The 72089-nt window shown below is 38.3% G+C and overlaps 2 protein-coding genes and 1 long non-coding RNA gene across 3 annotated transcripts; all 3 read right to left on the reverse strand.

Annotated features, from left to right (window-relative positions):
* Positions 1-2323: 2323 nt before the first annotated feature.
* On the reverse strand, positions 2324-4652 carry LOC107775587 (putative WRKY transcription factor 49). Its single transcript, XM_016595335.2, has 3 exons — positions 4204-4652; positions 3693-3857; positions 2324-2963 (listed from the first exon to the last, which is right to left on the reverse strand). Exons 1-3 carry the CDS (start codon positions 4464-4466, stop codon positions 2528-2530), a joined length of 864 nt encoding a protein of 287 aa, XP_016450821.1. The 5' UTR covers positions 4467-4652; the 3' UTR covers positions 2324-2527.
* A 35619-nt stretch (positions 4653-40271) lies between these two features.
* Positions 40272-40892, reverse strand: LOC142165039 (secreted RxLR effector protein 161-like). The gene has a single exon (XM_075223684.1). It carries the CDS (start codon positions 40890-40892, stop codon positions 40272-40274), a length of 621 nt encoding a protein of 206 aa, XP_075079785.1.
* Positions 40893-63372: 22480 nt separating this feature from the next.
* LOC142164616 (uncharacterized) lies at positions 63373-65718 on the reverse strand. The gene is made up of 2 exons (XR_012695426.1): positions 65467-65718; positions 63373-63784 (listed from the first exon to the last, which is right to left on the reverse strand). It is a non-coding gene; the product is annotated as an uncharacterized LOC142164616 (long non-coding RNA).
* Between the last annotated feature and the right edge of the window lie 6371 nt (positions 65719-72089).

The following is a 72089-nucleotide window of genomic DNA, read 5'->3' on the forward strand; positions in this document are numbered from 1 at the left end:
CAGACCAGCAGGTTCTCCTCACATGATGTGGGACCAATTTACACGCCTATTTTTGGATAGGTATATGCCACTATAAAGCATTAAATGAGCAATAAATGGGAGAACGGGGCTACATCTCTCAAAACGACCGGCCGGGTTGTTACAATCATTTCGTGGGATGATGAGAGTCAATCTTCTACAAATAGAGGTATCTTTCTTGAGCATTTGCAATGGTATGGAGATATTGATTGGGATGTCGAAAGCATTATATTAAAAATTGTTCCAAGAAATGAAATGATGTGTTCTCCAAATATTTAAAAAGATATTGGTGATGCTTCTGCTAAAGAAACAATCAAAGTTATCATTGAAGATATGGATAAGCATTTTTTTGGGATACTAGTTGATAAATCAAAAGATATATCACACTAGGAGCAAATGATACTTGTTTTGAGATACATTAACAAAGAAGGCAAAGTAATAGAGAGATTTGTTGGTATTGTTCATTTTAGTAATATATTGGCTATGTCATTGAAAAAGACAATCTGCTCTTTTCTTTCTTATCACTCATTAAGTCCAACACAAATACGTGGGCAAGGTTATGATGGGGCTACTAACATGCAGGGAGAGCTAAATGGTGTTAAGACTTTGATTTTGAATGAGACTCCACCAGCATATTGCATTCACTGTTTTGCTCACCAAATACAATTAACACTATGGCTCTTGCAAAGAAATATTCAGATGTAGATGAAACTTTTTGTATAGTTTCTAATGCCTTAAATATTGATGGAGCATCTTTTTAGCGCAGGGATTTGCTTCAAGAACATCAAGCTGAAAAAGTTAGAGGAGTTGCTCAAATCAGGTGAAGTGCATATTAAACGAGGATTAAATCAAGAATGTGGGTTTCAACGACCAAGTGATACTAGTTGAGGTTCTCATTATAAATTATTGGATAATCTTATTGTCCTATTTCCATCAATTATTCATGTGCTTGAATTTACTGCACGTGAGTGTCCAAACTATACCGATAAAATTGTTGCTAAGATTCTTATGGGTAAGATCAAGGAATTTGATTTTGCTTTTATGTTGCACTTGATGTTAAAAGTTCTAATAATGGCAGATGAGTTGAGCTGTGCATTAAAAAGGATGGATCAAGATATTGTCAATGTTATGGGACTCATTGCTCTTACAATGCAACAATTGCAAACAATGAGGAATAGTATATTTGAATCTTTAATGGAAAGTTGCCTCTCCTTTATGTTATAAACATGATATAATGATTCCAAAGACGGACGCTCATTTTTCTAGGAAATCGAAGCGTAGAGCTCTTGATGTTACATATTTTCATCATTTGCGTGTTAAAATTTTTGATGTTGTTATAGATTTGCATCATCAAGAGCTTAAATGTTGCTTTGATGCTATGAGTACTAACTTACTCCTCAATATGACTAGTTTAAATACAGTTAATTCATTTGGTAACTTTGATAAGAACGGGATAATGAGGTTGGCTGAATATATTCGAATGAGTTTGATAGCAACAAGCTTCGAGATCTCCATTGTCGACTTGATAGTTTTTAGTTTATGCTTGTGGTGTTAGCAAGAGGTTCTTTGGCATGAAGGGAACTAGTGTCTAAAGGTTAAGTCTGATCTGCACCAAACTTGGCCGCTTGTTTATTTGCTTATTAAGTTGACTCTCATTCTTCCTGTTACTACAACTTCTGTAGGACGAGCTTTCTCATCCATGGACTATATAAAAAATGAACTTTGTACCAACATCGGTGATGAATTTTAAATAGTTGTTTAGTTTGCTATGTAGAGCGTAAGATATTTGCAAGTGTTAGCAATGATGCTATTATTCATCGTTTTCAACATATGAAAAGTCGTCGAGTACAGTAGTGCATTATGACTAGAAGTCCTTTTTTTATTTATAATTATAACATTATTATTGTGACTTGTGGCTAGAAGTCATTTTTGGTAATGATAATAGTAATCATTTTTCTCATTAATTTTTTTTATTGCCTCGTTGGAATAATTTGCACTTATACAATGTGATTGATAGCACCTTTATATTTAAAGAAAGTGATCACTCACGATCTTAAATCTTGGATTTGGCACTGTTCGGGAGTGCTTTAAGTTGGACCTTACATAACAGTATCAAGTTTGAGAATACGAGGTAATAAAACAAATATATTTTGCATCATGATAGTACAACTTATTCCACTATACAAATTAAAGGGGCATTAATTTGTTTTCCCTTGGGCATGATAATATTGTAAAATTTACTCAGGGGATAACAGTAAGAAAATAAAGTATTAAATAATAGAATAAAGAGCAAAAACCCTCACAAGTTTTCCTTTATGAAACAAAAATATGATCATTTTCCACTAGGGAAGATTTTCATTTCATCAAAATGCGTTTTTTGCTCTTCCTTGTTACAGATCTAACAAACTTTACAACGTTTGACCCACAATTTATTTTGCTAAAATCCCCTTATAATAATTTTCCTACAACAATATATAGTCTATTATACATACAATATTTGCTAAAATAACTAATTATTTGACCAAGAAAATGAAGGCGAAGTTGGTGGAGACGAATATGAGCACGATGAAGAATAAGAGCTTGTGGGCTTCATAGATGGATTTCTAACCATTAATGGAACCATATCTTCAAGTAATCCTTGTGAGCCCATTCCACCAAAGCCCAATTTCTGTTCAAAGTCTATAACTGGGCTTAGATTAACACATTTTGGGCTTTCATCAACTTCGCTTGCATTTTCAGATTCTTCGTTATGGGCTTTTGAATTGGTCAATTTGGGCTTTTTATTGGGCTGCTCAAGAAATTGAGTTGGATCGAGCGTGAGAAATGGGTAAGCGAAATGGAGGTGAAAGCCTTCGTAAGTGATTACCAAAGTGTCCGGTTCATCGCTGGACCGCTCCACTTGCTTTTTCGCCCCACACCTTGGATTTGTGCATTTGTAGTAGCTCCTGTTTAAAAACAATTCAATAACATCAATAAGCAATTCTGATAATTTTTGGTTATTCTTTTTTCAAATAGTTTATAAGTATAAAAACTTCGATTTATAGTATTTTTATGTAGAGGATTAATAGATAGTTGTGCGCTTTTCTTTTCAGTACTAGTAGTATCAGGGTAGTCCTGTATTTTCTTATTCGTAAATTTTTATTACTATTTGATGTTTCTTTCGAGCCGTGGAAATAACCTCTTGCAAAAATATAGGGTAAGACTGCATACAATAGACTCTTGTGGTCCGGCCCTTCCTCAAACCTCGTGCATAGAGGGAGCTTAGTGCATTGGGCTGCCCTTTACTTGATGTTTCTTTCGCTTTGGTTTTTTACTATCCTGCTTGTTGCTATTGTTGTTTTCTCATCTTTTCTAGAGCCGATGTCTATTAAACACTATTCTCCTCACACCTCACTTGTGAGATTGGGCTAGGCTTGTTAATGTTGTTGTTATGTATTTTTTTGTTTAAGAAAAGATTAATAGTAAAGTAATGTTTGAATAAATAAATAAATGTTGTTAGACCTTTATACTTCAATCTTTGTCATACTTATCGATTATATCACTTAAATATTAAAATTCTACCTATTTGCTAATGGCATATGCAAAGGCTTGGACTGACATTCTATGGAAAGCAATAGAAACAAAACTCTTTTTCTAACAGCAAGAAAATGAGGCAAAAATGCATGAGTATATACCTGGGATATGGGCTATTCTTAATGGATTTCTGGCCGTATTTTCTCCACTTATAACCATCATCAGCCATTGCATTACCACAAGTCTTTATTCTCAAAGTATATTTAGTCTCATTAGTCTCCTGCTTACTCATCATCAAGTTCAATCCTCTCTCCAACCCAAAGGTTCTGCAGCATATGAACAAAATTCATGCTCATTACAAAGAAACAAAAACCAACATTTGCTTTAATTAACTGGAATTAATAAACTGGAGATTCGAGCACATGGACGTTAAGTAGTCAAAAAAGCATATAAGTCTCTATAGATTGACACTGGAAAGTTTTTCATGCTATCAGTATAATTAATTTAACATGTTATAACAAGTACTATCTTTATGCACAAAAACATGCTATACCAAGTTAGCTTACCAATTAACGTTTAAAATTAAATAAAGTATGCAATATATTATTCTTTATACTGTCAGTACATATAACTTATTAATTCGTCGGAAAAACATCGTAAGAAAATTCAGACCTGACATATGAAACATCATGAGATGGATTTCCATAGCTTGTCACTGACAAACGACTCTCTATATCATCCATGTTTGGCCCTGAGGAAACTGCAGAAATGAAGCTCTTTGTTACTACTGAGTTGTCGGTTGAAGAGGGGCAACTGGTTGAATTTGAATCTTGAGGTGCTAAAAAGAATGGTGATTCATTATCAAGAAGTTCTTTTATCAACTCATCATGATAAGTCCATGAATTTTTAAGTTCCTCTAATTCCTCCGTTGCCATTTCACTACTAGTGTACACTAGCTAGCTTTTAGATATATTGGTACTTAGCTATGATTTAACTTGGTAGCAAAAGGGGTTTTAAGAAATTGAGAAAAAGGTGAAGGAGAGTGGAGCAGATGAAGGGGAAGTTCTTGATTTTTGTTTGTGTTTGATTTATTCAGTTATAGCTCTACTACTACTAAGTTATAAAGCTATTATTGGTAGTTGATGTGCTTTATATATATATATATATATATATATATATATATATATATATATATATATATATATATATATAATTTAAAGAGATAAGGTATGCAGAATCTGTGTGTTATATATATTTTTTTCTTATACACTTTCTTTATATGTGTCATTCTTACAATACATGGGAATATTTTCAATTCCAATGTATTATAATATAATAAAGATGTACATTCTAAGCACAAGGTTATTTCAAATTAACTTGACCTTACTTTGAAATTAATAAATGTTATATTTTTCTTATTCTCATTTTCCCAGAAGAAAAACTTAAGAAAAACTTAGCCACTTCTATTCTCTTTGGTCATAAAAATTACCACAGTATTATCATATTTTTATTTTTTAAAAAAATACACTTGAGCTGTCACAATTTTTATTGAAGATACTGAACTGCTTTTTCTCCTCTTAGTCCGATGCACTAAGCTCCCGCTACGTACGAGAGAGGCCGGACCATAGGAGTTCATTGTATGCAGTTTTACCCTGCATTTCTGCAAGAGACTCTTTCCACGGTTAGAACCCGTGACCACTTGATCACATGTGACATAACAACAACTTTATCGGTTACGTCAGGACTCACTTCAAACTAATTTGCTAAATCTTCTAATCATTTTATCTTGTATATTTGTCCTGCTTTGAATAAAAGTGGACGTAGGCCACCTGAACCATGACTTGTGTTTGGTGTATATGTGAACAAGAGTCAACCACTAAAGAAGGATTTGAAAAGATGCTATTGCAATACTTAATTGGAATAATATTTTGGTCTTAATATTCCTTTATCTATTTTAGGAAAGGTTCTCATGGGCAGTTGAATATCAAGTATAAGTAGTGATGTTAGATTAACTTATATGACAATAATTGAGGTTAGAGTACTCCATAATGGAATTCCAATAATAGCAGAAATACAAGCTTCTAGCTAGTGCTGCTCTAGAATATAAAGCAGAGGTTCAATTTCTTTATTCAAAAGCAGGAGGAATAAGGAATGACTTGCACATTTTCGTAATTTGATTCAAATCGCTTTTTCTGTCTCAAAAATCAAAATAATCACTTTTAGTTTCCTTTTTTGTGTATTTTCCGGGACTGGACTATTTTATGCCAGCTATTATTTTCTATGTTGAATGTATATGCAACCCCTTAAACTTGCTTAGTTTTTTCATTGAGACACTTGAATTAAAAGGGGTATCTATTGGACACGTGAACTAAAACTACACTATACCTATTGAACACATACAACTAGCATGGCACAACAAGTGTAATACACTCGCTTTAAAAGCCCTCAGAGTAATTATAAAAACAAAGTTTGAACAAGTTTTAGGCCCCATTTGTCCATAAATATTTTTTCTTTTTTACAAATTTCTTCTTCAAAAATGTGTTTGTTCATGAAATTTTGCAAGTTTTTGAAAAATTTCCATTTTTTCAAAAAAAAACTTTTTTTTCCCAGTCACAAAACTGCAATATTTTTTCAACAGAAATACAGGTCCAAACACAATTTCAATTTCCAAATACTATTTTTCAACTTAACCAAATACTACTTTTTTCAAAAATTACAATGTTCATGTCAAAACGCCTACTTAATCGGTTTCATATATTTCATAGAAACCTTGCTTTGCTTCGGGTAAGAATAAATGGGTTTTGTGATTGAAAAATAAATTTTAATATGATATGGCTGCCATTTAGTAATTTGGCAAGAGAAATTGTGATGCCATTTAAAAAATAATTTCTGCATGCATTTCGAGGCCATAAAAACCTCTTTCTGTTTTCACCTTGATTTGCATGCGCAGTCCGAGTGCGTAACCGGAAAGCCAATATATGAAAAACTGTGAAAAATGATGAATTTCGGCTTTAAAATGAATTTAAGTTGACTTCGGTCGATATTTTGGGTAAACGGACCCGAACCCATAATGGGACGGTCCCGGAGGGTCCGTAGGAAAATATGGGACTTGGCGGTATGTCCGGAATCGAATTCCGAGGTCCCAAGCCCGAAAAATAAATTTTTAAAGAAAATTATTTTCTGGAATATTTATGAGTTTTTTAAAGTGAAATGTGTTTAAGGTTTGATGGTATCAGGCCCGTATTTTGGTTCCGGAACCCGGTACAGGTCTTATATGTGATTTAAGATAAGTCTGTGAAATTTGGTAAGAAACAGACTTGAAATAACGTGAATCGGATCGTATTTGAGAAAATTGAAAAATTTGAAGTTCTTAAGAAATTTCATGATTTTGATACTAAATTCACAGTTGTTGATATTATTTTAGTGATTTGAATGCATGAGCGAGTCCGTATGATGTTTTTAGGTTGGTGGGCATGTTTGATTTGGAACCCCGAGGGCTTGGGTGAGTTTTGGATAGGCCACGGAGTAGAATTGGACTTGGAAAAATTGCAGGTTTCAGCTGTTCTATTGCAGGCTTCGCATTGTGAGTTCGCAAATGCGAGGGCTGGGTCGCAAATGCGAGTCTTCCATCGCAAATGTGATGCCCCCCCCCACCAGTTACTGGAGATTTGGACCTCGATTTGAGGTACGATTTCAAAACAAATTATATATTTGAGTTCCTGGGAGAATGGGTAATCGGGTTTTAGTTCGAACCTCGAGTTTTGACCATGTGGGCCCGATGGTATTTTTGACTTTTTGGAAAAAACTTTAGAAAACTTATTTCCATACATTAGAAATGTTTCATTTAGCACTTATTAATATTATTAAGTAACTTGTGGCTAGATACGAGTGAGTTAGTGGTGGAATCAAGAGGTAAAGCGATAGTTGAGGCTTGAGTTGTGTTCGTGGCATCGAGGTAAGTGTTTGATCTAACCTTAGCTTGGGGGATAAGGAATCTTGTCTTATTTACTACGTGTTAATTGTGGAGTACGACGTATAGACATGGTGACTAATATCTATACGTCGATTTTCAAGCATGCCCGTGAGTCTTGTATTGTAATTGTTATGACTCTGTTGTGGTTTATTGCGCTTCACATGTTATTATCATTATTGTTCCCGTGCCAGGATGTTATTGTTATATTATTATTCCCTTGTCGGGATGTTTGTTTGATATTATTGATCCCTTGTCGGGACCCTTTTTTTATTGGTGTTGACAAGAAATGGGAGCAAGTTGCACGCCTGCAACGGTAATATAAGAAATGGGAGCGGGTTGCACGCCTGCAACGGTAATATGTGAATTGGGAGCGGGTTGCACGCCTGCAACGGTAATATGTGAAATGGGAGCGGATTGCACGCCTGCAACGGTAATATATGAAATGGGATCTTGTTGCACGCCTGCTATGATATTACGTGTGTGCCTATTTCTTCTATTTCCTTATTTTTGCTGGTAATTGATTTATGGCATTCCTTATGTTTCTCTATTGTCGTTCTGTTGTTACCTGTTACTCCCCGCAACATGTTTCCCCCGCCCAATTTTTATTGTAATTATCTGCTTCTATTTCCGTTATATATGATTTAACTGCTCAGGTTTATTTGGTAGTCTGGTCCTAGCCTCGTCACCACTTCGCCGAGGTTAGACTAGGCACTTACCAGCACATGGGGTCGGTTGTGCTGATACTACACTCTGCACTGTGTGTAGATACTGATATCGGAGCGCTTGGACCACAGTGAGGGTGTTGTCTTCAGTCCACACAGGCGACCCGAGGTAGTCCTGCAAACGTCTGCGGGCCTTGGCGTCACCTCCTATCTTTCCTTTATCCTGTTTCCTTTACTTATTTCAGAATAAGTGTATCTTTTATCTTTTAGACTTTGTATGTAGTATTCTTAGATCGTCTGTGAAACTGTGACACCAGTGCTGTGTAGTCGATGCTCAAACAGTTGTATTAGATACATATTCAGATAATTTATTGCTTTTCTTCCGCTTATTGTAAATTCCGCTGTCTACACGTTATTGCTTTATAATTGTTAAAGAATATAAAAGGGGTAAAAAGGTAATTGGTTCAAACAGTCGGCTTGCCTAGCTCATTTTAATATGATAAGGCTGCCATTTAGTAATTTGGCAATTGAGAAATAGGCCGTTTCAGCTAGAGTTACTTTCTAAGCGACAAAGTTAAAGTTGAATGATTTTATTGTCCTAAATAAAGGACAAGTGAATTTAGTGAGTTATTTCTATAATTTGGATGTCCATCTATGGAATTAACTTGTGTTTTGGGCATGTATATGTATTAGATGTATATCCTTTACCTTGTTCTTATTCACATAATAATCCCTTTTATTTCTTTTTCCTTTTATGTTATCAAATTTAATGATAATCAGGGCAACTGGATGCCAATATATTGCATCCGACTCTAATTGGGCATTAAAGTTAAAGAGAGATAAAGGAAGGTATCAAGAATTAAACAGACCAGCACAAAAGATCAAGTTCAATAATAAAAATTGTGAATGTGAATTTTTACTGAATATATCACTTCATTTATTCTCTTACAAAGTTAAACATGAAATGGAGAACAGCTAAATAGAAATGACTACTCAAGATCTATAAAAGCAGCCAATATGTAGATAGCTAGTCTTTATTTTCCCCTTTTTCATGCATTGGGATATTCTAGAAACAGCATAAAACAGGTTTAATCGTATTTTATGAAGGGAAAAAGAAAATGTTATCACAAATAAGGGACATTGCATGCATACGCGTACGTTTGCAATTCCATTCGTTTAACCTTTTGATTTCCAATATAATCTGAAGTGGAGGGGTCAAAGTTAATTAATTTTTATTTTAATCTTTGGTTAGAATATAATCCATATCTTTGGTTACCAAAAGATTGTTGTGAATCAACCAACTATTGATGAACACTTGGACATATCTTTGTTCCTTGACACACTCACAAATGTTTTAATTTCCTAATTATAGCTATCTCTCTCTCTTGTTTTCTCTCTATGTAATAAAAAAAGACAGCCTCATGCACAAAGTATTCCGTATTCACGCAGGGCTTGGGAAGGGTCGCACCCCTATAGGTATAATATAGATAGCTTACCCTATTATGCAAGTATTAGTGGTTGCTTCCACTGTTCGAACCCTGAACCTATAAGTAGGGGTGTACACAGGTCGGGTTAGTTCGTATTTTTCAATTACCAAACCAAATCAATTGTCTCGGATTTTCAAATCGATAAACCAAACCAACAAAAGTTGGGTTCTTCGAGGTTTTTCTGGCAAAATCTTCATAGCATAAAATATATAATTTGTGCTCTAATATTTCTTAGGTCCTAGTATGATAAAACTATATAAGATGATACCCAATAAAATAATACAAAATAATGTGAGATGAGTCATGATTATACTAAAATACTCAACAAATTGCATAAATAAAATATTGCCAATTAATAACTCATAATAAAAATAAACATAATCTAAAAGTATTAAGTCATGCTAAAATAAGTACGACTAATAAGTACTAAGTATTAATTACTTGACTAAATAATATTAAAAGTAAGTTATGCATTTTCACTATCTAACTCAATGCAAAACTAAAAAAATAAATATCCAATACTATTGTCATTCCTAGTATTGATTGAATTTTTTTTGTTAGCATTAGTATTAATTTGATTTCACTTTGGGTTTTATTTGAGTTACTAACTTTTATGGGCTATAAAACATATTTTATCATTCAAAAGTTCTAAGTACAAGCTTGAAATAATATACTAAAAGAGAGAACTATGAAAAAGTTTTAAAATATTTATAAATTACATTACAATTATTTTTATGTATAACATAATATTAAAACTTGTATACATGTAATGTCGGGTTGGTTTGGTTTCGCTTTGACTTTTTTTAGTTAAAACCACGGGTTTTTTTTTCTAACACCAAACCAAATCAAACTGAACTATTGTCAGAATTTTTTTCTCGATTTGATTCGGATTATCGGTTTGTTGCGGTTTGTCGGTTTCCTTTGTACATCCCTACCTATAAGTCACACACGAATAATTTTATAGTTTCTCCAAAGCTTTTTAAGCAAAAGGTGATCCACTATCGGTTGTAGTTTTCTTGACATATCAAGTCAAGAGGGCGAAGCTCCTATAGCAATGGGGGAAAATTGACTGCATAATCGGCAATGGGCATAAACCATAAAACAAGATTTACTCGTTCTTCAGTCCTCACGTAGACATGAAGGGGAGGCCCCACAGGTGGAAAAAGAAGTGATCGAGCGATGACAACCAGGAAGTAAGCTTAGAAGCAGCCATCCTTTGAAGAAAGCGTAATAACTCACTGGTCTAGCTCCATGGGCGGAGCTTAAAGAGCGAAGTGAGCCGCGCTAGCCTAGTAACATTTTTCAGCAGCAAGCTACGGTCTAACGCCCCCTAACCTAGGTTGAGTCGAAAACTCCAAGGCTCTATGTATTTCTCACTTAAAGACCTCTACACTCCCTTCCATTTCAACCTACCAATGAGAAAAAGAAGATTTGCGGTTTTAAGACTTAATATGAAGGAATAAAAGTAAATAAATAAATATAGATTTTTAATTTAGCCCATATCTAACTTTAACCTAATCCATTGTACAAATACAGCGTACCGAAAGATATGTATAGATAAGATTCCACAAGTCATGATTTTTCTTCCACCCTAACCAAATTTACATGAGGTCAAGAGTGGTGGCTTGATTAGTGCTCAATCACAACGATGCATGTCTCTATACTTCAAGTATGTATAGCCTGGGTTGTATATAGTCAATAATAACGTACTCCTAATGCATTGATCAAGCTTAACATTTTAATCGTTATGCATGGTCTTAACATAACAATAAAAGAAATCTAATTAATCAGCATCCTAAGAGTGTGATCTAATGGTAAATAAAGTGGGAGGCGAACTATGATGTCTCATATTCAAATCGCATACTTATATTGATAGAAGAAAGCAGATACTCAATAGAATAATCAAGGTAATATGCGGAAGCTAGCCCAATCACTACTATCATTTAAAAAAAGTATTAAAATAAATCTCTTTATAAGGCATTTCTTTTATAAGCTTAACGTGGTTAGGTTGATGTTAACAAATCATAATATACTATACCAACAAAATGACTGACTTCTTTGACAAGAGCTCAAAACAATCAAATCAAGATTTAATCAAACTTTTATGTGTATGGGTCAACCCCAAATGGATCCAAGAATTAGTGGTTTGCTTTAAAGTCAGGTAAAATTTTGTTCCTATATTGAGTTGACTTTGTTTTGAGAGTCCCCAAAATGATAATTCTTGGAAGCCCTAATGTGGGGGTGGTTATTTGGATAGTGACTTGTTTGTGTGTATTTTTGAGGAGGGACAAAATATGGGTTGACTGAACATGAAAGGTGGAGCTGTTAAAACAAATGACAAAATTTTGGTGTCATCTTTCTATTGCAAAATTCCAAGTAGCCCGTGACCAAATCTTGGTTGGAGTTTTTCACAAAAGTCAACTCCTTTTTTGGCCATTACTTTAAACCTTGGTCACTATATGGAACAAATCACGTTCGAAGGGTCGGTGATTTTGCCTTGTGTTGCTTAGTGTATTGACCCATCAAAGAATTGATTGCGCAACAAACTTAATTTTCATCTAGTTAAATTGTGGGAAAAAACAAAGAAAGAGAAAATATTGAATTACTTGGGGGCTAGAATGATATATACCAAAAATATATATAAAAAATTCAAAATATCTACTAAGCAAAAAAGAACCCTGTTCAATTGAAAACATATAGATGAGTCAATATACAAATTTTGAGGACGATTGGACGTGATTCAACTGATTTGATATTAAAATTCGTAGTTAAAATCGAGTTCGGAAATTTTTTCGGCGACACATATATCAAACATGTATCACACGCACACAAAGGTATACATGGATGTACATGTGATACACATTTGATACAAAATATGATATATATATGTGATACACAAATAATACATAGAGTGATACACATTATTTTTTTCATCTTCTACTTCGAATTTCCTATTCAAACCGCCTAAAAACCCCACCAAGTCATTCCAAAACTGAGATTCAAACTCCTTAAGAAGTGCTCAATCTATTTTAATAACACATACTCAAAAGAAAGCAAAAACTTGACCTTGTTTTCGATACAAATAGCTAATTGGCTAATATTGATAATATTTGGCTAATATTAGTAGTATTTAATGAACGACAAAGGGTTAAATATACCCCTCTACTTTCAAATATTGTTTACCTATATCCCTCGTTATACTATTGGGCTATCTATATCCCTACCGTCATACTATTAAGTTATCTATACCCCTACTGTCATACTTTGAAACAAAATACCCCTATATTGGATGGAGTGACACGTGGCAACACCAGATTAAAACGACCAATTTCTTTTTTTTAACCGACCCGTTTTTTAAAAAAACCCACAACCTGACTATTTTCATTTTTTCCAGTTTTTTTTTTAAAAATTTCAGTTTTTAAAAAACGAAAATATTTTGTTAAGAAACCAAAAAAAAATTCTGTTATTACAAATTTGTTTTCCCAGTTTTTACAAAATAAAATTCTTTTAAAAAACTAAAAAAATGAAAAAAAACATTCAAAAACGAAAATATTTTTTTCTATTTTTAGGAAAAAAAATTCAGTTTATACAAATTTGTTTTTCAGTTTTTACAAAAAGAAAATATTTTAAAAATTGAAAAATAAATGAAGAAAAAAAAACATTTTTCAAAAACGAAAATATTTTGTTAAAAACTAGGGGAAAAAATTTCCAGTTTTTCCAATTTTTTTCAATTTTTACAAATATGTTTTTACAGTTTTTACAAAAAAAATATTTTGTTAAAATTTTTTTTTTCCAGTTTTTACAATTTGTTTTGCAAAATCTTTTCAGTATCTACCCAGTTTGAAAAAACGAAAATATTTTGAATTTTTTTTTAAAGTCTTACAAAAAGAAAATTCTTTAAAAAACTGAAAAATAAAAATATGGTTCGGGTTGTGGGTTTTTTGTAAAATGGGTTGGGTAAAAAAAAATGGGCCATTTTAATATGGTGCTGCCACGTGGCACTCCATCCAAAATAGGGGTATTTTTGTTCCAAAGTATGACGATAGGGGTATGAATAACCTAATAATATAACGAAGAGTACATGTAAATAATATTTAAAAGTAGATGGGTATATTTGGCCCTTTGCCGTTTAGAAAAAATTGTACGAAGTTCAAGATACTTTGATATGGTCCATTTGGTGTTTGAGCTTCCGACTTTTGGAGCGGCCCATTAGCTGAAAGAAAGCCTGTGGGTCTTCCAATTTCTCCTAGGATTCACTTACAGGCTAGAGGCCCAGGCTACAAGACTATTATGGTCCATGGACAGTAAATAGTCTATTAGCCTCAATCTATGGCCCAGGCTACTAGTCTGACCTATCCTTAATCTAAAATGAAATGTGTATTAGCCTACTTGGTACCCTACTGAAAATAATAAAATTGGGTTATTGGAGTTGAAAAATAAATAAGTATTGGCTTTCTTTTGGATTTGTATTGGATTGGTTTTAGAAGAATTGGTTCTTGAATACAAGAATTGCCACACACAAAAAAAAAAAATCATGTTTATAATACAACGTGTTCTTACAAATAGTGAAAGAAATTTTAAAAATAATTTTAGATAAAAAAGAACGGTTCAAGAGAAAGGTCAACTTCACTGGTGTGGACTTGCTCATATTGCTGGTTCAAAGTTTGGATAAAAGAGGAGGATTGCAATAGGATGACAGCTAGTATAAAATTTGTCAATTCATGATGAACCGTCAATAACACAAATATCGTCGTACACACCTAGGCATGCGTTATATCGCACCCCATGTGATGAAAAATAAGCAACGGATCACATTGCTACATGAGTGTGAGGGAGTATGATTAAGGGTTCCCGCATCATGGATAGATGCAGGTAAAGAAGTTAGTTCCGATTTATTAGCGCTCCGATGTGGTATAAAATATAAAAGGGTTCTTACATGATGGATGTGCATAGGTAAAGAAGTAAGTTCTGCCGCATTAGTTTTTGGATGTAGTGCAAAATAAGAAAGGATTCTCGCATTATAGACAAATATGGTTAAAAAGCTAGTCCAAGAAAAACAAATTCGGATAGGTAGGTGGAACATAGGTACTTTGACAGGAAAGTAAATGGAATTAGCGAACACCTTAAAAAGGAGAACAATTGATATTGCATGAATGAGAAAACTAAGTGGACTGAGCAAAAGGCTAGAGAGATAGATAATACGGGTTAAAATACTTGATATTATGGGATATATGTGTGATGACCCAAAATATTATCACTTGTTTTAAAATGAAATTCTACGTTCTGAGGCCTTAAAAACCTTTTTTAGCACAACCTCGATTTGCGTGCGTAGTCCGGGCGCGTAGCCGAAAAGCCTATATGTGAAAATCTGTGAAAAAATAATAAATTTTGACTATAAAATGAGTTAATTTGACTTCGGTCAACGTTTTGGGTAAACAGACCTGGACCCGTAATTTGACAGTCTCGAAGGGTCCGTAGGAAAATATGGGACTTGGGCGTATGCCCGGAATCGAATTCCGAGGTCCCAAGCCCGAGAAATAAATTTCTGAATAAAATTATTTTCTGAAATTGTTTATAAGGTCTGAAAATAAATTTTGATTAAAAATCGATGGTATCAGGCCCGTATTTTGGTTCCGGCATCCGGTACAGGTCTTATATATGATTTAAGATAATTCTGTGAAGTTTGGTAAGAAACGGAATCCATTTGACGTGATTCGGACCTAAAATGCAAAATTTGATGTTTAAAGAAGTTTTGGGAAAATTTCATTGATTTTGAGGTTTAATTCATAGTTGTTGATGTTATTTTAGTGATTTGCATGCACGAGTCCGTATTATATTTTTAGGGTAGTGTGTATGTTTGGTTTGGAGCCCCGAGGGCTCGGTTGAGTTTCAGATAGGCCGCAGGGTGAAATTGTGGACTTAAGGAATTGCAGGCCTGCAGGCTTCGCATTTCCCAACCTCCCTTTGCAATTCCCAGTTCGCATATCCCAACCTCCCTTCGCAATTCCCAGTTCGCATTTCCCAACCTCCTTTCGTAATTCCCAATTCGCATTTCCCAACTTCCCTTCGCAAATCCCAAGCCAGCAGAGGTCGGGGTTCGCAATTGTTCGCAATTCCCATACTTGAGACCTGCAACTCTTATACTTAGACGATTTTAAACCCATTTTTCATATCCTCTCAAAACATAAACACACTAGAGCGATTTTTCAAAGGCTTCTTCTTCTCCAAATCAATTGTAAGTCATTTTTAACTCATTTTCTTCAATCATTAACATCTTTTAACATGATTTCAACTTAAAATCAATGATTTTCATAAGGGAATTGAGTGTTTTGGGTAGAACCTAGGTTTTTCAAAAATTGGGGATTTGGACCTCGATTTGAGGTCCGATTTCAAAACAAATTATATATTTGTGTTCGTGGGGGAATGGATAATCGGGTTTTGGTTCGAACCTCGAGTTTTGACCATGTGGGCCCGGGGGCGATTTTTGAATTTTTGGGTAAAATTTTGGAAAACTCATTTTCGTGCATTAGGGTTGATTCATTTAGCGTTTATTGATATAATTAAGTAACTTGTGACTAGATACGAGCGAATTGGTGGTGGAATCAAGGGGTGAAAATATAATTGAATTGTGAATTGTGTTAGTGGCATCAAGGTAAGTGTTTGGTCTAACCTTAGCTTGAAGGATTAGGAGTTGTGTCTTATTTGATACATGTTAATTGTGGAGTATGACGTATAGGCATGGTGACGAGTATCTATACGTTGGTGTCAAGCGTGCCCGTGAGTCTTGTATTATAAATGTTATGACTCCGTTGTGGTTTATTGCGCTTCATATGTTATTATCACCATTGTTCCCTTGCCGGAATGTTTGTTTGATATTTATGATCCCTTGCCGGGATGTTTGTTTTGATAGTATTGTTCTCTTGCCGGGATGTTCGTTTGATATTATTGTTCCCTTGCCGGGATGTTGTTGAAATATCATTGTTCCCTTGCCGGGAAGTTATTATATTGCTCTTGTTCCCTTGCCGGGATTCCTTGTGATTATTGTTGGCTTGTAACTGGGAGCAGGTGGTATGCCTACCACAAGATATAATAAAATGGGAGCGGGTGTTACGCCTACCACAAGAGATAATGAAATGGGAGCGGGTGGTACGCATACCACAAGATATAATGAAATGGGAGCGGGTAGCACGCCTACCACAAGAGATAATAAAATAGAAGTGGATGGTACGCCTACCATAAGATATAATGAAATGGGAGCGGGTAGTACGCTTTCTACAAGATATAATGAAATGAGAGTGTGTAGTACGCCTACCACGAGATAAATGAAATGGGAGCGGGTGACACGCCTGCCATGAGATACATGAAATGGGAGTGGGTGGCACGCCTGCCACGAGATACAAGAAATGGGATCGGGTTGCACGCATGCAATAAGATGTGAAAAGAAAGTGAAATCTGCCTTTGTTTTCCTTATTCTTGTTAGTGGTTGGATTTTGATTCCTTTATAATTTTCTTGATATTCTGTTTTTACCTATTATTCCCCGAAGCATGCTTCCCCCTCCCTTGTTTACTTGTTTATTCCTACTTTACTTTCCGATGTATATTATATAACTGCACAGGTTTATTTGATGGTCTGGTCCTAGCCTCGTCACTACTTCGCCGAGGTTAGGCTAGACACTTACCAGCACATGGGGTCGGTTGTGCTAATACTACCCTCTGCACTATGTGCAGATCCCGGAGCAGCTCTTAGACTGTAGTTGGAGACTACCCTCAGTCCACGCGGTAATCCAAGGTAGACTTGCAGGCGTCTGTAGGCCCTGGCGTCTCCTCTATCTTTTATTTCCTGTTTCATCTTTTTTTGCTTTAGAAACAGTGTGTCTTTTATTCTCGGACCTTGTATTTAGCAGTCTTAGACCGTCTGTGACATTGTGACACCAGGTTTTGAGTGATTAAGGCTTAAGTAGTTGTAATAGCTACAGAATCAGATATTTTATTATTTTTCTTCCTCTTAATTAAATATTCCGCTGTTTATACGTTATCGCTTTATATCTGTTAAAAAGAATTAATTGGATAATGGAGTAATTAGTTTAAAGGATTGGCTTGCCTAGCTCACATTAGTAGGCGCCATCACGACTCCCGAGGGTGGAAAATTCGGGTCGTGATAAAATGGTATCAGAGCTCTAGGTTATATAAGTCTCACAGTTCATAGACAAGCTTAGTAGAGTCTGAGGGATCGGTACGGATATGGCTGTATTTATCCCCCAGAGGCTACAGAGTTAGGAAAAACCTCACATTTATTCTTTCCTGTCGTGCGATTTGGTTTCTCAAAGCTAATTGAATATCTACTCTATTCTTTCGTGGATGACGAGAACACGCGCTTCCTCATCCACTGACCAGCAATCCGAGCCCCCAGCAGCAGCTCCCACGGGGGGGCAGAGGGCGAGGCCGTGCTAGAGGTCGAGGTATGGGCAGAGCTCAGCCCAGAGCAGCAGCACCAGCGGGGGAGCCTCAGGTTGACTTTGATGATGAGGTTCCGGCCCTCGGCAGTTCCTGTGGGCCCAGCTCAGGTCCCAAAGGGGTTTATTGCTACCCCAGTATTCCAGGATGCTCTGGTCCGTCTAGTGGGCCTTATGGAGAGTGTCACCCGAGAAGGATTGCTTCATGTAGCATCAGTCGTCTCTCAGGCTGGAGGAGGAGCCCGGACTCCTGCTACTCGCACTCTAGAGCAGGTAGCTCCCCAGATTCAAACTCCAGCGGTCCAGCCAGTTAGAGCAGTTCAGCCGGGTATGGTAGCTCAGACCGGTGATGGAGTAGTTATGTCTGCCGATGCTTTGTGGAGGCTGGATAGGTTCACCAAGCTCTTTACTACTACTTTTAACGATGCATCTACTGAGGATCCCCAGGATTATCTAGACAGCTGTTATGATGTTCTCAGGAACATGGGGATAGTTGAGACTAATGGGGTCGATTTTGCCACTTTTCGCTTATCTGGATCTGCCAAGACTTGGTGGACGGATTTCTATTTGGCTAGACCAGCCGGATCGCCAGCTTTGACTTGGGAGCAGTTTACTCAGCTATTTCTACAGAAGTTTATCCCCATCACTCAAAGAGAGGCCTATCGGAGGCAGTTTGAGCGTCTCCAGCAGGGTTCTATGACTGTTACCCAGTATGAGACCAGATTCATCGACTTGGCTCGTCATGCTCTTATCATACTTCCCATCGAAAGAGAGAGAGGGTGAGGAGGTTCATTGATGGACTTATTCAACCGATTCGTCCTCAGATGGCTAGGGAGACTAGGAGTGAGATACCTTTCCAAGAGGCGGCCAATGTGGCTAGGAGAGTTGAGATAGTTCTGTCGCAGGGAGGTGGTCAGGGGTTTGACAAGAGGCCTCGTCATTCGGGCAAATTCAGTGGTACCTCATCTGGAGGTTGGGATCCATATGGTAGGGGCCATCCTCCCAAGCCTTTTCAGTCAGCACTTCAGGTTTCTCACGGTGCTTCAGGTGGCCGTGGTTCTCAGATGCAGTATTCTGATCAGCAGTCCTACAATGTACCACCAGCTCCTATCAGTGCACCACTGCTTTAGAGTTTCCAGGGTTATCAGCCCCAGCAGCCGAGGGCTTGTTTTACTTGTGGCGACACGAGGAACATTGCTAGATATTGCCCTCGAGCATCAAGCAGTTCTCAGCAGCAGGGTTCCTGTGCCATGGTTCATGCACTGAGTGTTCCACAGCCCGCCCAACCAGCTAAAGGTGGGGGTAGTGGAGGTAGAGGTGCTAGAGGTGGAGGTGGAGGTAGAGGTAGAGGTGTTAGAGGTGGAGGCTAGCCAGCAGGAGGCCGTCCCAGAGATGTAGTTCAGAGTGGTGGGGCCCAGCCCCGATGTTATGCTCTTCCAGCCAGGCCCGAGGCTGAGGCTTCTAATGTAGTTATTACAGGTACGTTCTGGTTTGTGATAAAGATGCTTCAGTGTTATTTGATCTAGGGTCTACGTACTCGTATGTGTCATCTTATTTTGCACCGTATTTGGTCATGCCTAGTTCTTCTTTGAGTGATCCTGTTTATGTGTCTACACCGGTGGGTGATTCTAATGGGATAGATCGAGTCCATCATTCATGTATAGTGGTGATTAGGGGTCTTGAGACTCGTGTAGATTTGTTGCTTCTGGACATGGTTGATTTTGATGTCATATTGAGGATGGACTGGTTATCACCTTACCACGCTATCTTGGACTGTCATGCCAAGACTGTGACCTTAGCCTTACCGGGTTTGCCTCGTTTAGAGTGGAGAGGGACTCCTGGTCATTCTACCCGTAGTGTTATCTCTTATGTGAAGGCTCAACGTATGTTCGAGAAGGGGGTGTTTGGCCTATTTGGCATATGTTCGTAATTCTAGTACTGAGGTTCCTTCTATTGATTCTGTGCCCCTTGTTCGTGAGTTTCCTGAGGTATTTCCTTCTGACCTACCGGATATGCCACCTGACAGGGATATTGACTTTTGTATTGATTTGGCTCCGGGCGCTCAGCCCATTTCTATCCCGACATATCGTATGGCCCCGCCTGAGTTGAAAGAGTTGAAGAAGCAGTTGCAAGGCCTGCTTGAGAAGGGTTTCACTAGACCCAGTGTTTCACCTTGGGGTGCGTCGATATTGTTTGTTAAGAAGGAGGACTGATCAATGAGAATCTGTATTGATTACCGGCAGTTGAACAAGGTTACAAGCAAGAATAAGTATCCATTGCCAAGGATTGATGATTTATTTGATCAACTTCAGGGTTCCAAGGTATTTTCGAAGATTTACTTGAGATCTAGCTACCATCAGTCGAGGATTAGGGCATCCGATGTCCCTAAGACAGCTTTCCGCACTCGGTACGGGCATTATGAGTTCTTGGTAATGTCATTCGGGTTGACAAATGCCCCAGTAGCCTTTATGGATTTGATGAACCGAGTGTTCAGGCCTTATTTGGATTTGTTCGTGATAGTCTTCATTGATGAGCACGAGCAATTCCCAAGCCAGCAGAGGTCGGAGTTCGCAATTGCGAACCCCTGTTCGCAATTCCCATACCTGAGACCTGCAGCTTTTATACTTAGACGATTTTAAACCCATTTTTCATATCCTCTCAAAACATAAACACACTAGAGCGATTTTTCAAAGGCTTCTTCTTCTCCTAATCAATTGTAAATCGTTTTTAACTCATTTTCTTCAATCATTAACATCTTTTAACATGATTTCAACTTAAAATCAATGATTTTCATGAGGAAAATTGGGTGTTTTGGGTAGAACCTAGGTTTTTTAAAAATTGGGGATTTGGACCTCGATTTGAGGTCTGATTTCAAAACAAATTATATATTTGGGTTCGTAGGGGAATGGTAATCGGGTTTTTGTTCGAACCTCAGGTTTTGACCATGTGGGCCGAGGGTAATTTTTGACTTTTTGGGTAAAACTTTGGAAAACTCATTTTCATACATTGGGGTTGATTCATTTAGCGTTTATTGATGTAATAAAGTAACTTGTGACTAGATACGAGCGAATTGGTGGTGGAATCAAGGGGTAAAGCTATAACTGAGTCGTGAATTGTGTTCGTAGCATCAAGGTAAGTGTTTGGTCTAACCTTAGCTTGAGGGATTAGGAGTTGTGTCTTATTTGCTATATGTTAATTGTGGAGTACGACGTATAGGGATGGTGACGAGTATCTATACGTTGGTGTCAAGCATGCCCGTGAGTCTTGTATTATAATTGTTATGACTCCGTTGTGGTTTATTGCACTTCATATGTTATTATCACCATTGTTCCCTTGCCTGAATGTTTGTATGATATTAATGTTCCCTTGCCGGATATTTGTTTTGATAGTATTGTTCCCTTGCCAGGATGTTTGTTTGATATTATTGTTCCCTTGCCGAGATGTTGTTGAAATATCATTGTTCCCTTGCTGGGAAGTTGTTATATTGCTCTTGTTCCCTTGCCGGGATTCCTTGTGATTATTGTTGGCTTGTAATTGGGAGCGGGGTGGTACACCTACCACAAGATATAATGAAATGGGAGCGGGTGGTACGCCTACCACAAGATATAATGAAATGAGAGCGGGTGATACGCCTACCACAAGATATAATGAAATGGGAGCGGGTGGTACGCCTACCACAAGATATAATGAAATGGGAGCGGGTGGTACGCCTACCACACGATATAATAAAATGGGAGCGGGTGGTATGCCTACCACGAGATAAATGAAATGGGAGCGGGTGGCACGCCTGTCACGAGATACGTGAAATGGGAGCGGGTGGCACGCCTGCCACAAGATACAGGAAATGGGATCGGGTTGCACGCCTGCAACAAGATGTGAAAAGAAAGTAAAATCTGCCTTTGTTTTCCTTATTCTTGTTAGTAGTTGGAATTTGATTCCTTTATAATTCTCTTGATATTTTATTTTTACCTATTATTCCCCGAAGCATGCTTCCTCCTCTCTTCTTTACTTGTTTATTCCTGCTTTACTTTCCGTTGTATATTATATAACTGCATAGGTTTATTTGTTGGTCTGGTCCTAGCCTTATTACTACTTCGCCGAGGTTAGGCTAGACACTTACCAGCACATGGGGTCGGTTATGCTGATACTACACTCTGCACTATGTGCAGATCCCGAAGCAGCTCTTGGACCGTAGTTGGAGACTACCCTCAGTCCACGCGGAGATCCAAAGTAGACCTGCAGGCGTCCACAGGCCCTGGCGTCTCCTCTATCTTTTATTTCCTATTTCATCCTCTTTTTGCTTCAGAAATAGTGTGTCTTTTATTCTCGAACCTTGTATTTAGCAGTCTTGGACCGTCTGTAACACTGTGACATCAGGTTTTGGGTGATTAAGGCTTAAGTAGTTGTAATAGCTACAGAATCAGATATTTTATTGTTTTTCTTCCGCTTAATTAAATATCCCGCTGTTTATACGTTATCGATTTATATCTGTTAAAAAGAATTGATTGGATAATGGAGTAATTAGTTTAAAGGAATGACTTGCCTAGCTCACATTAGTAGGCTTCATCACAACTTCCGAGGGTGAAAAATCCGTGTCGTGACAATATAAATCTAGAAACAGACTGAAACTTATTGTAAGAACCAAGACTTAATGATAAAGTTGTAGAGGTAAAGCAAATTAGGAATAGAATAATTGTATTAAGACTTATATGAGGCAAGGAGATAATCAATATTATTAGTGCATATTCTCCTCAAATAGGACTAGATGTAGAAGATAAAGCTATATTTTGGAGGATATGAATTCTTTGGTTAAAGGGATCTTAGGAGACCAACAAATCTTTATTGGGGAAGATCTAAATGGCCATGTAGGTAAAGATAATGATCAAGTGCATAGAGATTATGGTTATAGTACTAAGAATGATGAAGGAAACGTTATCTTAGAATTTGCTATATCTTATGATTTGGTGATAGCTAATACATATTTTTAGAGATTCACACCTAATAACTTATAAGAGTGGGGTAATCACATATACTTACAATAAGATAATATAGAAGTACATGAAAGGATTGTAAGGTTATTAGGGAGAAGTGATGACCCCCCGACATAGATTAATTGTCTTATATATAAAGCTTAAGAGTAAATTAAGAAAGAAGCGGACTTGCAAACTATCCCGTATTAGGTGGTAAAAGTTAAAGCGCATTAACCAATAAGCGTTTCAAGAAAAACTATGGGAGAAGAGAGCTTGTGATTTAGAGAAAGCCGCAAACATCTTGTGCAAGGAAATGGTATATTGCATAAAGAAGTAGTAACAAAAATACTAGGTATAACTAAAAGGTCTAGGACCTCGACCACATAAATTCTGGCAGTGAAAATAAGAAGGTACAAAAAGTTATTAAGCTAAAAGACTACTATAAGAAGTTGCAAAAAGCAGAAGATAGAGAAGCTTTTAAAGAATACAAGAGAGCTAATGAGGAAGCTAAGAAGGCTATTAGTAAAGCCCAAGGAAAAACTGTTGATGGCTTGTACCAAAAGCTAGGGAAGCAAGAAAGGGAAAAAGAAATACTCAAACTCACAAGATTGAAAGAGATTAGGGGGGGGGGGTTAGGATTCAAATCAAGTTAAGTGTATTAAGGACGATTCTCAACAAGTATTAATAGGAGATAATGATATCAAGGAGAGTTGGAGAGGATACCTTAATCAATTATTTAAGTCGAACCAAAAGAAAAGTATTTTAGATCTTCAGACATCTATGTGCGATAGAAACTTTAGTTACACTCATGGAATTATATAGGCCAACAGAGGTAATGAAAATTATGAAGATTAGAAAAGCTTGTGGTCCAGATAGTATTCTTATAGAGGTTAAGAAATATCTTAGGGAGGTTGGAGTAGAATGGTTCCCAAGCTATTTGACGTTATACTAATACCCAAAGTGCAAGCAAAGTACTCTGATCCTAAGTTATAAGAATAAAGGAGATATTCAAAGTTCCACGAATTATCGTGGCGTTAACTCATGAGTCATACCATAAAACTATGAAAAAGAGTAATAGAGAATAAGTTTGGATTTATGCCCGATATATCTACAACGGAAGCTATATTCTTGCTAAGTAAAATAATAAAAATTTATCACAAAAGGAAGAAAGAACTACACATGATATTTATTGACATATAGAGAGCATATGATAGAGTGCCACAAAATAAGAAATTCTTTATTAACTATATAAATGTCATAAAGGACATGTATGAATGAGTTGTTACTAACATGAAACTAATAATAGGTAATACACATGAGTTTTCGATTTACACCAAGGTTCTACATTGAGCTCTTACTTCTTCACCCTAGTTATGGATGAGCTAACCAACAAATAGAAAATGAAGTCCCATGGTGTATGCTATTTATTGATGACATTGTGTTAATTGATGAAATTAGCAAAGGTGTCAATTAAAAGTTTGAGCTATTGAGAAGCATTTTGGAGAGTAAGGACTTTAGGATAAGTAGAAGTAAGACTGAATACTTGTACTAGAAGTTTAGTCAGCATGAGAAAAATAAAATTGAGGTGAGATTATATGGGATTGCGGTATCAAAATACAAATCATTTAGATATCTAGGCTCGTTGTTTCAAGAAATTAGAATGATAAATGAAGATATTATCCATAAGATTAAAACTGGATGGTTGAGATTGAGAAGTGATACCAAAGTGTTATATAATAGAAGGATGCCTATCAAAGGGAAAGACAAGTTCCATAGAACAACTATAAGACCGATAATATTATATGATAGTGAATGTTGAGCAGCTAAGGTCCAACATATCCACAAGATGAGTATTGCAGAGATCCGAATGTTAAAATAGATATGTGGTTATACATGATTAGATAAGATTAAAAATAACTACATTTGTCAGAAGGTGCAAATAGCACGCATTGAAAATAAATAAGAAAAGGTCGCTCGATATTGTTTGGTCATATCTTACATCACCCTACTAGATGCACCGGTCTGTAGGTGTAAAACTATGATGAATGAGGGTGTTAAAAAGGAACGAGATAGACATAAAATCGCATGAAAAAAAGTTGTCTCATGGAAAATAATCTTGTTTCCATTTAACTATATGTTTGTTTCAAGAATAAAAAGATGATAAAAATTCTAAATCTATTTCATGTTTCAAATATTAGAATAGTTATCTGACGAAGTAGAGCCATCTCCATCAAGGTGAGAGACCTATTTTCGTACCATCAATATGATCAATTACAACAAATCACACACTCATATTTCAAAAATACAAAAACAAAAAAATTCCATAATCGTACTACCCAAAAAATAGACAAGAAATCGGAGCTATAAATGATTCATTTTGGACTCAAATTGTAACGACCCGGCCGGTCGTTTCATGAGTTACCGCTCCATTTTCTCCATTTCTGCTTTTTATTGCCTTGTTTAGCTATATTTTATATTATCAGGTTGCTTGGCTCGGATTCAGAGAGATTTTGGTAAGGTTTGAGGCACTTAGTCTTTTTTGAGTAAGCTTGACTTGGAAAAGTCAACCGGATGTTGACATATGTGAAAAAGGGCTCAGATATGAATTTCGATGGTTCTGATAGCTTTGGGAGGTGATTTGGGACTTAGGAGCGTGATCGAAATGTGTTTTGAAGATACGGAGTAGATTTAGGCTTGAATTGGCGAAATTGGAATCTTGGCGTTTTCCGGTTGGTAGGTGAGATTTTGGTATAGGGGTCGGAATGGAATTTCGGGAGTTACAGTAGGTCCGTCGTGTCATTTGGGATGTGTGTACAAAATTTCAGGTCGTTCGGACGTGGTTTAATAGACCTTTTGATCAAAAGCGGAATTTGAAAGATTTTGGAATTCTTAGGCCTGAATCCGATGCAAATTTGGTATTTTGATGTTGTTTTGGGCGTTTTGAAGATTGGAACAAGTTTGAATAATGTTATGAGATATGTTGGCATGTTTGGTTGAGGTCCCGACGGCCTCAGGTGAGTTTCGGGTGGTTAAACGGACCATTTCATGTTGAAAAAGATTGCAGAAAATCTGCTGTTAGTGTTGCAGACAGTTGTTCTTCACGTTCACGAATGGGCCATTGCGTTCGCGAAGGGTTAGGATGGTAGGCTGTGATGTTGGCCTTCGCGTTCGCGAGGGATTAGCCGTGTTCGCGTAGAGGAAAGGTGAGCAGCTGGGTCCAGGTGGGTTTGTTCTTCGCGTTCGCGGATGGGGAGTCGCGTTCGTGGTGAGTAAGGAAGCTAAGCCCTTGAGTTTGCGTACTGGGAGTCGCGTTCGCGATGAAGGAAAAATTGGTCAATTCAAATTATGCTTCACGAATGCGAGGTGTTGATCGCGTTCGCGATGAAGGATTTTTAAGTGCTGGGCAGAATGTTTAAAAGACCCATTTTCGCGATTTTGGGTCTAAGTTTCTCTATTTTTGGACGATTTTGAAGCTTTTTGAAGGGGATTGAAGAGGGAATCAAGGGGAACACTAGGAGGTAAGATTTATGGACTTAATACTCATTCCTAATGTGATTTTCACCAAATTAATCATGGAATTTGTAGAATTTAAGCCTAAATATTGAAGAACTACGGCTTGTAGTTGGAGACCTAGAATTTGGGATTTGAGGGGTCGTTTGTGGTTGGATTTTGATGCTCTTGATATGAATAAACTCGGGGAGTGATAAAGAGTCTATTGATATAATTTTTATCGGATTCCGAGACGTGGGCCCGGGGGTCGGGTTTGCCCAATTTCGGGATTTGTGTTGTAATTTGATTTTTTCGAGTGGGCTTTATTCACTTAGAATATTTTGATGGTTTTGCACTGATTTTAGTTAGATTTGGAGCATTTGGAGTCCAATTCGAGAGGCAAGGGCATCACGGGCTAGAGTTTGGACCGGATAGAAGTGAGTAATGATTGTAAATGTTGTCCTAAGGGTATGAAACCCCAGATTACACATCGTTGTGCTATATTGAGGTGATGCACATGCTAGATGACGAGCGTGAAGTCGTACACTGTTGGGGATTGTGACTTAGTCCATCCCGAATGACTGTTTTACTGCGTATTTGATTGAAAACTATTTGCTATCATCATGTTTTGGGCTGAATGCCATATTTGGGCCTCGTGCCAACTATTTTGGACCCTTAGGGGATTTTTTACTACTATTCCTCACTGTTTTGACTTTATACTTGTACTCAGTCATGCTATATTCTACGTTTTTATAACTCAGCCATGCATATACTATTTTGACATCTTAAATGATATTTTGAGTTGAGCATCATATTTTACTGTGTCCGAGTGACTTTTTAGAGAATTCTGACTGAGTAGGGTCGAGGGCCTGTGTTATGAGGTTATTATGGGATCGGGCTGTGCGCCGCAGCGGTATTGAGCTGGTTCATGATTATGAGGCCGAGGGCCTGAGTTGTACGCCACAAGGTGGCTTGATATGAGGCCGAGCTCCTATTTATTATGCCACGAGATGGTTTGATATTGCGCTTGGTCCGTAAGGGGCCCTTCTCAGAGTCTGTTGTCACGATCCTAAACCCGGACCCGGTCGTGATGGCACCTCTCATGAAAACAAGGCCAACCGACACTTTTTCATATTAGTTTAAGTAATTAAATAATAAAAATTAAGTATAAAACGTAATAAATAATTCCAAAGTAAGCAGTGAACATTACAGTTTGCGGAAATAAAACCCAACACAACCCGATACCGGGGTGTTACCAGTTATGAGCATCTATCGATACACTACAAGTCTGAGATATCTACCAAGCTATTACAAAATAACTGAGAAAGAGAAAGAAATAAGATAAAGGGGAGAAGCACGGGACTGCGGACGCCAAGCAGCTACCTCGTGAACTCCGAAATCTGCCAGGAACTCTCAACCCTTGCTAGCAGAATCAACAATGCCTGAATCTGCACACGGGGTGCAGGTAGTAAAGTGAGTACTGTAACTTGGTGAATAATAATCATAAATAAAGATTGAGAAGTAAGAAATCACGTAAGGCACATTATAGGCTATAATGAAGCAGTAAAATCCAGGAAAAGTAAGGAAAACAGTGAAAATATGCAAAAATTCACTTTAGTTCAGTTTAAACTTCATAAAAGTTCTTTTTAACAATTTAGCAAGTAAATGACAGGCAATTAGAAAAGATAAATACATAAAGGATCGCCCCTCGGGCACAATGTCACAAATCCGCCCATCGGACAATATCTCAAAAATAATACTAGCCCCTTAGGCTATATCTCACATCACAATGGGTACCCGCGCTCACTGAGGGTGTGCAAACTCCTAGAGGGACCCCTTACAGCCCAAGCACAATATCAAGTCATCTCGTGGCATCATCACTAGGCCCTCGGACTCATATCAACTAACCACCTCGTGGCGTAAAATCTTAGGCCCTCGGCCTCATAATCATAATCAATGTTTCCTCACAACATAGGCCCTCGGCCTTACTCAGTCAGAATCTCACAGCCACTCGGGCAACAGTAAAACATGGTGCTCAGCCCAAAAATATCATTTAAGTATCATTTAAGTGTTAAAGCAGAATAAACATGGTTGAGTTATGAAAACAGTGGAATATAGCATGACTGAGTTCAAGTATAAAGTTGAAACAGTGAGGAATATCAATAAAAATTTCCTAAGGGTTCAAATAGTTGGCACGAGGCCCAAATATGGCATTCAGCCCAAAATATAATGATAGCAAATAGTTTTCAGTCAAATACGCGGTAAAATAGTTATCCCGGGCGGACTAAGTCACAATCCCCAATCGTGCATGACCCCACGCTCGTCATCTAGCATGTGCATCACCTCAATATAGCACAATGATGTGCAATCCGGGGTTTCATACCCTCAGGACATCATTTACAATCATTACTCACCTCTGCCCGGTCCAAATCTCTAGCTCGCGATACTAATGCCCCTCAAATCGGCCTCCTAATGCTCCAAATCTAACCAAAATCAGTGCAAAACCATCAAAACATATTAAGGGAACAAAGCCCACTTGAAAGAAATCAAATTACAATACAAATCCCGAAATTGGCCAAACCCGACCCCCGGGCCCACATCTCGGATTCCTGTAAAAATCGTATCAATGGATTCCTTATCACTCCCTGAGTTCATTCATACCAAAATCATCAAAATCCAACCACAAACGACCCCTCAAATCCCAAATTCTAGGTCTCCAATTTCAAGCCCTAGTTTTTCAATTTTAGGTTTAATTTCCATGATTAATTAGGTGGAATTCATATTAGAATCGAGTATTAAGTCCATGAATCTTACCTCCAAGTGTCTCCCCTTGAATCCATCTTTAATCCTCTTCAAAAAGCTTCAAAATCGCCCAAAATGGAGGAACTTAGCCTCAAAATCGCGGAAATGAGCTTTTAAAACATTCTGCCTAGCACTTTAAATTCCTTAATCGCGATCGCGAGACACAAATTCTCATAACCCAATTTTTACCCTATGCGAACACATCATCTCCCACATGAACGCGATGCTCAGACATCCTACACCTACGCGATCGCGGACAGGGGACCGCGTTCGCGATGCACAAACTCAAGGTAAATCCCCTGGTCCACTTAACCCTACGCGAACGCGACCTTCTGCACGCGTTCGCGAATTATAATCTCACCGCCTTACGCGATCGTGTATCCAACTTCGCGAATGCGAAGAACAACCTGGACTGCCCCTACAAAAGCTCTACGTGATCGCGAGACTCCCTACGCGATCGCAAAGAAGAAACCCTGCAACAACTGAAGCTTAAAATCTGCAACTTTTCCAAAACATGAAATGGTCCGATTGACCACCCAAAACTCACCTGAGGCTCCTCAGACCTCAACCAAACATACCAACATATCCCATAACCTCATTAAAACTTGTTCCAACCTTCGGAATGCTCAAAACAACATCAAAACACCAAATTCGCATCGGATTCAAGCCTAAGAATTCCAAAATCTTCTAAATTACGCTTTTGATTAAAAACCCAACCAAACCACGTCCGAATGACCTAAAATTTACACACACATCCCAAATAATATAACGGAACTACTGGAAAAATCTCGGAATTTCATTCCGACCCCTATATCAAAATTTCACCTATCAACCAGAAAACGCCAAAAATCCAATTTCGCCAATTCAAGCCTAAATCTACTCCGGACCTCCAAAACTCATTCCGATCACGCTCCTAAGTCCCAAATCACCTCCCGAAGCTATCTGAACCATTGGAACTCACATCCGATCCCTCTAACACATAAGTCAACATCCGATTGACTTTTTCAACTTAAGCTTCCTCAAAAGAGACTAAGTGTCTCAAACCTTACCAAATCCTTTTCGAACCCGATCCAACCAACTCGATCACATATAGAACCGCTAGACAAAGCAATAAGAAGCAGAAATGGGAAAATTGGAGCGGTAACTCATGAGACGACTTGTCGGGTCGTCACATCTGTAGACCCCAGTGAGCGCGGGTACCTAGTGTGATATGTGATATAGCTCGAGGGGCTTATGTTGTACCATGTTATTGCTCGAGGGGCTGATTTTATGTGTTTATCTTTTTTCGCTACTTTTCATTCACTTGTTTAACTGTTAAAAGATGTTTAAAGAAGCTTATGCTGAACTAAGGTGTTTTTATGAGATTTCACTATTTTGTTGCTTTGCAAAGGTTTTTCGTTGTCTCTTTGTAGAATTTTGCTGTAATTTTGCGTGTTTTCTTATCGCTCAGCTTTCATTTATTTTTATTACTCACTGAGTTGGCGTACTCATATTACTCCTTGCACCCTGTGTGCAGATTCAGGAGCTTCGGGCCCTGCTAGCGAGGGTTGATTGCTTCCAGCAGACTGTGCGGAGATCACTAGGTAGCTGATCGGCGTTCGCATCCCAGTGTTTCTCCTTCCTATCTTTATCTTCTTTTGTACTAAATTGTAGTAAACTATTTAGTCTTTTATGCTCTTAGACTTATGTTAGATGCTCATGACTGGTGACACCCCGATGTCGGGCTGTGTTTATTTCCGCATATATTCTATCTCATTTTTATTTTGGTATTTATAGTATGTTAATGACATAAATTGAATTATTATATTTGTTTAAATTAATTGGGTGTTGTGTCGGCTGGCCTTGTTTCACGATAGGTGCCATCACGACCGGATCGGGGTTTAGGGTCGTGACACAAATTAAAGAAAGAACTTTGCGGTTCTTATAGATCTAATTCATTGAAATTACATCTAATAAAATCGCAAATAAGAATTATATCGCAAATAATAGATAGAAATATCGCAAATAAGGCTATTGCGACACCCATCAAAGGAGTAGTTCCCCACCCAAGACCTACTTTGCAATATTGCGAATCCAATGGCTTTAATAAATCTCCTACCGCAGTTCGTCTTGGACTACGATTAGAACTAATCTCAATTGTTTGTGTAACCATAAATCCTATTAGAATCATCGAGATCTGTTGACTTTGTATACTGTTTTGTTGTAAATAAACTATCATTCATATATCTTTTAGGATATTGAAATTATATAAATATGATAAGAATGGAAAAAACAACCCTAGTCGGCATTTTTATATATGGTTTACTTGTAAGTTTTATTGGACATTCCGTATTACCGCTTTTGGCCAACCTTTCTCATTAAGAGATCCATTCGAGGAACATGGAGACTAGTTGAAGTATTAAGCCTCCCGATATAGAGAGGACTGAGATATTAAAAAATTATTTTACCTTTTTATTTGGAACTTTAGGCTTTCCTTAAAAAAGGATATCGAAAAAAATCATCCTTAAACTCAGGACTAAGAGGAATGTATAAACCAATGCTTCCATAAATTTGATCATGATTTATAATTAATTATAGCTTTCATGCCTACTTTTTTTTAATTTTATTTTCTATTTTAATTATTTCCCAATAAAGAACGAATAAGAGTAAAAATAAAGTTGATTCAAATATAGTTTTCTCAAGTACCCTATGTCAGTAAAAGTAAAAGAAAGTAAATAAGGGTGATGTTATAAATAATTATCGAATGGTGAATGTCTATAACTCATAAAGGAGTAATACCCACTACTCTTCTCCATTATCTTCATAACCCCCATAACTCCAATACTTATGGAGTTATGGTTGTAACTCTTATACCTCCACAACCTCCCCATAATCTTCCTTCATGATCTCAAATTTTTAATATCATATTTATGGCATTCTTTTGTATACCTCTATGTAATACTATAAATAGAGGATGAGAAGTGATATTATACACACTTGAAAAATACTTGAATACATGAAGGAAATAAGAATCTCTCATCTCTTGCTCCCTACATTCTTGTCTATTTTCTTGTTCTATATTATTACTTTGAGTTAGGTTTCTTAACAGACGAGAATTTATAGTAGAATCTCTAAATTTTCGGAATACTCCAAATTCGATTTGAGCATCTTATTAGTTTACTGATGTTTGGCTAAAAATCTATATTTTTGCATGTAATTTGCCTTGCATTATACCTCGATCTTGTTAATTTTTGTATAAATATTTGTGACTCGAGCTTAATAATGTTATTTATATATGTAGGAGTCAACTGAAAATGATTTGGGAAGTTTGCATGCAATTGATGTCAAAAATGGAATAATTTGAAGGAAGTATAAGTTTGGTGTCTAGGTTGGCGCTTGGCACCCACCAAAATGTTATTGACAAAAGTGAATAAAATTTGTTGTCCATGTTGGCGCCAAGCGAGACGCCAAAGGGCGGATTTTGTCCTAATTCAGTCGGGGCTTGGGAATTTCAACCCTACACGTCCCCAACATGTATAAAAGGAGTTCTAAACTTATTTTTTAGGGGATAGAACATACTTTGGACCAAGGGAGAGCACAGAACCGACGTGGAGGCCAGAATTCATCAGATTCCATCTTTCTTCCATCAAACTTAGTAATCTTTATATTTCTTTGAATAATTTGTTGTTTTGCTATCATATCTATATGGAGTTAAACTTCGCGTTCTAGGGCTGTGGTTGTCATGAATACTGAGGTTTATTTATTACATTATCATTAATTCGAGTTATCGTCTTTGGTTGTTTCTCTAATTCTGTGCATATATAATTGCTTAATTGTTTGGCCAATAGTTGAGTTCTATTTACTATCTATACTATGCTTGGGAAAGCCGTGTTTAGACTATAGTAGAATTAAAGAGCTTGTTTATGAACCCGTGGCTCGGGGAAAGATTTCGTGGTTAGGATAGGAATATACCTAATAGTCTTGCTTAGTTGAATGTCGTATTATATTCGTTCATGATAGATTCAATACTATAAGAATATAAAGTTGATATATTGTGGATAAACGGATAGTATTATGGGAACATGCTATTTATATAAATGATTTCAACTAACAACCACAGATAATTTGGATTATCAGGTGTAATTACGAACTCAATAGGATTGATAAACCGACCACAATTTTGAAATTTATATCTCCCTTGGTTACGTATTTAAATTTTGCAATAGTAGTTGTTATAGAAAAACCAAATTTTTGATTATCTTGGACAGTAAATTGATTGTAGTTTGCTTAGCTAACAATTAATCTAAGTCTCTATAAATTCGATATCCAACTTTCGAATCATTTTATTATTTGAGGCCATGTATACTTACGTGTACTTAGGAACCCTCAATAACTTGTTTGAAAATTCCTTACTGCTTGAACAAAGGAAAAAGAGCCAGTAACTCAACTGCCTTTTTCTTTTCATACTAGTGTAATTGCCCCGCGCTTCGCGCGGCTGGAAAAAATTAAATATAATTTAATAGTGTTATAATAGTTTTAATAAAAACATAATTTTTACATTTGAGACATGTTAGCTTTTATTATTCTATCATAATTTCATGATTATTTTAATCTCCTATAAAGTTTTTGATGGAAAGATTACATGAGAAACATCTTAGGCTAAATATTGGAATATATGAGAATTATAGAAAAATAAAAATATAATGACAAAAATGGTAATGATGTAATCTTGGAGATATAAACCTGATATATGCCACCCGCTTTTTTATTCTTCCTCTCAAGTCTTCCTCTTAGAATTTTCTTAATATGAATTGTTGACACTTATATTTCGTAAGATTGCTATATTTTTTTTCTCAATTAAATTTTTAAGAAAATGATAAAAAGAAGGGAAACAAAAAAGAAAAGAAATAGAAACTAAAAAGAAATGAAAAGATAAACATTTTTAATGTATTCTTTTATTGGGATAGAATTTTCCTATCATTAATTTCTCTTTTCAAGAGTTCGAACTCATCTATCCTACCACAGGCTTTGCTGATTAAAAATTCTTATGTATCCTTTTTTCACAATTGAATAAATATTTTACTTTTTTATTGTCCAGATAATAGCCTCATTTATGCAACTTTGTCGTTATATTCTTGAAAATTCGCTCCTTAATGTATCTTTTAATATTCCAAATTAGTGTAACCCCCTTTCACTCATTTAGTCTTTATTTAATATCTTTTTATTATTGTTTATTTCTCTTATTCAAGTTAGAATTTAGCAATATTTAAAATTCAATATGTAAGGTGGAACGTAATTAATTCTCTACTAAGGAAAAAAATAGAAAATTGTAAAAAAGTATGAGAGAAGAGGTAAATACATTTCTTGATATATGAGAGTTATCATCGTTCATCTTTAGCATGTCACTTAGTAATATCTAGAGATCTAATAATATTACCGGGTACTTGAAATGAAAGAAAAATGTAGTTAGTTTGTGTCTGTGAACTATAACATAAGGAATTGTGAGTTTCATTACTTCACTCTCTGAGAATTTATTTGTTCACGCAACCAAGAATTGTTAAACATGACATTCAAGTTTCTAACAATCCGGAATATTGTGTATATCGAATACCATATGATTATACAAAAGAAATATTATTTTACAATGGATTGAGAAATGAATGCCGATTTAGTTGAAATTGCAGATTGATACACCTAAAGTAGATTAAGGATTTATTGGCTGTTATGACTTTGCTTAAGTCAAGTGATTTTGTTTCTAATAAAACAGTTTAAAATATATTTAACAATCATATATAAATTAATAAAGTAAATATAACATATAACTTGTCATCCTTCAACAGTTTCAATAATCAAATATATATTGTTGAATAAAAGAAAGTGAAAGCTCCTCAAATCCTTAGAATAAGGGGATAACACTAATAATATATTAGAGTAAGTGGTGTTAAAATAATTAATGCATTATTAGTTCATCAGAAGTTTTTCCAAATCTAAAATGGATTTTGGGAAGGTCAAGAAATAAGCTGAAGTTTTCTACTCCAATTTAGAAAGAGAAGAAAAATGTAAGGATAATAATGAAGTTATAACCACATCATACCACCATCAACAGAAGGATGATTACACACTTCATCGTTTATTGCCTCCATTCCAGAAGGTCTGTGTCATAGCCTTCTAAGCCATCTTGATGGCGCCTATCACATTACTAGACAAGCCAACTAATCAATTTACCATAACCCTTTTTCCTTTAACATTTAAGCAATTTTCTAACGCAAGTTTTAAATACTAAATTCATTATAAGCGTTTAAGCAACAGAAATATGCGGAAGTCAAGATAACAGGGAAACTACACAGCCCCAACAATCTGGTGTCAGAGTCTAGAGACTCTAATACAAGTTTGATTACCTAATACATCAATAGTCTAGAAAATGCGAAAAATAATAAGATAGGAGGGAGAGAACAGGGCTGCGGACGCCATGCAGCTACCTCGAAGTCTCCATCAAATGCTGAAACAGCTGAAAGCCCTCACTCGGCTGCTCGGGCACCTGGATCTGCACACAAGGTGCAGGGAGTAACATGAGTACGCCAACTTAGTAAGAAACTAAAGTAAATAGGGACTGAAAGCAATGACGAGCAGTTCAAAACATATAGCTTAAAAATCAGTTCCGACATAAAAATCATCATTTCCAGTTTAAACATTGAAATCAATTACTTAGCAATATATCCAACAGAGGCTTATTTAAAAGAAGAGTAAAAACATCATAACAGGGCCCCTCGGGCAAGGAATCACTCAGAATATGGCCCATCGGGTAGCCTCTCAGTCACTCGGCTCATTATATCTCATAATAATAATAGAAATCATAGTAACCGCTGCGGCGTGCAGTCCGATCCATATATTTATAGTTGACTACGCTCACTGGGGGTGTGCCGACTCCGGAGGGGCTCCTACAACCCAAGCGTCATATCGCTGCGGCGTGCAGCCCGATCCAATATGTATATCGTTGCGGCGTGCAGCCCGATCCATATACATATTGATGTGGCGTGCAGCCCGACCCATAACTCACATATATACAAATATCCTCACAATTAGGTTCTCAACCTCTCTCAGTCATTAACCTCACAGCCTCTCGGGCTTATCAATAGAGATTAGGGAACTCAGCCCAAACAGTCCTCACAATTAGGAGTAGAGTGATAAAATCAGTTTTAATCATTTAAACGGGTAAAACAAGACTGATGATATACTTCTAGCAAGTAAAGTGAGGGAAATAGTCAAATCCCCTAAGGGTTGCTAAAGGTCGGCACAAGGCCCCAAACATGACATACAACCCATAATACGATATAAATATCCAAAATATGGAATACATAATATTTCCAAATCAAATACGCGACTTAATAGTCGCTACGGGACGGACAAAGTCACAATCCCTACCGGTGCATGCCCACACGCTCGTCACCTAGCATGTGCGCCACCGTATTTATCAAAAACAAGTCCAATACCGGGGTTTTGTACCCTTAGTTTCAGATTTATAATGGTTACTTACCTCAAGCCGGTGAAAATACTACTCCGCGATGCATGTGCCCCTCTAATCGGCCTCCACTCGCGTCGAATCTATTCAAAATCAGAATCACGGCGTCAAAATATGCTAAGGGAACGAAGCCCAAGCGAAAACAATCAAAAAATACCAAAAATCCCGAAATTGGCCAAACCCGACCCCCAGGCCCACGACTCGAAATTTGAAAATTTTTACATCAACGGATTCCTTATCTCCCCACGAGTTCATACATACCAAGAACATCAAAATCCATCCACAAATGACCCTTCAAATCCCAAATGTTTGGTCACCAATTTCAAGCCCTAGTTCTTCAATTTTAGGATTAGATTCCATGATTTTCTAGGTGCAATTCACATAATAATCGAGTTTTTAGACCAAGAATCTTACCTCCGAATGTTTCCCCTTGAATCCCTCTTCAATCTCCTTCAAAAATCTCCAAAAACGAGCAACTATGAAGGAAAATAGACCCACATTCGGGGACAAGACGACCTTTTAAACATTCTGCTCAGGCCTGAAAATCCTTCTTCGCGAACGCGGTCAAAGCCTCGCGTTCACGAAGCACAAAAATTCTTTTGACCAAAATTCTTCTTCGCGAACGCGATCCCCCATCGCGAATGTGATGCCTCAGCTTCACCAACCTACGTGAACGCGACCCAGACTCACGCGAACGCGATGCCTACCAAATCCAGCCCTTCACGAACGCGGAACTACCCTTCGCGAACGCGAAGGCCAAACATGACGCCTCTCTTCCTGGCCCTTCGTGAACGCGAGGGCCCTCTCACGAACGCGAAGAACAAATCACCTGCAACAGCTGAAACCATTTTTCTGCAATTTCTCTTAACTCAAAATGATCCGTTTAACCCTCCGAAACTCACCCGAGGTCCCTGGGTCCTCAACCAAAGGCACCAACATTTCCTAAAACCTCATTCAAACTTGTTCCAATCATCAAAACACCTCAAACAACATCAAATCACCCAAAACATCTCGGATTCAAGTCTAAGCTTCTAAAAACTTCCAAATTACGCTTTTGATCAAAAACCAAACCAAACCACGTCCGAATGACCTGAAATTTTGCACACACATCCGAAATGACGCAACGACGCTACTGCACTCTCGGAATTCCATTCCGACCCCTATATCAAAATTTCACCTATCAACTGGAAATCGCCAAAAATCCGATTTCGCCAATTCAAGCCTAAATCTACTCCGAACCTCCAAAACTCATTCCGATCACGCTCCTAAGTCCCAAATCACCTCCCGAAGCTATCCGAACCATCGTAACTCACATCCGAGCCCTCTAACCCACAAGTCAACATCCGGTTGACTTTTCCAACTTAAACTCACTCTAAAGAGGCTTTTTGCCTCAATTCTTACCAAATCCTTTCCGAACCCTAACTAATCAACCTGATCGCATATAGAACCATAATACAAAGCAATTAGAAGCGGAAATGGAGGAAACGGAGCGGTAACTCATGAGACGACTGGCCGGGTCGTCACAGTCTGTGTCATAGCCTTCAAAGCCATCTTCTATCTACTCTTGTTTCCCGAGGGGATCAAGCCATCAATCTGAAATTTTGGACGACACTACCTCAACTTCGTTACTTTGGACATGGTCTCTCGGAGATCTCCTACATTTGATATAGTAAAACATACACTAAACAATATTTATTATAGGGAACGTGGAAAGAACCGTAACAGTTAGTGTTTAATAGAGATTTTTAGGCTTTTTAACATAAACTAAATGTAAAGAATGAAGGGAAAAAACAAAAAATGAAGGAAAAAAATAAATAAGTTTTTGGTCAAAGAGAGGTGCCACATCACTTTTCTATTGCCCACTTTTATATATATATATATAGATTTATGATGGATGCATGAACTATATCCCCAAATTCAAAGTCATCTTTTTACCTGCCAAATATGGCATCATCCAGTGCTCGCAAAGATATAAAACGCTAGCAGGCATTGCTTCGAAATCCACACCTATTCAAAAGAAATTATCGGCAGTCTGTACAATGAATCAAAATTTTGGATAAGGGACACGAAATAAGCTAGATGTCCTTATAATATCTATTTCCACATTCTTCGAAGGTCATGCATGTAGAAAAATATATTTAAGGATATTATATTTGATAATTAAAAAGAATTTAAATTTCATGTATTGATGCGTGTATAATTTTTTTTATATCATCGGATTAAACTGACATGTAACTAGAGAAAACATAATATAAAAACCTATAATCTGATATAACATATTTTTTTAAAAACCTATAATAGGCTAATAATCTGATATAACATATTTTTTTAAAAAAAATTGACATCAAGAAAGGGAAAGGAAAAAGAGATGCTACATTATTTATATGGTTTGAACCCTCCACCCAATTATTGAAGGCAAGGACCCACCAAGTGAGCCAGCTACCTGCAACGTCATATGGGTTAAGTTGACCTATAACTATATATAACTAATAATATCAATATCAGTAACATGATATAACAACCTGAAAAATAGTATAATACCATTTTATACATTTTATTTTTTGTTAAAAAACTTTTTATATCAAGTTAGGGGGAGGGAAAAAGGAAAGAGGATGCTATCCTAGATTCCTAGTAACGATACTGATCTAGTTTGAACATCCACCTCAACCACTAGAAGGCACAAAATTTGCCCAGTCGGCCCTGTAAACATAAATTTTAATTCTTATCGGGAGCTTGAACATGATAATTTTACATAAAATTGTTACAGAAAATATATTTGAATCGTAAGCCATCATCGTAAAGCGGAAGCGTTAATTAAAATTGGTTTCTCACCCCTTGCCCTAGCTTTCGTTACCACCGACTTTAGTGATGTAAGAGAGAATAGAAAAAATACGGTAACCCTAATGGGTGGGGAGAGGACCAATTTATAGAGGTTCTCATTTAATCTGGCACGTCCATCAAGTAACCGATCGGACGGATGAGATTTGATCATTAATTAAATATTAATTATGGACCTTAAACCTATTGGGCCACCAATAAATTGTCGTAAGAAAATCTTACATTTTCCCACTTGGCCCAATAATCACATAATATTAATAATTAATTTAAGAACATTAGTTGCGCATAGACAAATCTCTTCTACAATGTCCATCATAAATACCATAATACGATAAACTACTAAATGTGAGTTATGGTGGTTATATATAATTTGTCTACATACTCCCTTCCATATACTACAACATTAGCAACTCATCATACCAGGTCCATAAGCTATAAAATATTATGGTCCACAATAATGTCTCGTTGAGACTTATCCTGTAATATCTCAAAATAATAATGTGTACACCATTATGAGAAACAGGAAATCACTAATGTATATCAGAAACACATAAATGAGCTCAGAGTGTCAAAAAATCATAAATACATCAATCATAAATGCAGCCAAGACCCATTCTATGTACATGTTCTTTAAATATCTTTGGCTGTAAACTTTCGTTAACGGATCTGCAATCATGAGATCAGTTCTAATATGCTCAAGTGACATTCTTTGTTTCTGAACTTCCTCCTTGACGGTAAAGTACTTTAATTCCATATGTTTGGCACCTTTGGAGTACTTATCGTTCTTGGAGAAGAATATTGCTGCAGAATTATCACAGTAAATTTTCAGCGGCTTGGTAATGGTGTCGACAACCCCAAGTCCTGAAATAAAGTTTCGCAGCCATAATGCATGAATTGTGGCTTCAAAACATGCCACAAATTCTGCTTCCCTCGTGGATGTAGCAATGGCAGACTGTTTGGCACTCTTCCACAATATTTCTCCTTCAGCTAATTGGAACAAATAACCAAACGTGAATTTTCTAGTGTCAATACATCCAACGAAATCTAAATCCGAGTATCCAACAACTTCCAAATGCTTGGATCTCCTATACATGAGCATGTAATCCTTCGTTACTTTTAGGTACCTCAAAACTTTCTTTGCAGCTTTCCAGTGATCGATTCCTGGGTTACTCTGATATCTTCCTAGCATTCCGACCGCAAAACTAATATCCGGTCTTGTGCAAGTCTGAGCATATATCAGACTACCAATAATTGAAGACTAAGGAATTGATTCCATTTCCTTTTGTTCTACATCATTCTTAGGGCATTGCATGAGACTAAATTTGTCCACTTTTTGAATTGGAACAATTCCTGCTTAACAATTGTTCATATTAAATTTCTCTAGAATTCTTTTGATATAGCCTCAATAATCCTTGTGATCTATCACGGAATATTTCTATTCCTATCACATAGGATGTCTTACCCATATCTTTCATTTCTAAATTCTTAGAAGGAAAGTCTCACGCAATATGCCTAAATCATTAGCATCAAGTAGAATATCATCAACATATAGGACTAAAAATATAAACTTTCTCCCACTGATCTTTTGGTATATACACCGATCAACGGTATTTTTCACAAATCCAAAAGATGTTATGGTATCATTAAACTTTATATATCATTGTCGTGAGACTTGTTTAAGTCCATATATTGACTTCTTCAGTTTACACACCATTTAACCTTTTTCCTTTAGTTTTGAAACCCTCTGGTTGGTCCATATAAACTTCCCCCTCGAAATCTCCATTAAGAAAGATAGTTTTCACATCCATTTGGTGTAACTCTAAATCATAATGAGCCACCGAAGCCATAATAATTCTTAACGAGTCTTTCTTTGAGACGGCGAAAATGTCTCTTTATAATTAATGCCTTCTTTTTTAGTATAGCCCTTAGCAACAAGTCTGGCTTTGTATCGTTCAATATTGCCATTTGAATCACGTTTGGTCTTAAAGACCCATCTACACCCGATTCTTTTAGAACTTTCTGGAAATTCAACAAGATCCCAGACTTTATTGTATTCCATAAATTTTAACTCTTCCTTTATGGCATCAATCCATTTGTAAAACTCATTACTTTCTATGGCTTGTGAAAATGAAATCGGATCCTTATTAAGACCAATGTCAAAATCTGACTCTTGCAAATAAACCACGTAATCATCTGAAATAGCCAATTTTCTAACTCTTTGAGATTTTCTTAATGGCATTTCTTGTGGTTCATTTGTGTCATATATTTGTGAGTTAGTTTCTTCATAAAGTGTTTCATCCAAATGTTGCTCGGTGTTGTCAAAGTGTTCTTCAACAACTGGAACAATATTTGGTATTTGTGTGGAAGTAGGTGTAAGCACGTGATTTTTGCTTCACGGACAATCACTCCAAAAGAAAACAAAAATAGTGACCAGTGACCTCGCTGTGCAAATTTTCAATTTTTCATGACATGTACTGCTAGTCATTTGTGGTTCGGTCCATTTTGCATTTAATCTTATCGATCAAAATACAAAGTACGTCTGTCATGGTAATCAAACCGTAATTCGGTCGTTGAAAGAAAATTCAAAATATATATATATGCATCGTTCGTTCTAGGTTGTGATTTAACTTACTTAAATATTTTTGTGATAATTGTGTTAAAATGTTACATTGTTGTTTGTTTTAATTTCATTGTTTTTATTATTTCATTTTGGTTTTAAAATTAGAAAAAAAACAAAAGAAAAGAGTGAATGAAAATCAGTTTGGGCCCAAGAAATGTAACAAAAATAGGCCCAAAACCGGCACACCAGTCCAGTCCAAGACCGACCTGCCCAAGTACGGACCCAAACGACGTCATTTTAGGGACGGTTAATCTGATCCATTCATCTCCATTGATCCGATGGCCCTTATTGGCCCTCGTGACCCGACCCATTCCCATTTTAACCGACCCCCTACTTAACTAAACGGCATCGTATTGTTAAGCTTCCCCAATCCTGACCATCAATTGTAATCAATCCAACGGCCAGGATTGAATCACCCTCCCCATATATAAACCTAACCTATCGTACCCCACGCCCCCTATTCGAACCCCCCCTCCACTCATCGTCTTCACCAAACACTGAAACCCCCCAAACCCTAGCAGCCGCCCTGATTTCCCTTTCACCAGAACCCGGCGGCATGAACGCCGATGACCACCTCCTGAACACCCTAGGACCACCTCACTCTCCTGAACATGGATCTATTACCCCTAGCCTCGAATCACCTTCCTTCATCTCGAATCTTCATTTGAAGATTCGAGTCGAACCCGGACCTATACCAAGCCTCACCATCTTCTTACCAGACACTCCCCTAACCTCCCTCGTGACCAAACCAGGCTTGGTTTGGTCCGAATCTACCCACAACTCCTAAAAAACCAGATCTGAAGACCCAAAACCTAGAACACGAACAGCCTTGGAATTCGGCCGGTCTTAACAGGGGTTTGAGGTCTAATAGACCTTAATCAAGGTGTTCTCGTGTGAGAACACCCTGATTAAAGTTTGTTCGGCCTCAAATGGTCGAAGCTAAGTCGGATTTGGGTCAGTTTGGTTTAAACCCTTTCAGTAAGTTTTCCCTTCTCTTTGTTTTAGTTTTGATTGAGTTGTTAGCATGCTTTGTTGTGACTGTGTGTTATTGTCTGATAATTTTCTTAATTTCTTCCATCTCTGTCAAAGACCTTTTTATTTGGTCGATTGTTTTCTGTGTATGTTCTGAATATATTCTGTGATATACATGTTCGATTAGGATAGTCGTCGCATAAATAATTCATATAGGTTCCCAGTAATTGAACAAAAGTTGTCTGATGCCCTTTGGGTCCCTGTACGTATTGTTTATGTGAACGATTGATTATTACCTGTTGTATTTAGTATAGTCGACTCGATAAACATCGTCGATTGGTTTTCTATAACTAATTGATCAAATGAACTAATAATGTCACATGACTGATCGAACCATGTCACTAACTGAATGCCTGACACTGTTTGAAATGGGTTTGTTTGTATTGCAAAACGACTGAAAAGATTCAGCCTATGGGCAGTTCTGAATTTGAACTTTCAGAAGTTCAAAATGCACAGATGTTGCAATGGGTTTAGGGCAGTAATAATCAGGGTTTAACAGGGGTAGTCTGGGGTTTGAAAAGAACAGAAAAACTTAGTTTAAATGAGCTGACAAGTAGGGTACTAATTTAGGATTAAACTAATGCCAATGGGGAACAAGACACAAGAGTATTGTTTAAAATGAATACTTAAATGAACCCATACTCTTGAACAAAAGGAATAAGTCAGGCGTGGGGAACAAGGGGCAGGCATCAAAAGATGCTTAGGCATGGGATTTAAGAGGTATGGGCAGTCTGCAAGTGGGAGAATCCAGGCAGCTTAGCTGCACTGGGTCGTTTGGTTTATAAATAGGCCATTTCAGAACTTAAAAGGGGCTGGAAAAATTTTAGTCTTGAGAGAGGTCTTGTGAGTTGAAGAAAACTGAAAAATATAAGGAAATTTCCAGAAACACTGTAACCAAACACTGTCTGAAAACTACAGAAGAATTCATATTGGTCAAGTTGTCTTGGCCAAGTTCTGTTGTTTGCCCTGATTGAGCTGCTTGTGATTGTTGAACTGCTGGTGTTGCTGCATCGAATACTCTGTTATTTCTGTTGTTTCACTACTCTTTTCTGGGATTACTTGTTTGGTGCTCGACCATCTGTTGGTTTTCTTTGTTCTGGAAACTGTTGCTGGTTGTCTATGGACTGTGGAAAACACTTGTGGTTGTTGGTTTGTTACTGTGTTGTTGCTGTGTATCTGCTGTTGCTGTGTTTATTGCATACTGCCCAGCTGATCATTCCTTTCTTCTTTTGTCCTCTATACCAGGTACACAACTGTCAAATGTAATTGGAAAATTGAGCATGAATACAAAAAGAAAAGACCTGAAGTTGACTTTCATACATAGATTGTTACATTAGATATCATGTACTGTATAATAATTTTCATTCCTATGTTGACAATAGAAGTAGCATGTATGCCCAGTGTATATCAATATAGATTAGCTGAATGATAGTTTATATATGTATGCTGATAGGTGAAAATATTCCCAATGAAATAGTTTGTATATTAGACTTAGTTTTACTTTGTAGTATGTCCTTTAATGTAGGCCAAGCATGAAAATCGTACTCTATTAGTTAAGTTCTTTCCTTTCTGATAAACTGCTTCATATAACTGGTAAACCATGTTTTAAGACAAAGAACACGGAGACTGCAATCTCAACCTCACGAAGGTCGATCCCGGGTCGAAACAGACCAAGCAGGCCTGCATCGAACAAACAATGGCCCAGGTCTGGTCCATCACGCATGGGTTGGATTTGGGCCCTTAATTTTTGCTCGGCCGACTGTGTACGTGGCCGTGCTTCTGATTTTGTGCAAGCACTCGGAATTCTGTATAGATAACTTGCAAGCATATAATTAACTAGGGCTATCTACTGTTTTCAATTAGTAGAGACAAACGCAACAAGAAACGTAGTTGCTATAGGATATCCTTTTAAAATAAGGACAAGATGAGCCTCGACAAAAAAATAAAGAAAAACGCACAAATTGCGGGGCCCTTGTTAAATATATATATGTTGAAGCATTCAGTCCCTAAGGTGGGTCGTTTAGCAAATCTCACGACCCTCCCGGAATAATAACGCGATAGCCTCTTTAAGCGCGTATTTAATAATTTTACCTTCTTAAATTCGGGTGTGCATTTATGTGACCCAAATCCAAATCTCAACAAAATCAAAATGTGTCTCTAATCACGGGTACATTGACTGTGACGTGGTCTGAGATACATTTTCATGACGTTGCAAATTCATTTTAAAAATAATAAATGGGACGAGCCTCGACAAACAAAAAAAATGCAAATTGCGGGGCCCTCAGTAAATACTTGTTTTAAATTTACTTAGAATTCAGGAGGGCCGCTTAGCGAATTTCGTGGCCTTCACAAAATAATAACACGATAGTCTTTTTAGGCACGTGTTTAATAATCTACTTTCTTAAAACTTGGGTGTGCATTTCATGCGACCCAGATCCAAATCCCAAAACATCAAATAAAATATGTTCCGGATTGTGGGTGCATTTCATGTGACGCAGTCCAAAGACATGTTTTAAGCGATGTTCACATTCTTTTGAAATAATAATAATAAAGCGGTAAAAAGTTAAAATTGGCACATTGTTTCATAATTGTATTTAAAATCAGATAAATAAGTCGAATATGACAGTTGAGCGACCGTGCTAGAACCACGGAACTCGGGAATGCCTAACACCTTCTCCCGGGTTAACAGAATTCCTTATCCAGATTTCTGGTACGCAGACTATAATATGAAGTCATTCTTTTCCTCGATTCGGGATTAAAATTGGTGACTTGGGACACCCTAAATCTCCCAAGTGGCGACTCTGAAATAAATAAACCAAACCCGTTTCGATTGTCCTTTAATTGGAAAAAAACTCCCCTGCGCCCTCGCGGGTGCGGAAAAAGGAGGTGTGACAGCTCTGGCGACTCCACTGGGGATCTACCAGAACAACTGGTTCTGGGATAGAAATTCGAGCTTAGAATAAATTGTTATGCTCAGCTTTATCTGATTTTGTTACATGATCTGTGCTTAATTTGCTAATTGATTGCCTTTTACTGCTTTGATATTACGTGAACTGTATATAAATTGTGCCGAAACCCATCTTCTCTCTGAGTCTTTCAAATCATGAAGAAGGGCGTACTTCGTACGGCTTCTTTTCTGTATAGTGTCAAATCCCAATTTAGAACGAGGTTCGGACAAGTTGCTAAGCCGGTGAAGCTTCTGTATTCCCGGTATGCTGCCCCCCCTCGGCTCGAGCTGTCCGCTCGGGTAAGCCAGGTCTAGAACAAACACCCAGGTTCTGAACCTAGAATAACTCAACTTCATGCCGGATCCCTAGTAGGAACGCTTATTTGCATCATGTGCATTTTTGACTTAGGGGACTCAACACAGGGGTTGGGTCCGTCTAGGAATAGCAACCTGAAATAGAAAAGGCCATCCTGATGCATCCTACTCACTGCTTGTGCATTTATTTGCTTCAAACATGCATGATGACCGGTTTTGAATGTTGGGAAATTTTTACAAAAAAAAATAATAAATAAAAAAAATGACAAAATGCAGATAGAAGAGAAAATGGGTATATTTATGAGTTTGTTTTACTAAAAACAAAGGAAAAGAGAAAAGAGAAAAATAGCAAGCTGAGAATGAGGAATGAGTTTTTATTTTATTTTACTCTATTTTCAAAAAAAAAAGAAATATAAAAAAATAATGATAAATAAATAAACTAGTTAGTTTATTATCCGAACTACGTCGGGTTTGATTCTCACCGGATGTGAGATACGTAGGCAACCCTCATCGGGTCCAACTCCCTTTTTTCATTTTACCAAAAATAAGATACCATAAAGCATATATGTACATATATATACACATGTATATAAATACATATATTGTTTGTTTTTGTGTTCAAAGATTTTTTGTTTAGAGTCAAAATAAAGGTTTTTGTTTACGCCTAAAAGGTCACCTTAATAAATGTGCAGGATGAGCACAGAGCAAAATGAACCATTCTCGGCCCTCAGCGAGGTCCCTCTACAACTCCACATGTGGTGGAATGACTTGGAAGCCGATAGCAAAGGGGTAGTAGGAAGAATATTGGGAGGTTTTGTAAATTTGTTGGGTGTTAGACCGAGGACAGATATTCTTGAAGCTCTAATACCATTTTGGGACCCAACCCGCAATGTATTCCGTTTTATTGACTTTGAACTTTCACCGACACTTGAGGAAGTTGCCGGATATGCGTGATTGAATGAGAGGTTAAGAGGGCAATATTTGCTTTCGCCAAGGCCAGTGTCTCCGCATGCGTTTCTGGATCTACTAAGCATTAGTCGGAAGGTACAACATGACGATTTATCGAGAGGATGTTGTGATCTCCATTTCTTGTATCAGCGGTACGGAACCCCGCAGGGTTTCGAGGAACCGAACCTTGGGCTAACTCACGGCGGGAACAGAAACAAATGGGAAGCAAGACGTACTTTGGCTTTTATCACAGCGTTCTTGGGAGTCATGGTCTGTCCAAGGAAGGATAAAAAGATAGAGATAGGTCTGGTAGGGATGGCCGACGTGGCAATCAAAAGAACCAATAGTACTGTGGTTCCTTTAATTTTGTCTGAAATCTACCGGGCTCTAACTATATGCCGAGAAGGAGGCAAGTTCTTCCAAGGTTGCAACCTGTTACTTCAGCTATGGATGCAGGAACATCTCCATCACCGAGTAGGATACATGAACCACGGGTTGACCGAGAGGAATTGTATCAGCGGATTCAAGAAGCGCATGACAGGCGCCAGATTTCCTGAAGGTGTCGAAGCATGGTTTACACGGTTAAGGTCAACAACAGCTGACCAAATTGAATGGGCATTCGGTTGGTTGACTGATACTGAGGTGATCTACATGTCGGCTGAAGAATGTCATGTTCTCTTAATGGGGCTTCGCAGCATCCAGCCATATGCCCCTCATCGGGTATTACGACAACTGGGCAGGTTTCAAGTAGTCCCTACTGATGAAGATCTGAGCAAGCATGCCTTGGAATTAAGCCCGGGAGTCATATTCCCCGAGGGGAAGATTAGAAAACTGTGGCATGAATGTAGATTCTTGGAGCCCAAGACCATGGTGCGAGAACTAGCTAAAGGTGAGGTAGACCCAAAGTACGATGCTTGGTTCGAAAGAAGGTTTCAGATTCGGCAAAGACCTGCTAAAAGGGCCCACGTCCAACACTTCACAGATGATTCACAAGAGCAATGGGGATGGTTAAAAAGGGAGGAAGGTTACCGGGTTGAAATCGGGAAGCTAAAGCAACAAGTCGAAAGGCTTGTATTTGAGAACAATGTGCAAGTCGCCTCGGAGCAGGCTGAAAGAAACAAGCTAGCCCAAGAAAACCAAACCTTGAAGGCTCGCCTTCGCCAAGCCAGTAAGAGTAACGTTGACCGACAGAAGCATCGCTCTGACGAAAGATTGATAACAAGTTTGAGAAATCAGGTCGTCCAAAGCCAAGAAGAATTAGAACAATCAAAATCTTGCATAGCAAGGATGAAGGTCAGATGGGCAAAATACACAATGGCCCGGAAGCAGCGTTTGCAACAGGTCATAAGGGATTATGAAATGAGCGTCGGGATATTAAGGGAGACGAACTCCACTCTACATGATCGGATCATCAAACAAGCACGAGACGCCCAGGCCGACAGAAGACAGTGCTACGATGCAATGGCCTGCATGGAAAGACAAATGGAGTTGTTCCAGGATCGACTTGCCGACAATGCTCAGGCACTGGGGTTAAAGAACCGACAAATCAGGAAGTTGTTCAGTGAAAGGGATAACATTCGAGCAAGGATTGACGAAATCGGGCATTACATCTACATGAAATGCCTGGCATGTGAGCGAACACCTCGGAAGACCCTCCTTGTTTCCATCATGGGCTGCGTCCACCGGATTATGAACGAGTTGAAGAGCCTGCAAAGAGACCTTACACCTAGAGCCGCGGAAAGGCCGAATGATGCCTCGCGGGACCTTAAGTTGGAGAATTATTTTTGGTCAAGTCCTGTTTATTTGGCTTTTGTTGTTTTCCCATATGTTGTTTTCTTTTCTTCGAACCAAGTTTAAAACCGTGGAGTCTGTACTTTTGCTATTGTTATTTGAAGTAATGTGTAATAGCAAATTTCGATAATGAAATTAAGTGATTCCAGAAGAATTTCTATGTGTCTTTACTTTGAGGCAGAACTACGCCTGGTCTGATTCGCGCGGGGACATGATACGTAGGCAATCCCCATATGATTCGACCGCTTTTAATAAAGAAAGAAAAGAAAATACAAATAAATAAAAAGGGGGCAAATGAGCAAGCCGGAATGACGCATGTTGTTCGAAGCAAAGCATGTAGAAACGGTTAACTGCCTAGGAGTATTGCATCCTCTTTGTGTTATGATCAAATCTGTTAAACTCTAACGCTAACGAAGTTTGTTGTTGTCTGAACCAGACAAGTTAGTTGTTAAAGAACTCTGGCAACACACTCATACCAAACCAGATCCAAAGGACCGGTAGCAACAAGCATGACTACTTCAGAGAATAGTAATGAGGAAGAAAGGCCGATGAGCTAGTTGTTAAAAGAAGCAATGGAAAAGATCGAAAGGATGGGACTAGAGATGAATGCAATGCAGCTAGCCCTAGCCAAAGCCCAAAAGAGCCCTGAACCACTGGGGCACATGCCGGAATACCCTCACTCTGGCCCTTCCACAAGCCGCCCAAATCCCCTTTATCATCAAGAAAGAAGCCCTCATGATTCCCAAGCTCCACCACCCCAACAACCTCTCCCAACACCCAATATTCCCATTTTTGTGGGACCAACATCAGTCCATTTGCAAAGAACGACCAGTGAGCCATTGTTTCAGGCTCACGATACACAATACTATCCCCCCGAGCCTACGTTTCATGCTCCCGAGCCACAGGCTTACAATCCACATTTGGAAGTGCCGGCGGAGATTGAGAAGCCGGTCAAGGCCCCTGAACAGGATGAGGTATTGAGAAAGTTCAAAAGCCTGGAGCAGTCCTTCAGGAACCTGCACGGACTGGGCAATCAAGTCAGCGTAGCTTACAAAGATTTATGCCCTTTCCCAGATGTCCAACTCCCGGCTGGGTTCAAGATGCCTAAGTTTGATTTATATGAAGGGCACGGTGATCCCATGGCACATTTGCGGGGATTCTGTAGCAAGATGAGAGGGGCAGGCGGAAAGGATGAGCTGCTGATAGCTTATTTCGGCCAAAGTCTGAGCGGATCTGCACTAGAATGGTATACCAGGCAGGATTCCAGTAGGTGGTATACTTGGGATGATCTGGCCCAGGCTTTCGCAAGTCATTTCCAGTACAATCTCGAGATAGTCCCTAACCGTCTCACATTATTAAGAACTGGGAAGAAACCCGGGGAAAGTTTCCGCGAGTTCGGGTTCCGCTGGAGAGAACAAGCAGCTAGAGTCGATCCTCCCATGAGAGAGGGAGAGATGGTGGATTATTTCTTGCAAACATTGGATCCAACCTACTTTGGTCACTTGGTGACAACGGTTGGAAAATCTTTCAACGAGGTGGTCAAGATAGGGGTCATGATAGAAGAAGGTCTGAGGTCTGACAAAATCTTAAACTATTCAGCACTCAAGGCCACAATCCAGGCTATTCAAAGCGGCACGGGGGGTGCGCTGAGAAGAAAGAAAGAAGAGGTTGCCACGATCGAGGCAGGCAGTTGGTCTAGGGCTAGCAGGCCGCACTACAACCAACCCAGACCTCATAGGTCAAACTACCCATACAACCCACCACAAAATTTCTATCCACCTCAAGAACCACATTGTTCCGTACACCAGGCCCAGGCATACACCCAGCCTCCGGTTCGCCCGCAATGGCGCGTGCCGGTTCCCCAGAACATATATACGCCACCACAAAACACCTACCCTCCACCAAGGGCGTATAGAAACCCTCCAGGGGCAGGCTTTCGGGGAAATCCAGATGCTAGGAATGACAGGTTGCGGAAACAGAGAACTTTCACGGAGTTGGGAGAAACCTACACCGCTTTGTTCCACAAGTTGAGGCAATTGGGTTTGGTTAGTCCTGTCCAGACTCGAGAACCAAATCCCCCACCTCAGAATTTGGATCGATCAATAAGTTGTGAATACTGCTCAGGGATGCTCGGGCACGATACCGAGAAGTGTTGGAAATTGAGGCATGCCATACAGGATCTTATTGACACCAATAAGATCGAGGTCCAGACACCGGAGGCTCCTAACATCAACCAGAACCCACTACCAGCGCACCACAAGACTCACATGATTGAGTTGGTGTATGAGGGAGGAGAGTTGAAAAAAACCTCACAAACAGTGATGATGATCCAAGCCGCCCCGAAGGAAGTCTCAACCAGTGGGGGAACGAGGGTACAGTCACAGGAAGAAAGCGTCAAGCCAGTAGTGATATTGGGAAAGAGCCCGTCCGCCATAACAAGCAAACCCGAGCCAAACAAGTTGGTAATATCAGGGGTTCCGCCCGCACCTGCTGTTGTGTTAAAGGGGACATATAGAGAACTGGTCACCGTAAAGCCTGTAGTCCAGCTGCCGATGATTGATAGCAAGGCTGTGCCTTGGAAATATGAAAAGGCGGTGGTGATGTACAAAGGAAAACAGGTAGAAGAAGTTAGTTGTGAAGCGCAAGGACTGACTCGATCAGGTCGATGTTTTGCTCCGGTGGAGCTAAGAAGAACCAACACAGTTGCAACCAAGAAACCTGTGTCCGAAGAAGAGGCTGAGGAGTTCCTGAGGAAGATGAAAGTGCAGGACTACTCCGTGGTCGAACAGCTGAGAAAAACACCGGCCCAGATCTCGTTGCTGTCATTACTGATCCATTCTGAGGAGCATCGACGGGCTTTGATGAAGATATTGAATAAAGCTCATGTACCCAATGAGATTTCTGTAAACCACCTGGAAACCATTACAAGCAAGATTTTCGAGGTGAACAGGGTAACATTCTCAGATGATGACCTGCCAATGGAAGGTACGGAGCATAATAAAGCTTCGTACCTAGCTGTCAAATGTGAAGACTCGGTGGTAACTCGAGTACTGGTGGATAACGGCTCAAGTTCCAATATTTGCCCACTATCTACCCTGAATCAACTAAAGATCGACCACGGAACGATCCACAAGAACAGTATCTGTGTCCGAGGGTTCGACGGAAACGGAACAGCCACTGTGGGGGATGTTGTACTTGAACTGACCATCGGTCCAGTACTGTTTACCATGGAATTCCAGGTGTTAGACGCCACAGTATCTTACAACCTGCTGTTAGGACGACCATGGATTCATGCAGCCAAAGCAGTGCCCTCCACCCTACATCAGATGGTGAAGTTCGAGTGGGAAAGACAAGAGGTCGTGTTACACGGCGAGGACACAACGTGCACCATGGGCGGAGCCATTGTACCTTTCATAGAGACCGCTGATGACAAAGGTCCTTGGGTCTACCAGATTTTCGATACAGGGTCGGCCAACAAAATTTCTGAAGGAGAAATCATCCCGCACCCTAGGGTAGCTGCCGCAACAGTCATGATGGTCTCAGAAATGCTAGGTAATGGATTTGTACCAGGAAAAGGCCTGGGAGTCGAACTTCAAGGGATTGTCCAACCTGTCACCTTACCTAAAAATCTGGAAACTTCCGGATTGGGGTTCAAACCAACCGCAGCAGATAGGAAGCAAGCGCGAAAAATGAAGAAGAGGGTCTGGTTTCTGCCTAAGCCGGTGCCACGTCTCTCAAGGTCTTTTGTTAAAGCAAGTGCCAAGGGGTCACCGGTCCCAAAGATTCTAGGACCGTTGATCGGTATCAATGAGGACCTGAATCAGAGTTTTGAAAGGCTGTTCGCGGATGTCAGTATGGTGGAAGCTGGAGAAGGTTCCAGCAGAACAGAGATACAGTTTGTGGGGCCTGAGACCAAGACCAACAATTGGACAGTTACTCCTCTTCCTGTCCGAGGGGAGTCTTGGTAGTAGGCTTTGATTTATGTTTTGTTTGCTTGTTTGTTCGGATTATTCAAGGGTGTAATCCAAATTTTACTTTCGTTTTTGTAAAAGTGTGAACCCTTTTATCCCGCAAGTTTAATAAAGTTCTCTTCTTTTGTCCCATTTTAATTTCGTTTTGTTCTTTTTTTTCTTTCTGAACAGTTCTCTTTTTACTGGTACTAATGACATAGCATGCACAGCAGATCTTCGACCTAGTCTAATAAATCAATCTGAATCTGACTCAATGATGCAAGAGGTCGTTGGTGACGATGAATCTGAATGTGACGAAGGTGAAGCCTTCGAAGAGATAAACCGAGAACTATGCCAATTTGAAGAGAAACCCAAGCCTAACCTAAATGACACTGAGGTTGTGAATCTAGGAGACGCTGATAACGTCCAAGAGACCAAAATTAGCATCCACATTGAGCCGAATGTCAGGGAAGAATTGATCAAAACCCTCATGGAATTCAAAGATGTTTTTGCATGGTCATATGACGATATGCCTGGATTAAGCACCAATTTAGTGGTTCACAAATTGCCCACTGACCCGGCATACCCTCCGGTCAAGCAAAAACTAAGGAAATTTAAAACAGAAATGAGTGTAAAGATCAAAGAAGAAGTGATTAAGCAGTTGCAGGCAAAGGTCATTCGGGTCACTCGATATCCCGAGTGGTTGGCCAATGTGGTACCAGTACCAAAGAAGGATGGAAAAATCAGGGTGTGCGTCGACTACCGCAACCTCAACAAAGCAAGTCCCAAGGACAATTTTCCATTGCCCAACATCCATATCTTGATCGATAATTGCGCTGGGCGCGATATCGGATCCTTTGTAGATTGCTATACGGGTTATCATCAGATCCTAATGGACGAGGAGGATGCGGAAAAGACAACGTTTATTACGCCATGGGGAACTTACTGCTATCGGGTAATGCCGTTCGGGTTAAAGAACGCCGGGGCAACGTACATGCGAGCAATGAGTGTTGTGTTTCATGACATGATACACAAAGAAATCGAGGTGTACGTCGATGATGTGATCATCAAATCTTGGCGTCAGGAGGACCATGTAGCAGACCTAATGAGATTTTTCCAAAGACTCCGGAGGTATGATATCAAGCTTAACCCGGCCAAATGCGCATTCGGGGTTCCATCAGGAAAGTTGCTAGGATTCATCGTCAGTCGACGGGGGATTGAGTTAGACCCATCCAAAATTGAATCCATCCGAGATTTGCCACCGCCAAGGAACAAAACAGAGGTAATGAGTTTGCTGGGTAGACTCAATTACATCAGCAGGTTCATCGCTCAACTCACCGCAACTTGTGAGCCCATATTTCGGCTGCTGAGAAAGGATGCTGCGGTAGGTTGGACGGCAGAGTGTCAGGAGGCCTTCGACCAAATCAAAGGGTATCTGTCTAATCCACCCGTATTGGTCCCGCCTAAGCCTGGGAAGCCCTTAATTCTTTACCTGACGGTTCTGGAAAATTCATTTGGTTGTGTGCTGGGGCAACATGATGACACAGGAAGGAAGGAGCAGGCCATCTACTATCTTAGCAAGAAATTCACAGTACATGAGGTCAAGTACACTCAACTCGAGAAAACATGTTGCGCCCTAACTTGGGTAGCTCAGAAGTTGAAACACTACCTGTCTTCATATACTACTTATCTCATATCCCGTTTGGACCCATTGAAGTATATCTTTCAGAAACCTATGCCCACGGGAAGGTTGGGAAAATGGCAAATTCTGCTCACAGAGTTTGATATCGTCTATGTGACGAGGATAGCCATGAAAGCCCAGGCGCTGGCCGATCATTTGGCAGAGAATCCCGTTGATGAAAAGTACGAGCCCTTAAGAACGTATTTTCCCGACGAGGAGGTAATGCATACAAATGAGATGGAATTAACTGAGGAACCGGGTTGGAAGCTTTTCTTCGATGGAGCTGCAAACGCAAAAGGGGTTGGAATAGGGGCAGTACTCATTTCTGAAACAGGACGCCATTATCCTGTTACGGCTCAACTACGCTTCTATTGCACCAATAATATGGCCGAGTATGAAGCTTGTATTCTAGGTCTGCGCTTGGCTGCTGACATGGATGTCCAAGACGTCTTGGTCTTGGGAGACTCGGACCTCTTGGTACATCAAATTCAGGGTGAATGGGAAACACGAGATCTAAAGCTCATACCATACCGACAATGCTTGCATGATCTGAGCAAGCGATTTCGATCGGTGAAGTTCAAACATATCCCGAGAGTTCACAATGAGGTTGCGGATGCCTTGGCCGCCTTAGCGTCAATGCTGCACCACCCTGACAAGATGTATGTTGATCCTCTGCACATCCAGGTCCGTAATCAGCACGCTTACTGCAATGCCATAGAAGAAGAAGCAGATGGCGAGCCCTGGTTTCAAGATATCAAGGAATACCTCAGAATGGGGATATATCCAGAACACGCCTCTGGAGACCAAAAAAGAGCCCTTCGGCGTTTGTTGAATGGTTTCTTCCTTAGCGGAGGAGTATTGTACAAAAGAACCCCGGATTTGGGACTGTTGAGATGTATAGATGCCGGTCAAGCCACGACGGTTATGGCAGAGGTACATGCTGGAGTTTGTGGGCCATGCATGAGCGGATATGTATTGGCAAGAAAGATCTTTCGAACAGGGTGTTATTGGCTCACCATGGAACACGACTGTATCACTTTTGTGAGGAAATGCCATCAGTGCCAGATACATGGAGATCTGATTCATTCTCCGCCAACAGAGTTACATACGATGTCAGCACCCTGGCCGTTTGTAACATGGGGCATGGATGTCATTGGACCTATCGAACCAGCAGTATCCAACGGCCATAGATTCATTCTAGTGACCATTGATTACTTCACCAAATGGGTTGAGGCTAAAACCTTCAAGTCAGTAACTAAAAAGGCAGTGGTGGAATTTGTGCATTCCCATATCATCTGCAGATTTGGGATCCCAAAAGTGATCATCACGGATAACGGTGCGAATCTTAATAGCAGCCTGATGAGAGAGGTATGCCAACAATTCAAGATTACACACCGCAATTCCACCCCATATCGTCCCAAGGCGAATGGAACAGTCGAAGCAGCCAATAAGAATATCAAGAAGATACTGCGAAAGATAGTGGAAGGGTCCAGACAATGGCACGAGAGATTACCCTTTGCTTTGTTGGGTTACCGCACTACCGTCCGAACTTCCATAGGCACAACTCCTTATTTGTTAGTGTACGGAACCGAGGCCATAATACCAGCAGAGGTCGAAATTCCGTCCCTCCGGATTGTCGCTGAAGCCGGGATTGATGATGAAGAATGGGTCAAAGCTCGATTGGAATAGTTGAGCCTGATAGATGAGAAAAGATTGGCAGCAGTGTGCCATGGTCAGCTGTACCAGAAGAGAATGGCAAGAACATATAATAAGAAGGTGCGCCCCAGGAAGTTTGAAGTAGGGCAGCAGGTATTGAAGAAGATCCTCCCACATCAGGTCGAGGCAAAAGGCAAATTCGCCCCAAATTGGCAAGGGCCTTATATCGTGACCAGAGTATTGTCCAACGGTGCTTTGTGTTTGACAGATGTCGAGGGTAGATGTGTCGACATGGCTATCAATTCAGATGCAGTCAAGAGATATTATGCGTAATTTCTTTAATTATGGCAATTTTTGGTTCATTTGTTTGTATTTGGCATTTATTGGATAATGAGATGACGGAGGCAATTCTTTCTTCTATCTAAACACTTTTAACCCTTGCTTCCCCCTTTGAGCCTTAAGTTATTCTTTCATACCCCTCTTTTGGAATCACTAATGGAAAAGACATGAAAAGAAGAAAAAAAAAGAAGGAAAAAAAAAGAGAAAAGAAAATAAAAAAAAAGAAAAAAAAGAAAAAAAAAAGATAAAATCATAAGAAATACAAAACTGTGGGAGCTACGTTTGACCTGATTCCTCGAAGAGGATACGTAGGCGCCTCACGGCTCGGTCATAGTGTGCATCATAGTGAATATGGGATGCATAATGTACATAGTGTGCATAATAGGCACAGTGTGCGTAACGCACATAGCTCAACATAAGTGTAAAAAATAAATTCCCCAAGCAAGAAAACTGGGGCAGAGGTTATGTTTTAAGTTCCAACAAAGGTTTGATTCAAAAAGTTGTAGCACATCACCCATCAAATTATTTTTATTTTTATAGCCTTTCTTTAACCCCACACCAAAACCAACATCAACGTCCAAAAGACCTCTCGATCAATGTCCAAGAGATGCCAAGTCAGGCAAATAAGGCCGAGAATAATACACCAATCCCCATCAAAGAAGAGGATCGTAAGACTGGGAATGAATTGATGGTCAAAGGAATCTCCAGAAGAGAGGGTCGTATCTACAACACCCCGATTCCTCTAAAGAAATAAAATGAGAGAGTCTTATCGGTGAAAACCTTCAAAGGCACCGAGAGGCGACGTAAGATGAGGGATATGAAATGAGAGAGTCTTATTGGTGAAAACCTTCACAGGCACCATAAGGTGCCAGGAGATGAGAGAAAAGATAGAGTCTTATTAGTGAAAACCCCTCGAAGGGCACTATGAGGCGACAAGACAGATCAACAAAAGCTACCACATTCACAACGAAATGGACACTCATTTATCAACCCCAGCAAGTCAGACCATCGGGCAAATCGATTGATACAAATAGACTGGGTCGGAAATCTATGGTGCACGTCATGATCACGGGAACCAGTCATCTCCTCCAGATAAGTTCTTCTGAGTTTCTTCTCCCACCAAATATTGGTTCAGAAAGATTTTCTCCTTTTCTATCTTTTATTTCTTTTCCTAAAAATTTGTCTTGAAAGGATTTTTCAAAGCTTACTACCAGAAACCGAAAAGGAATTCATCCAATGCAGGATAATACAAACAGTCTTAAAGGTCGGTCCCAGGCAATGCAGTGATCGTGCCCGGCAGTTTTGGAGGAAGTAAGCTCCTAAAGGGAGTGGTTTCGGGAGTTAAAAGCAGACTCCCACAGCATGAGTTTAAAGAGAAAGCAGAAAAGGGGATAAATTGAAAACCAATCCCCAGCAGGCTAGGACCCCCAGCAGGCAAGTTTGCCCACCAACCAATTATGGGGACATAGAGCAAGAAAAGGGGAAGAGAGGAAAAATCATCCGCCGGAAAGGCACCCTCTACCACCACGATTAAAACTAACTAAATCCTTTTGTCTGCTGCAGGAAAACAAAGGATTGATAAAGGTAGCAAAACGCAACGCCAGGGAAATCACCAAAGAACCGGGGCAGAAAAGTTTCTGCCAATTGTCGAAAATTTTCTCGGAAGAACGGGGAAACAATTTCAATACTTTTAAGTTCTAGGTCGCCCACCAGTATAATGCGGGAGTACATTTAAGTTCTAGGTCGCCCACCAGTATAATGCGGGAATACATTTAAGTTCTAGGTCGCCCACCAGTATAATGCGGGAATACATTTAAGTTCTAGGTCGCCCATCAGTATAATGCGGGAATACTTTTAAGTTCTAGGTCGCCCACCAGTATAATGTGGGAATACATTTAAGTTCTAGGTCGCCCATCAGTAAAATGCGGGAATACTTTTAAGTTCTAGGTCGCCCACCAGTATAATGCGGGAATACATTTAAGTTCTAGGTCGCCCACCAGTATAATGCGGGAATACATTTAAGTTCTAGGTCGCCCACCAGTATAATGCGGGAATACTTTTAAGTTCTAGGTTGCCCACCAGTATAATGCGGGAATACATTTAAGTTCTAGGTCGCCCACCAGTATAATGCGGGAATACTTTTAAGTTCTAGGTCGCCCACCAGTATAATGCGGGAATACATTTAAGTTCTAGGTCGCCCACCAGTATAATGCGGGAATACATTTAAGTTCTAGGTCGCCCACCAGTAAAATGCGGGAATACATTTAAGTTCTAGGTCGCCCACCAGTATAATGCGAGAATACTTTTAAGTTCTAGGTCGCCCACCAGTATAATGCGGGAATACATTTAAGTTCTAGGTCGCCCACCAGTATAATGCGGGAATACATTTAAGTTCTAGGTCGCCCACCAGTATAATGCGGGAATACATTTAAGTTCTAGGTCGCCCACCAGTATAATGTGGGAATACTTTTAAGTTCTAGGTCGCCCACCAGTATAATGCGGGAATACATTTAAGTTCTAAGTCGCCCACCAGTATAATGCGGGAATACATTTAAGTTCTAGGTCGCCCACCAGTATAATGCGGGAATACTTTTAAGTTCTAGGTCGCCCACCAATATAATGCGGGAATACATTTAAGTTCTAGGTCGCCCACCAGTATAATGCGGGAATACATTTAAGTTCTAGGTCGCCCACCAGTATAATGCGGGAATACATTTAAGTTCTAGGTCGCCCACCAGTATAATGCGGGAATACATTTAAGTTCTAGGTCGCCCACCAGTATAATGCGGGAATATATTTAAGTTCTAGGTCGCCCACCAGTATAATGCGGGAATACATTTAAGTTCTAGGTCGCCCACCAGTATAATGCGGGAATACTTTTAAGTTCTAGGTCGCCCACCAGTATAATGCGGGAATACATTTAAGTTCTAGGTCGCCCACCAGTATAATGTGGGAATACATTTAAGTTCTAGGTCGTCCACCAGTATAATGCGGGAATACTTTTAAGTTCTAGGTCGCCCACCAGTATAATGCGGGAATACATTTAAGTTCTAGGTCGCCCACCAGTATAATGCGGGAATACATTTAAGTTCTAGGTCGCCCACCAGTATAATGCGGGAATACATTTAAGTTCTAGGTCGCCCACCAGTATAATGCGGGAATACATTTAAGTTCTAGGTCGCCCACCAGTATAATGCGGGAATACTTTTAAGTTCTAGGTCGCCCACCAGTATAATGCGGGAATACTTTTAAGTTCTAGGTCGCCCACCAGTATAATGCGGGAATACATTTAAGTTCTAGGTCGCCCACCAGTATAATGCGGGAATACATTTAAGTTCTAGGTCGCCCGCCAGTATAATGCGGGAATACATTTAAGTTCTAGGTCGCCCGCCAGTATAATGCGGGAATACATTTAAGTTCTAGGTCGCCCACCAGTATAATGCGGGAATACTTTTAAGTTCTAGGTCGCCCACCAGTATAATGCGGGAATACATTTAAGTTCTAGGTCGCCCACCAGTAAAATGCGGGAATACTTTTCAGCTCTAGATTTTGGAATCAGTAACCCCACCTGAAGACGGAAGGTTACAACAGAGATCCCCAAGCAGGAAACAATAAAATCCCCAGCACCAAGGAGCAGAAGGCTGCAAAAGCAAGCGCGCGATTCAAAAGGAAGAAGGAACGCGTCTCAGAAGAAGCAGTTTGGGAACGTTATAGCATGCCCAACATAACAGTTTTGATGAAGAAAGTCATACCGCTGAAGAAACCATTGAAAGGCTTAAAGAAGAGGGCCATGTTCCCAGCAGATCAAGCGAAGTGATGAAAACTGGCATTCAGAAAAGGCGAAGGACCAGCATCATCCCCCAAGTTCACAAAATAAAGGCATCAGAGGAAAACGTTAGCCGACAAGAAAGCAAGGCAACAAGAACAAGTTGAAGATAGATGAGATCTCATACTCTAGCTTAGCTTCTTGTTTTTCTTTTCAGAACAATGTAACAAGGAGATCAGTGAGCAGTAGCATCCTACAGCAGCATGCAACAGCGCACAACAGCGGCGAGCACTACAGTCACACGGTAGTCCCAGCTACCAAAATTTCCCGAACTACATTGACCTGATTCCTGTTCAGCCCAGGATATGTAGGAAACCTCTGAAGCAAAGGTTCGGTCAAACCTTTTTCAAAAAATGCTTCACACGGAGTACTCAGACGAGCAAAAATCTCCCGCTTTATCTTTGCGCGAAAACCCTGCGTGTCTTCGTGCAAAGAGGGGCAGCTGTAAGCACGTGATTTTTGCTTCACGGACAATCACTCCAAAAGAAAACAAAAATAGTGACCAGTGACCTCGCTGTGCAAATTTTCAATTTTTCATGACATGTACTGCTAGTCATTTGTGGTTCGGTCCATTTTGCATTTAATCTTATCGATCAAAATACAAAGTACGTCTGTCATGGTAATCAAACCGTAATTCGGTCGTTGAAAGAAAATTCAAAATATATATATATGCATCGTTCGTTCTAGGTTGTGATTTAACTTACTTAAATATTTTTGTGATAATTGTGTTAAAATGTTACATTGTTGTTTGTTTTAATTTCATTGTTTTTATTATTTCATTTTGGTTTTAAATTTAGAAAAAAAAAACAAAAGAAAAGAGTGAATGAAAATCAGTTTGGGCCCAAGAAATGTAACAAAAATAGGCCCAAAACCGGCACACCAGTCCAGTCCAAGACCGACCTGCCCAAGTAAGGACCCAAACGACGTCGTTTTAGGGACGGTTAATCTGAGTCATTCATCTCCATTGATTCGATGGCCCTTATTGGCCCTCGTGACCCGACCCATTCCCATTTTAACCGACCCCTACTTAACCAAACGGCACCGTATTGTTAAGCTTCCCCAATCCTGACCATCAATTGTAATCAATCCAACGGTCAGGATTGAATCACCCTCCCCATATATAAACCTAACCTAACACCCCGCGCCCCCTATCCGAACCCCCCTCCACTCATCGTCTTCACCAAACACTGAAACCCCCCCAAACCCTAGCAGCCGCCCTGATTTCCCTTTCACCAGAACCCGGCGGCATGAACGCCGATGACCACCTCCTGAACACCCTAGGACCCCCTCACTCTCCTGAACATGGATCTATTACCCCTAGCCTCGAATCACCTTCCTTCATCTCGAATCTTCATTTGAAGATTTGAGTCGAACCCGGACCTATACCAAACCTCACCATCTTCGTACCAGACACTCCCCTAACCTCCCTCGTGACCAAACCAGGCTTGGTTTGGTCCGAATCTACCCACAACTCCTAAAAAACCAGATCTGAAGACCCAAAACCTAGAACACGAACAACCTTGGAATCCGGCCGGTCTTAACAGGGGTTTGAGGTCTAATAGACCTTAATCAAGGTGTTCTCGTGTGAGAACACCCTGATTAAAGTTTGTTCGGCCTCAAATGGTCGAAGCTAAGTCGGATTTGGGTCAGTTTGGTTTAAACTCTTTCAGTAAGTTTTCCCTTCTCTTTGTTTTAATTTTGATTGAGTTGTTAGCATGCTTTGTTGTGACTGTGTGTTATTGTCTGATAATTTTCTTAATTTCTTCCATCTCTGTCAAAGACCTTTTTATTTGGTCGATTGTTTTCTGTGTATGTTCTGAATATATTCTGTGATATACATGTTCGATTAGGATAGTCGTCGCATAAATAATTCATATAGGTTCCCAGTAATTGAACAAAAGTTGTCCGATGCCCTTTGAGTCCCTGTACGTATTGTTTATGTGAACGATTGATTATTACCTATTGTATTTAGTATAGTCGACTCGATAAACATCGTCGATTGGTTTTCTATAACTAATTGATCAAATGAACTAATAATGTCATATGACTGATCGAACCATGTCACTAACTGAATGCCCGACACTGTTTGAAATGGGTTTGTTTGTATTGCAAAACGACTGAAAAGATTCAGCCTATGGGCAGTTCTGAATTTGAACTTTCAGAAGTTCAAAATGCACAGATGCTGCAATGGGTTTAGGGCAGTAATAATCAGGGTTTAACAGGGGTAGTCTGGGGTTTGAAAAGAACAGAAAAACTTAGTTTAAATGAGCTGACAAGTAGGGTACTAATTTAGGATTAAACTAATGCCAATGGGGAACAAGACACAAGAGTATTGTTTAAAATGAATACTTAAATGAACCCATACTCTTGAACAAAAGGAATAAGTCAGGCGTGGGGAACAAGGGGCAGGCATCAAAAGATGCTTAGGCATGGGATTTAAGAGGTATGGGCAGTCTGCAAGTGGGAGAATCCAGGCAGCTTAGCTGCACTGGGTCGTTTGGCTTATAAATAGGCCATTTCAGAACTTAAAAGGGGCTGGAAAAATTTTAGTCTTGAGAGAGGTCTTGTGAGTTGAAGAAAACTGAAAAATATAAGGAAATTTCCAGAAACACTGTAACCAAACACTGTCTGAAAACTACAGAAGAATTCATATTGGTCAAGTTGTCTTGGCCAAGTTCTGTTGTTTGCCCTGATTGAGCTGCTTGTGATTGTTGAACTGCTGGTGTTGCTGCATCGAATACTCTGTTATTTCTGTTGTTTCACTACTCTTTTCTGGGATTACTTGTTTGGTGCTCGACCATCTGTTGGTTTTCTTTGTTCTGGAAACTGTTGCTGGTTGTCTGTGGACTGTGGAAAACACTTGTGGTTGTTGGTTTGTTGCTGTGTTGTTGCTGTGTATCTGCTGTTGCTGTGTTTATTGCATACTGCCCAGCTGATCATTCCTTTCTTCTTTTGTCCTCTATACCAGGTACACAACTGTCAAATGTAATTGGAAAATTGAGCATGAATACAAAAAGAAAAGACCTGAAGTTGACTTTCATACATAAATTGTTACATTAGATATCATGTACTGTATAATAATTTTCATTCCTGTGTTGACAATAGAAGTAGCATGTATGCCCAGTGTATATCAATATAGATTAGCTGAATGATAGTTTATATATGTATGCTGATAGGTGAAAATATTCCCAATGAAATAGTTTGTATATTAGACTTAGTTTTACTTTGTAGTATGTCCTTTAATGTAGGCCAAGCATGAAAATCGTACTCTATTAGTTAAGTTCTTTCCTTTCTGATAAACTGCTTCATATAACTGGTAAACCATGTTTTAAGACAAAGAACACGGAGACTGCAATCTCAACCTCACGAAGGTCCTAAGTGGAACTGGACTTGTTCACGCCATTCAGAGAAGTTCAATCCTTTGAACACAGTAACAGACGAAGCAAGCGAATGAAAAGGAATAGCTACAAAATAGATAATACATGCTCACAAATCAATATGGATTCAACAAAATAGTTATAGCATATAGCAATTCTCTTTTGGGTAAATACTACGACACACTATCATAATTTAAATGTCATTTAGTCTTTAATAGGTAATTAAATATTTTAACCAAATATATATACCATCTTTGGACAGACAATATATATTTAACTAAAAATATTAATTTACCTCATCATATCACTATTCATAGAATAATTGATTTACCTTTGGGTAAATCCTTAAGTTCTAGCAATAATGAAATTTAATTTATCCATTTATTTTCAATTATAGGCATTTCATTAATTTCATGGATAAACTATAATTTTATGTATCCATATTTTTTTTTATAAACATATTAGTTTGGCCACTTTGGCGACTAACAAACTATATAAACATAAATGCACACATAAAATAAGCATCGAGATATTTTATGCATGTGAATATATTAAACAATCTAGTTTGATCACTTTGGTGACTAACAAACTATGTGAGCATCAAGACATGTATAAAATATAAATATTATGTATGTGTATGTTTTAAACATTATAGTTTGATCACTTTGGTGACTATCAAACTATATAAGCATAATCATATACATGAAATAAAAACAATAATAAATGGGTTTACTAACTTAATTGCCCAAATACTTTATACAGAACCTAAACAAATTGCTTTATAGCCAAGTAAAACAATAACGAGTCTAATTCTAATAACTCATGTCATAATTAACTTAAAAATCTTTCATAATAGGCTTAAAATGGGGTGAAAAATCTGTATAACATCTACCGAAATCTTAAACATAAACATGTATCAAACTTTAAATAGCTACTAAATCAAGATCATTACTTCATTGATAATATTGTGGAGTAATTAGTTACACAATTTGGACATCAATTGCCACGGTTATAAGGCTGGCGCAAAACCAAATAGCCGCCCAAGACCTAACTAATAGATCTTCTGTCGTGCTCGATCATTCTCAAATTAAAAGAATCAGATTCGAAAATATTACAATCCCATTAGAAAAGTACGCATCAACATAATGATATAGTCTTTCTTTTACGAAAATTATCAGTTTAAATATCCATGCTCATGATACCATATGTAAACATAAACTTTAATTCTTACCAGGATCTTGAATATGATAATTTTACATAAAATTGTTACAGAAAACATACCTGAATCGTAAGCTATCATCGTGAAGCAGAAGCGTTAATTGAAATTGGTTTCTCACCCATTGCCCGAGCTTTCGTTACTGCCCACTTTAGTGATATAAGAGAGAATAGAAAAAATACGGTAACCCTAATGGGTGAGGAGATGACCAATTTATAGAGGTTCTCATTTAATTTGGTACGTCCATCAAGTAATTGATCGGAAGGATGAGATTTGCTCAGTAATTAAATATTAATTATGGGCCTTAAACCTATTGGGTCACCCATATACGTAGGAAAATCTTACATGGATTACACATAAAAGCATAGTGGCCTGCCAAGAAAGATTTAAAGTAAGTCACAACAAGCTATATATATATCAGTCCATTAGAGGTATGACTTATAACGGTTGACATGGTCTAAACAATTACAATTGACTTCAACGTTCAAACTTCCAACGTAACAAGAGAGGAAGGGGGGCATGCTGACTTGAAGTCAAAGTCATTAAGGTTGCTTTTGCTGACCTAGGAACCGCGTACCATCCGTTTTTCCATTTCTGCAGGAGATACAGCAAATAATTTTTAGTACTTTATCTTTGCAGGAAGCTCTAAAATGGGTAGTTCGATGCACGAAAAAACTCGCTGTTACGGGTGAGAATTGTGGCTAGCTTACATTAATACAAATATTAATTGTTAATTCTAAAATCTCTAAATTATGCAAAGATAATTTTATTATTACTCCAAAGTCTCAATTTTTTAGAACCACTGTGCGAAATTTATATTGCATCCCATCAGGTTTTTACCCTCAAAAAGAGATTTAGTGGTGTCAGTTATCGAATTGTAGGAACTCTTTTATTTAAAATCTTAAAAGGTTGGTTAACAACATATTTATTTATTTATTTCTCAAAAGTATAACACGTTTTCTTCACGTCATATGGACTTGATCTCTTATCTTGGCGAAACACTATCTCCCCTACCGTATTAAATCGTTTGATAATAATATCTAAAAGTTAACCGTTAAAAAAATATTTTCATATATATGAACTTGCATCACTTGTAATAATCCATAATAAATGTATATTGAGAAATTGTTTGAGAAAGTGAAAATATGCTAGACATTGGGAAGTGGAGTGTAGCGAAAGAATCATTTCTGACCTTAAGTCAAGCTAGTGTTAGAAAAATGGGGAAAAGTAATGCATGGCCAAGGTAGTCAAACGAAACCATTTAGAGGCCGTTTAGAAAGGTGTATAAGAATAATGTTGAATATGATGTATTAGTAATGCATAATAATGTAAGTATTGGTTATGCAGAGATTATTTTTTATACATTGTTTGGTGTGGTGTATTAAAAATTAAAATGCATTGCATAATTTTAAAAAAAAATAGTTGTTTACAAAAATGTCCTCTATATTCTTTAGCTTTAAGGGACTTTAAGGACAATTTTGTCTTTAATCATGTTGATGCATGCATTAAAACTCATTGCAATGCTAATACCATTGTTTTCTATGCATTAGTTATGCATAAGATAATACCAAATAGGATATATAACTAATGCTTGCATAACTAATGCATAAGTTCAAAATGTGTACCAAACAAAGTATTATTAGTAAACAAAACTAAAGCATGCATTATTTTCTCAAATGCACTCTACCAAACGGCCTTAAGGATACTAATAGGATTACCTTCGTTAATTAGAAATCTAGAAATATAACATAGGGATCGGAAGTAAAATAATTCAATAATTTTTGAGTACTGTTGACTGTCGGAATAGATATATTACGTTCAATTTTATTTAGTCGTTTTGGCAGGTTAATCTCATTGGTTTTAAAATATTTAGCTTCAGAAAATGTACGAAAAGTCAATTATTATTATTTTCAAAATTGACTCTAATTATTTCAATCGATAAAGTGTTAATTAAGCAAGATATATAAGAAAAAGATATAAAGCTAGTTTAGGATATGCAAAATTTTTGAAGACGAATAAAGGATGAAGTGGCACTTAGCAAAATCTAGTACTATGAAGTACTTTCATAGTTTCATTAATTATGTCCCTAGGTAACACCAAACGTCATCTGAAATTCTAGTATATTACTAAGTGAAAAGCAACTTACAGAACATAAGAGTGTCATTAAACAAATATACTTACAACTGATACCAGAATATTCTAAGGGAAGGTGGAGAAAATTAATGTTCCAGAACTTTGCAAGACCAAAAGCCTTATTCACAATGTGACTGTCAGGACTAGTGATGGCAAAATGGTTTAAGAAAAACAGTTAATCACTCATATTATTCACTAAAAAATAAGTTGGATATTAAATTTTTAAAAATGGATCAAATATGTATAAGAACCATATTATCTATTTAGAAAATGGATAATCAATGGGTAACCAATTGATAACTAATGAGTTTAACTTTTACATTTGTAAAGCCTCAAATTGGGGGTTACTCAAGTTTGGAAGACTAGGAATTCTCCCAAAAATGATCATATTCTAGAAGTCATGGATAATATGATTACCCATATTATCCGCCGGTTAACCCATTTTTTTATTCGTATTAAATATGTGTCAGGTCGGATAATTTATCCGTTTTTTCATTACCCGCTTTTGACCCAAACCATATCCGACTCGACCCGTCCGTTTGCCACTCCTAGTCAGGACAGACTTCTAAATTCTAATAGTGGATAGATTGCTGAGATAGGGCCTTAATGTATAAGTTGTCTGTGCAATGTGTCAAGCTCACAATGAATCAAGAAATCATTTATTTGCTGAATGCAAATATGCTCAGGCAATTTGGAACAGAGTCAGCAAGCGGGTGCAACAACAACTCTATGGTGGCAATAACTGGGAAATATACAAGGGAAGACAACAAGGGCCAAGCTCATTAAGATGATATATGCCGAAGTTATATATGCCACATGGAAGGAGAGGAATGCAAGAGTCTTTGAAGGGATGGCCAAAGATTGTGTAGGAGTGGCAAAAGAGAAAGCATGTGTTTTTAGCTGTAGGTCTGCTGGGGAGCTGAAATGCTTAATGCAAAAGCTAGTTTTCTAAGTTTCTTACTTAATCTACACATAGCACTGATCAGTGGCGGAGCCGCATCAAAGCAAGGGGAGTCAAGCGACACCCCTTTGTCGGAAAATTACACTATTTTTTTAGATAATTTTTTTTATTTTATGTATATTTATTATACATTGATTCCCTTTCATTTTTTGAGGTATCTAATTATTTATATTTTACCATCCCTTGATGAAAATTTTGGATCCGCCACTGGCACTAATGTATAGGAAGCTGGGATCTTTGATTATGTTTTCTTTTCTTTGAGAGTAGCTGGCTGAGTTGTGTTAAGCTAATGATTTGTAATTGCTTTGGTGATTAATAAAAAGCCTAACTAATTACCAAAACAAAAGCAACTTATAGTCTGTTTGACTAAGTTTTTGTTTTTGGCCAAAAATATTTTTTTAAAAAAATTAAAGTATTTGCCCAAACTTTAAAGGAAAAAAATATTTTTGAGTAGAAATAGAAGCAGTTTTTGAGAATCAGAAAAATAGTTTCTTCCTAAAAGCACTTTTTTGAAAAATAATTTTGAGAACTCCCCACCTTACCCCTACCCTGGGGTAGAGAGTATCACACCTCCTTTTTTACCTACACCCCCGAGAGGGAGTGAATAAAGGGAGTTTTTCCAATTAAAAGACAATCGAAACGGGATTTATTATAAAGATTCAGAGTCGCCACTTGGGAGATTTATGGTGTCCCAAGTCACCGGTTGAATCCCGAATCGAGGAAAAGATTGACTCTGTATTACAGTCCGCGAACCAGAAATCTAAGTAAGGAATTCTGTTAACCCGGGAGAAGGTGTTAGGCATTCCCGAGTTCCGTGGTTCTAGCACGGTCGCTCAACTATTATATTTGGCTTGAATTATCTGATTTTAACAATTATGAACTTATGTGCAAATTTTTAACTCTTACCGCTTTTATTATTATTATTATTTTAAAAGAGAATTGCAACGTTATTAAAACACGTTTTGAACCACGTCACATCAATGCACCCATGATTTTGGACACGTTTTAACATCGTTGAGATTTGGATTTGGGTCGCATAAATGCGCACCCTAGTTTAGGGAAGTAATGTTATTAAAAACGCGCCTACAGTGACTAATGCGTTATTATTTTGGGGAAGGCCGTGAAATTTGCTAAACGGCCCATCCCGAATTCTATGTATTCATTATAACCATTTATTGAGGGCCCCACAACTTATGCATTTTATTTGGCGAGGCTCGGCTCATTTTTTTTATTTTTTATTTTTTATTTTAAAAGGGTAAGCCTAAAACAACTATAATTTGCTATTTTTATTATCTCTAAAGTAAAAGAAGAAGTCCTAATTAATTTCTTTTAAGAGCTACTTTCCCTTTAAGAAAGAAACTTATAATTAATCCGCATCGGGCCTCCAAGGCCTACCCGTGGGACAACCGGCTTTCATCTCCAAATCCAAGCACAACTTTCCTGATCAGTTAACTAATTAACAATGATTACAATTATTAGCTTAATAACACATTACCATTAATTTCCAATCTCGTTTCAACTATTGACAATTGTCTATTACTATCAGATTGAAAACATGTACCATAACATTATTATTATAACTAAAATATATTACTTGTCTAAACTACAACACTCACTAATGACAATATTGTCTAAAACTTACATAGATATACGCATTATAAAATATATAAAAGAGAATTTTATAAGAATACATAGATACAAGTTTAATTCTTAACAAAATATGAATAACGAATGCACTCTCAATCAATAACCACATTTAAACCCATACTTACTGATTTCAGCTCAATTTTATTAGTACAAGTGAAATTCATGAATTCCAAAAATACTTTCCTGTTTCAGCTTGCAGCTTGCTTCTAATTTCAAAAATTATACTACGAAACAAAACTAAACCAATATGACTATTACATAAATTATATTCCAAAATCCAAACAATCCCGGAATTAAGCAGCCCAAACAACTTATAAATAGTCCTAATTATACAGTCGTTTATTATTCATGTAATATAAAACAGTCCTAGTTCAAATCCATGCAGTCCATATCATGTTAACAATCCAACTGGTTAAAAATTAAATAAGTACAACATTTAACTGACTATAACTACAAGTATCCAAATGGACTCGACTCTGGCATAAAACTACATTTTTCACTCCAATGTTGAACTTACATCAAGGGAATTCGAAGCATGTACCTGGAAAGGTAATCGAGAATATGGAGAAGTTAGCAAACAGAAGGGAAGACAGCAGCAATCAGAAGTTCAAACAGCAACCCACACAGCTACTTTCAGCCCAGAAATGAATCAGAGATTGTAGGAAAGTTTTTAAATCAAACAGGATAGGTAAATCAACCCAGGGCAGCACCCAAAATCAACCAAAATCACCCAGCAACAGATCAAACATTAGAAAGTTTCCAACAATCAAATCCCGGGCAAAATAGCCACTGAACTCGAATTTGAACTACGAAATCCACTGGAACAGTTATTCTCTAAAAGGGTCCTAAGACTGACTCTCAAACTGATTCAAATCTCTCCAGTTCTACCCCTTTAAAAGAAGAAACTGAATACTGAAGCTCTCTCTTTCTTTTTTAATACTGATTTCCGAACTGAAAAAAAAATCTGATCAAAGACTCCTCCCTATTTCTCTCAATATTTTCTGAATCTTCTCTCTCTCTCTCTCTCTCTCTCTCTCTCTCTCTCTCTCTCTCTCTCTATTCTCCAAAACTGATCCCCCCTTTTAACTCTGTCCAGGCCCCTATTTATATACAAACTATAGCCCCTCTCTTAGGAGCACTAAGCCCCATTAATTAAATATTTTTCCCATGATATTCTCTAGAACTCCACTAAGGTCTATTTTGTCACCCATTAACCCTTGTCTTTCCTTTATTTTATTCAATGGTACATACTTTAATTAAATTTCCATTAGGCCTCCCCATGCTATTGTTGATTCCCATCCCACTATTATGGGACAATACACTAGTTTAATGGTTATATTGGTACATTTACTGTCAGACGACTCTCATTAACCATTTCAAACTTCTCAAATCCCAAACTACCCTCCTGAATGCCCTGAACTACTATCCTACCTCAACCCCCTTTCATTCTGTACCAAATCCATCAGCTATAACCGATTCAACTAAGTTAGAAATCCTAACCACTGATCAACTAAAGGCTGAACTTAAACACAAGTTCAATTCCCTCGGACTCCAAACTCAAACAGAACCACATTCAGCTTCAAACCAATAAACTCACACGACAATTGAACTCATATCAGAACGAACAGTATTGCAACCAAGATGACGGGTTTAGGGATTCAGGGAATAGACTAACACAATTCTACACTAAACCTAAATACGTGCAAATGAAACTATAAACACACTGAATGAACAACTGAATTCATATGCCAAGTCACGTCACGGAGTAGGGGACCAAACATTACACAAAGATGAAACAATTTGGCATAACAGCAAATGATTTGACCAGAACTACTGAACTACAATTAAGCCGGATTGATCGACAAAACTATTTAACCACATGTTGACTGATAGAAGAAAGCTGGACCAAGAAAATTCCGATGGAGAAGAAAGAAAAGAAAGTAATTG

This window comes from Nicotiana tabacum, chromosome 10 (assembly GCF_000715075.1).
Source record: "Nicotiana tabacum cultivar K326 chromosome 10, ASM71507v2, whole genome shotgun sequence".
NCBI lineage: Eukaryota > Viridiplantae > Streptophyta > Magnoliopsida > Solanales > Solanaceae > Nicotiana > Nicotiana tabacum.

Coding starts and splice junctions, on each gene's coding strand:
- LOC107775587 (XM_016595335.2), bottom strand. CDS start 4,466: ATGGCAACGGAGGAATTAGAGGAACTTAAAAATTCATGGACTTATCAT. Junction 3,858..4,203: donor CATGATGTTTCATATGTCAG/GTCTGAATTTTC, acceptor CATATGCTGCAG/AACCTTTGGGTTGGAGAGAG. Junction 2,964..3,692: donor AAGAATAGCCCATATCCCAG/GTATATACTCAT, acceptor GTTTTTAAACAG/GAGCTACTACAAATGCACAA.
- LOC142165039 (XM_075223684.1), bottom strand. CDS start 40,892: ATGCTAGGAAGATATCAGAGTAACCCAGGAATCGATCACTGGAAAGCT.